Here is a 64,474-nt window from a genome sequence, read left to right as displayed (position 1 = left end):
ATATGAAAAAATTTGTGTGAAGCGGTCTCACGGTTCGTATTTTGTGAAACGAATCTCTTATTTGAGTTATCTATGAAAAAAGTATAATTTTTTATATTAAGAGTATTACTTTTTATTGTGAATATTGTTAGAGTTGACTCGTCTCACAGATAAAGATTTATGAGATCGTCTCACAAGAGACCTACTCGATGACTGTTACGACATTATGAATTTAACTTGAACACAACCACCTATGTAAGAGTGTCAATACTTTACCAAATGGTACAGTATAAATTCAATATTTTTAACAAAAAGACAACAAGAAAAGGGGTAAGTAATAAAGTTAAGCGGTGCCGACGGAAGATGTAAAATTAATGTCCAAACGCACCTAAAATCCAAACCCCCCCGGAACCCAACAAACAACCTAAACAACAAGAAAAGCAGGAAAAAAAAAAAGGAGGGAAAAAATACGATCCCTTGTGGGGCCCTACACCGTTTGCCGGACTCCAACTTAAAATTAAAATCCAATTTAACCAAGGAAAAATAAAAATATGAAACACACACACTGACATAGGACATAGTGGATGAGCAAACACGTCAATGAAAAAGCAGCCTAGTCTACATTTGCCCGCGACATCCGTGATTTTGGTCCCATCTACTCAAATGTGTCAACATCATTTTTTTATTTTTTTAATTCTATTTATCTGTTTATTTTATATTTCGGAAATAAATATGGAATACTAGATTCTACCATGGAAAAAATGGGCGGTTGAAGCATCTTTTTTCAGCCCACGATTTGGGATCGAATTTGGAAAACTTTATTTTAAATATTTGTTAGCTTTAATTTAATCTAAAAAAATATAATTACTAAATTTATATATTCAATCTCACTTTATTACATAATTATTATATAAAAAAGAAAGGAAAAAAAAGGATTGAATATTTGAAATGTATTCCCACGTCACCGTCATTAGTCTCGTATATTTTTTCCCCTATAAATTTCTCCTCATTTCTACACCTTCGAGCACACCAATCATCTCTCTAGAAATTTTTCTCGATATGTTGGAATTTCTTGTTGTTTAAAAAGCATTTATTACCTTTTTGATGGAGGATTTGAAGGGTAAGAAGCGGTTGCGGGATGAGACTGTGGATCCCAGATCGGATGTAGACTCGCCGGAGGTGAAGAGGTTGAGGGAGAATCTTCTGGACAGTTTGGACGATGACGATGATGACGCTGAGTTTTGTACGGCGACGGAAGATCTGGACTCTTTCATGAAGAGCTTCGAGAAGGAGATTACTTCCGACGCCGGAGATGCGGTGGAGGTCGTGGATCTTGTTTCCGGTACCGAAGATTCTCGACCGGAGCTGGGTTACTTGTTGGAGGCTTCTGATTATGATCTAGGACTGCCTCCCACGGAATCGTCTCCGGATGCAGCGCAGAAATCTGAGCTGGGAGACGATTTCTGGGGATTTGAACCGGAAATTCCGGGTTATGATTCGGACGGATATGGGTTCGTACGGACGGAGAACTTAAACGGCGTCGACAGTGAATATGTAGCGATTGACGGGTTGTTTGACTATTCGGATATCGGCTTAGGGTCGGGTGACTTTTTGTGGAGACCCGGAAAGATGCCGGCCCAATAGACTCGGCTTCTTAAGTCTTAAAATGTTTAGGCAAAGAATATTTGTTGATATAATTATACTTTATTTTTTTTCTTGAATTTTCATTCGTTTGGAAAATTGAAAGAGCACTAATATGTTGGGAATTCAAACATGATGCTTACCTTGTGCAACAACATTTGGAAACATCAGAACAAAGAAAAAGATCGAATAATTATTATAAAAAATCGAATCTCAAACATATAATTTGTAGATTAAATACTATAAAATTTATATTTTTATAAAATAACACGAAATACTATGGTTTTAAGTATTTGTAAAAAACTTCGTATCTTCATTATGCTAGAGGAAAGTTCGATGTGATTCTTCATTTTCAGTTATAAGCTTTAATGGTTATGGGAGAAAAAGAATTGTTTGTGTTTCATTCTCTTTCTTTTCCTTTTTTCAAAAATTAAGGGATAGATAAATTTTCTGTCTCTAATTTTTGGGTAAGTCTCTTGAGATTGTCTCACGAATTTTTATATGTGAGAAGTGTCAATTCTACCGATATTTACAATAAAAAGTTATACTCTTAATATTCACAATAAAAAGTTATACTTTTAGTATAAAAAGTAATATTTTTTCATGGATGATCCAAATAAGAGATCCGTCTCACAAAATACGGCATGTGAGATCGTCTCACACAATTTTTTGGTTAATTTTTATATTATTTTATTTGAAACATACTTTTAATTCTTGAAACTTGTAACTTAAGAAAGAAGAACTCATTAATCTTGGCAAAAGCCATCGGTCGATCTGAAAGTTGCAAGGTGTAATTGGTGAAATAGAAATTATAAAATTAACTTCTTTTTTAGAAAAAAATTAAAGATTACTAATGAATAATCCGTGAGTGGTTCCATAATTTGGCTTAAGTTTGATTAATTAGGGGTAATATATTATATCATCTCAAAAAATACAGACAAAGACAATATATGATATCGAAAATTACGATCCTAAAAATAATATATTGATATCACAATGAAAATTTTGATATATTGAGTTTCGGTATACCGAAACTTTCGATATGTATATTAACATATCAATTATATTTATATATTGTGATATATCGAAATTTCAGTACTGTATCGATATATACCGTTTTATATCGAATTATTTTTTTTTAAAAAAATAGTTTTATTATTTAGATATTTTGTATATTTTTAAGTTTATATATATTGTTTTAATGTTTCGAAAAATATCGAATTTTTTTAAATTTCGTATCGTTATCGTATCAAATTGTACCGAAAATTTCATTAAATACGATATTTTTCGATATGATAACCTGGATATATCGAAAATTCTTTATTTTTTCAAATCCCTAAATTTAACCGATATGAGTCCAACTGGTTGTGATCGAGACGGTGGAGAGGATAATCCTAATCCTTCCCCAATTAAAACATGTTTTTATATAAAGATATAAATAAAGAGAAATCGTAACACCGACCCATCTATTTTATCTCCTTTTATATTTAATTACAATTTTAAATGTGTTTCTTGTGCTAAAACATATATTTAGCTCGATTTGGTTAGAATATCAGCTGACGAAAACACTTGTTAGAGTTGGGACAGTTGGTATAACTTAAAAACTTGGCAGCAAATAAAATTTTTTTGTTTTTATCATTTTTACCTATAAACAGGTTTAAAGATATTATATTTAATAATTCCGAATTTAATTTATAATCTTTTTTAACACGTTTTCAATTACAATTTTTTTGTTTTTACTTTATTCAATTTTGCATATTAACTTGTCTAATCCAAACATACTATATTTCGTATTTTATTTACATGGATGACGTATGTGTGTGTCTATTTTGGTGCTGTAGCGTGTAACATTAAAATTTTGGGAGTGTATATTTTAGTCTGATATATTATATTATAAAATTTTGTAAAATGATTGAATGAAAATAAAGATTGTTTTAAGAAAGTTAAAATAATTAAAGATAATTATTCATTTGTTCCGCATGGAATCGATTAGAACAATTAGCTTATTAATATGAATGCAACCCACAAGTAGATTCAATTGAACTTCCCTATAAATAGTTACACGAGTACCTAGGTAACAAAATAGCAAAACAATGAATAACAATTCGTGCATAAAANTATGTATATGTATAAACTTAATGTTTTTAATTTTATTTTAATATTAAAAAAGGCAAGTAAATTAAAAGAACAAAATCCAAGTTCGTAACTGTTCAAGATTGCATTGAAAAATATTCAAGTACTTTTCTAAAGAAAAGCACAATCAAACAAATTATTTTTACACAAAGGCACTCTAAAGCCAACCCCAATCTTTTTCTAGCAGCCATTGGATTTGAGGTGCGCGTGAGAATAAAGATAAAAGTTACCAACAAAGTTAAATGCCCTGAATTGTATTCGAAATGATAGCAAAAGTTTAAAATTCTGCTTCAAAATTTGTTGTTCACCGTCGTATGGTATGTAAAGAAAGAACAACACAATGAAATACAACCAAAAAAAAAAAAAATCAGCGGTGAGTTCTAAATAGCCGCATCCAGTTCATTAAAATACCTCTTTGACACATCGCTACCAAATTAAACCGTGTTCTACATCGTCAAGCTTTCTGGGTTCTCAACGATCTTTGAGAATGTTTTAAGAAAAGCAGCCAAATCAGCACCATAAATGATTCTGTGATCAGCAGTCACATTCACCTGAAAAGGTACAGGCGAATCATTCACCTAATGGGATATAATCACCTAATGTTGTATACTTGTATCCCAGAAAAAATATTACATCCAACCACTTCTGTTGGAAAATTGATCTCTTCAAATGGCAAATAATACGGAGATGTCTATACAGCTTGACAAGGTGGGTTTTTTGGTTAAGCAGAACTTCTATTCAATACCCAACACAACACAAAACCCAACTAGCACAGCAGATTGTCAACTACCATTAACAATATGTGGTTGATGATAAGGCTAAGGTTGTAGAGGTTATTCGTCTGATTTAATATAGGTATAGCAGTAATTCGACGTTATGTTTTACAGATTGAATAAGCTTAAAATTTGTTACAGCAGTTTTACAAAGTCACAGAATCAGTGATCACCTCCTCAAACACTGACTTCCCATTTAATGCTCGGGCAAGTCAATATCTAACAAACAAGTTACATGACATGGTAAAGCTGCACAAGTGATTTCCCATTTCGAACATCAGTGGCAAGTAATATTTGAAATGAATGGTTGTAAATGTGGGAAAAGAAAAGAACAATGTCAACTCAGAGGAAAGCAGCCAGCATAAAAATGTGATATGCTCAACTATATGCACCATATAGCACAACATTTTTTCATACCAAATGTTAAACTTACCAGCATCTTGTTTTTAACACTGAAGTATCCATCTTTATCAGCACTGACAGTGGGTTTTGATGCTCCAACAGCCATAATAGCCCCCTGATTACCATCCAAAGTACTTTAAACAACGCAGAAATATAATGTAGGCAAAATTATCTCTGTTATACAGTCTCATTTCTCACCTGGCCTGGAGGAAGAATAGCATCAAACCTATCCACTCCAAACATACCCAAATTTGATAGTGTAAAAGTCCCTACAGGTCAAAAACCATTTATAACTCAGTAATTATACAACCACGAATCTCAAAATCGTACCTGACCTTAATCCTTATTACTCTACACAATATGGACTGTTTAAGTACCTGAATTGTACTCATGAGGCTGAAGTTGCTTTGCACGTGCCTTTTCCACGAGCTCCTTCCATTTTTGAGACAACAGATAAAGATCCAACTGCATGAAGCGAAGACAAGTCAAGATCATCAAAAACTTCAATGCTTCTTAAGCTCAAAACAAGGAAAGGTATTGAGAAGTAATTAGAAAACAAATTTCACTCCGATGTTACCTTATCCGCGTCCTGAAGAACAGGGGTGATCAATCCACCATTAATCGCCACAGCTACTGCGATATTTATATTGCCATTGTAAGTAAAACTTTTCCCATCTTTGCATGTCGCGTTCACCACAGGATGCTGAACCAATGCCATTGCTGCCGCCTTCGCTAACAAGGCTGTCATGGTTACACCCTTCGGTTTCACCTATCAGTGTGGATAAAATTGCAATATTTAACTCATATTCACACTTATAAGTTTTCTCTCTAACTTGTCATAAATATGAAATTATTTCCCAATTTGGTACAATTCATATCATAATCCAAGAATTAACTCCCATTTAAGTATGTCTATTGTTGGCATCACTGCTTGTGAGAAGTTATATGACATCCACGCAGAATGCAATGAATATTCTTCAATGAATCCATGCCTCACCGCGATTACTCAATTAAAATCACTCTAATTTTTGAAACACATTCCCAAAGATGATTAATTTTAATCAAATGCTTCACCAACTTGGAATCCGAACCATTCCAAATAATCAATGTAAATCATGCTGATTCCAACAGGATGACTTCTTATAAAATTGCAATATTTAACTCATATTCACACTTATAAGTTTTCTCTCCAACTTGTCATAAATATGAAATTATTTCCCATTCAGTACAATTCATACCATAATCCAAGAATTAACTCCCATTCCAGTATGTCTATTTTGGCATAACTTCTTGTGAGAAGTTATTTGACATCCACGTAGAATGCAATGAATCCATGCCTCATCGCGATTACGCAATTAAAATTACTCTAATTTTTGTAACACGTCCCAAAGATAATTAGTTTTAATCAAATGCTTCACCAACTTGGAATCCAGCCCATTCCAAATAATCAATGTAAATCATGCTAATTCCAACAGGATGACATCTTATAAAAATGTGTACCTTCTCATAGAGAGCATCGAAGGCATCAGTAACGACAGGATATCCAACTCTGAAAGTGGGCACACTCAAACTCTCCACCATATTCTTCGACACTGCTGTTTGCATTGAAGTGAACGGCACCACACTCGATCCAGGAATCTCCGGAAAACTTGCTGCAGCCTTTGGCGGAGATGCCGGAGCAGACACAGCAGGCACGGTCACATTACTCTTCGGAGTGGTGGTTATTCCTGCAGCCTTCTCCACGTCCTCCGGCGTAATCCTTCCAAACGAACCCGTGCCCACGATCTTATTAATGTCCACCTTATGCTGTTTGGCCAATTTCTTCGCATAGGGCGTTGCCACCACCTTCCCTGGCGTAGTGGGGGCAGAAGCCAGTGTCTGAGCCGGAGCTGTCGCAGGAGCAGGAATGGGAACGGGAGCAGAATCCTCGACTTTTGGAGCTGAGCTGACGGGAGCTCCAGTGGACTGCGACGCGGCTTTAGCCTTGGCTTCGGCGATTTCATCCTCTGTTTCAGCCAAGAGCCCAATCGGCGAGCCAACCGGAGCCGTCTCACCTTCATTAACAACAATTGCAGCCAAAATTCCATCGTAAAATGTCTCCACATCCATATCGGCTTTATCCGATTCCACCACGACGACGGATTCCCCCTTGGAGAGCGTATCGCCTTCGGATTTAATCCAGCTGACGATCTTACCCTCGGTCATGGTAGAGCTGAGGGCAGGCATGAAAATCTCACGGATCTTGGCGCGCACGCCGGGGAGGCGAGAGGAGGAGGAGGAGGATTTAGGTCGGAGGAAGAAAATGGAGGGGCGTAGAAGGGGAGTGGTGGAGGAGAGTGAGGATGAGGAGGAGAGTGACGGAGTTTTGGGGTAGACAAGCGAAGCCATGGTGGCGTCGGAGGAGGAGGATGTGGTGGAGGAGTAATTGGTGATCGGTAGAATGTATAGTGGTTGGGGTGGAGAAGACGAGGGACACTTCGTTCGGACTTGGCATTGAGTACTCCGCCTCCGAGGACCAATGGGGCCGCAGGATAATTATGTAATTTTCGTAGGAAATAAATTTGAAAGTCATTTTAATATTATCAATCACATAAAATTAATCATATCAGATCCATGAATCAAATATTATACTTGAAATTCACCTTCTATTTGGATCTCCAGATCAATAAATATAATTTATTTAGAATTTTTATAAATGAAATCATTTAAATTTATTAATCAACTTATTATCTCGAGTTTAAATAACTCCACTCAAACACAATATATATAAATATGAAGTAAATCTATTGTGAGACGTTCTCATATATCTTTTTTGGGAGACGCGTCAACCTGATTTATACTTTAAGTGAAAATTAATACTTTTAATAAAAAAATAATATTTTTTCACGAATCGAATTAAATATCTGTTTGACAAAATTGACATACAATACTGTTTCGTATGAGTTTTTATGATAAATATAATAAATTCTTAGAATGAAAGCATTTAGCAGCGAATGAAAAGATGACATCAATAATCTTATGTTACAGAAGGATGTATGCAAGATTGAAAGAAAAAGTTATAAGGCTATTCTTTGACCAACTATGCTTTTGTGGCTCAAAGTGTTGAACCACTATAGGACTACATCTGTATAAGATTGCGATAGCAGATACGTGTATCTTAACATTGAAGTGTTGCAAAACACGCAATGATAGAATTAGGAACGAAATACTTATGAGCTATTTAAGTGTAGCCTTCATAGATGATAAGATTATGGAGATACGTCTAATGGTTTGATGATACGAAAAGGAGACCAATACGATCTCAATCCGAGATATTTTAGATTGACATGTTAATAGAATGAATAGAAAGATGAGTAAGTCATTGAAAATTTGGATAAATGTGTTTAAAGATGATATGATAAATTTTGGTTTAAGAGTTTTAGCCACAAAAATTAAAAAGAATTGCAAATTATATCGATCTGATTTCTAAACAACTGTTTCTCAGGTAGTATTTTCATTCCTTTTTTCAAAAGTAACGTCAAATGTTGTACCACATTCTCTCCCCCTCGTCTAATTTCCTACACCAAATGGACCCGAATTATGATACCCCACGGTTAACTTAACTGAGCTAGCAAGCCCATCAGTTCAGATGCCCTATTTGGGCCTCACCAATCAACTCGACCTTCAGTAAAATTAAAATTGAAAATCTAACTAGGAACAATTTTTAGAACAAACATAATATATTTTTTTTTATTACAACGCACGCTGGGGAGAGAGATCGAACCCGGGAAGGGAGCCAGCTTAAGCTTGTGGGTGAGACCATTGGGCTAAAGTCCGGTCTCGAACAAACATAATATATTACTTGTTAGCATTTCGGGGTTTTTTTTAAAATTATTATCCGTAGAATGAGCTTAATTAGAGACCAATTTCCAGTTTTTTTTAAAAATAATATAAATATTCAGTGTATTAAAAATTTTCAAATTTAGTTATTTGTTTAAAAAAACTTATTAAAAATTATAAAAAAGTAACTTAATAGTTAATCGTAAAATTTAATTTCTAATATTTTTTATACCAAAAAATGGACTATACACACAATATGTACATAAAAAATTTACTGTATATATATGCACTACACACATACAGATAGCATTAATATTAATAATCGTATTCCGACTTTTTTTAAAAAAAGTTAAAATATAAAAATATGACCTTTTTGTCATGTTATGTGAGTCATCAAATCTTCCCAAGATCACACTATTTTCATTTGATGCAAAGTGTTCATAATATCATTCAACGATATGAAAGTAGCAAATTGTATTTCGAACTTATTGTAAATAAAAAAATCTAAAATAAATAAGTATATAATCTTTATATAAAATAAAATATCTTTTGAAATTCCCATATTTTATAATTGAGTTTTAAAACACATGCTTTAAAAGATAATTGATTTTATATATATGATCACTTTTAAATTTCATGGCGCAAAAAAGGTCATTTATCCCTTATTTAATTATTTATTTATCAGAGTAGAAAAAAAACATATATAATAGAGAAGCGTATGGAACTTGTAATTATTATGCTGATTAAAGTTTTTAATTTTTAAAATTTTAATCCATCATTTTGTTTAGATTTTGAATTTTTTTAATACATAAAATTATAGAAAACTCTTTTCTTTTTTTTTTGTTATTATTAACTTTGCTCAGTCTACTCAACACTTTTGTCGATTAATTTTATGATAATATTTGTACGTAAATTATAATATTAAAATATTGAATTTTTTAATAAATGTCGAATCATACAACTTTTTTAATTTATTTTAATTGAATGCTTTAACAAGTGTCAGCGGCTAAAAATAGCCACGCTTAACTCATAGGTGGGCGCGTTGGATTCTTTGATACCCGGCCCCACTATTTGTCCAGTTGGCCCTTTCTCATTTGGGAAATGTGTGTGAGCTTTATTTCCATCATTCATATAAAAAATTAATAATATTACTTTAGAAAAGTTTTCAAGAGGTTAAAAATATAAAATAAATACGCATCAACTTAGAAAATTATATAGAACAACATTTTGTTTAATTCTCCGAAATCATATCTCAAATTCTTTCTAGAAATATTAAAATCAAACAAAAACAACAATTACCAGAAGTTTTTGTATGTATCAGTGAAACTGAACATGTTTGATAATATATTAAGTCTAAGTTTGACTCTAAAATTGACAACATAACATTAAAATATTAAAATTTTATAATTTATATGATTTTGATATTTCAAAGTGAAAGAAAGTAAAATTTCATGGTAAAAATTTTAAAAATAAAATGCTTTGAGTTTCTAAATTAATCGTCGCTGCGCTGTATCGTCTAGGTCAGCCCCATTCCACGTCTGGCCAACCCACACGCACACACGTTGCTCTTGGGAAACTGGACCACAAGCAATCACTCTCACGCTACAGCGCGTGTCTCCCAACCTCCTACAAAAGGATAATTAAAAATCTCATTTAGATAACATGGGACACGGTGGGTTCCTACCAACAATCCCAAAGAAATACGAACCCCATCTCTTTGAGCTCCACGTTACCACTTATTTCACTGTGCAAATGGCACCCACCCCTCCTTCCCTTCCCTCAAATCAAGAATCAACCCTCGTGTTTTTTTTTTTTGAAGTAAAGGAACCGTTTTTCTTTCTGGGCTTTGACTGATTTGTGCGTGGGATGGAGGGGGTGAGTAGCAGTAGTAGTACTACTGGCGGTTGTGTGACCGCGCAGTTTGTGATGAAAACTTATCAGATGGTGAATGATGCGTCGACTAATGCTTTCATCACTTGGGGAAGTGGGAATAACAGCTTCATCGTTCTGGAGCCATTGGATTTCTCGCGGAAGATTCTGCCCGTGTATTTCAAGCACAGCAATTTCGCTAGTTTCGTGCGTCAGCTCAATACATATGTGAGTTCAGTGATTCAGGAGCTTCGGTTTATTTCTATGTTGATGTGGGTTTGTTGGATTTTCATTTTTTAATCTGTGTATGATTCTGGGATTTTTTTTTTGCTTTGGCTTTGTTTTTCTGATGTGTTCTGAAATTGGGTACTCCAGAAACTAATCGAAATATATATATAATATAAAGTTATTATTGTGGAGCGGTTTATTAGCTAGTAAACAATCTTTGACTGAGAAACATTAGTTAGCTACGATTCTTTTTTCGAGTTTTCACAAGGCAAGTTTTATTTTTGGGTACACCAATAACTTGGCCCACTCCTATTTGCATCGTATTACCATTTGTGTTATTGGAGTTGGTGCAGCAGAACAAAATTTGGTTCTTTGGTGAGATAGTCTACCTGAAGCAGTTAATTGAGAAGATTTGGCATTTTTGGCCATCTTTAGTCCATGTTCCACCTTGAGTACAAGATGATTTTGAAAGAGAAGTCAGAAAATGTACAGGTTGGGCATGAACAGACGGAAAATGTTGGAGTTTATATCGAGAAGAGTAAATACGCAGCACAGATTCACTCAAGGATCTTGAACAATCAGTAACCAAGATCATCCAAATCATAAACACTACTCACAAGCAAATATCAACACAATACGATTACGTGGTTCGGCCTTGGTAGACCTACATCCACGGAGAAACACGCCAGCCTTTATTGATTACCAGAAGAACATATAATACACAGAGTTTTCAACTCAGAAGAAAGAAGGAACGTAAACAATTACAAGAACCGATAAAGTCTTATTCCCTTATATCTCCTTGTGTTCCTTGCTTCTGACTTCTTCGGTGTATTGCGTGATCTTCTGTATTCCGATTGCATCACCAGTTTCCACCTTGCTTGTCTTTCCTTTTGGAAGTCTTTTTCTGTTCTTGAAGTCAAGATTGATCCAATCTGTTATCGTCCCCCCTTTTTCAACCAACCCCTTTAACTGCATTCTCTCGTATCCAGTTATGGGCTCTTAGCTCAGCAGTGTTGATTGGCCCATCTTCTTCCTCATACTTATTGGACTTTACCTTTACTTGGCCCAATACCTTCCAGCCCAAACTATAGAGAAACCCGTTCTACGATCTCCACCTTTTCTCTAAAGATTGGCTGTTTCTCTTCTTTATAAGCTTTATTTGAGCTCCACTACATTTACTAAGTTCAGGCAATGTCTGAACTTAGTATAAGGCAGTGTTTTGGTTAGCATGTCTGCCGGGTTGTCTTCTGTCGCGATTTTCTCCAGAGACACTTGTCCTTTATTCAAGATGTCCCTCACAAAATGCATCTTCACGTCAATATGTTTTGATCGTTCATGGTAAACCTGATGCTTTGATAAGTGTATTGCACTTTGGTTGTCACAATATACAACCACTCTGGCTTGCTGTATACCTAGTTCCCTTATAAATCCTTTCAGCCATAAGGCTTCTTTGATGGCTTCGGTGGCAGCTATAAACTCTGCTTCGGTAGTTGATAATGCCACAACTGACTGGAGTGTTGCCTTCCAAGTAATGGCCGTTCCAAACATAGTAAAGACATACCCAGTTATGGATTTTCGTGTATCTAAGTTTCCAGCGAAGTCTGAATCCACATATCCCACCACTGGTCCTTCTTCTCCATTTCTTTGTTTGAATTTTAGTCCCACGTCTACCACTCCCTTCACATACCTTAGTAGCCACTTTAGCCCTTCCCAATGAGCTGGTCCAGGATTAGCCATGAACCTGGACACCACACTTATAGGAAATGCTAGATCAGGCCTGCTACATACCATTCCATACATTAGGCTCCCCACACCACTTGCATATGGGATGGTTTTCATTCTCTCAATTTCTTCTTTGTCATGTGGGGCTTGATCTATTGAGAGTTTAAACTGTTGTCCAAGTGGGGATGTTACTGTTTTTGCCTTCTGCATGTTATATCTTGTTAATACCTTCCTTAAGTAGTGTCCTTGGCTTAGGAACAAACTCTTGTCTGTCCTATGTCTTTGTATATCCATGCCCAGAATCTTCTTGGCTTCTCCCAAATCTTTCATTTCGAATTTGACATTCAGTTGTTGTTTTAAGTTCCTGATTTCTTCCATGCTGTCACTAGCAATGAGAATGTCATCTACGTATATGAGGAGGTACAAAACGACCTTTTTCTTGTCTTTCTTTAAGTAGACACAACTGTCATACTCACTTATGTGCATTCCAATCTCTCTCATATAATCATCAAATTTCTTATTCCACTGCCTTGGGCTTTGTTTTAAGCCGTAGAGTGACTTCTTTAGGAGGCAGACCTTTCCTTGATGTTCATCTTTAATATACCCTTTTGGTTGTTCCATGAAGATTGTTTCCTCAAGTTCTCCATGCAAAAACGCGGTTTTTACATCTAATTGGTGTAGCTCTAAATCCAGCTGGGTGACCAAGGCAAGGATTAATCTTATTGAACTGTGTTTCACTACTGGCGAATAGATTTCATTGAAATCTATTCCTTCACGTTGGGAGTAGCCCTTTGCAACTAACCTTGCCTTGTATTTCAGATTCACGGTTTCTGGATTAGATTCCTTGAGTTTGTAAATCCATTTGCATCCTAACACTCTTTGATCCTTGGGTTTGTTAACTAGTTCCCAGGTCTCATTCTTCTTCAAGGAATCCATCTCCTCATCCATCGCTTTTATCCAATTGTTTCTGCTATTGCTATTCACAGCTTCTTTATAGGATGACGGTTCCATGGTTTCCACTTGCTCCGCTATTGACAGTGCATACCATGACAAATCAAGTTGGCCATACCTTTTTGGGGTTTTAATTTGTCTTCTTTGTCTGTCCCTTACCAAAGAGTATGTCTTGAGTTCTTCATTTGTATTTCCTTCTAGTGATTGCCCTGTTGTGTCATCCTCTGATTCATTCTGTGCTTCCTCATCCTTCCTATGAGTTTGCTTTTCAGGCTCCACCTCAACTTGTGATTCCTCAGACTCCACTGTCTCATTTTCAGGGCTATGTCCTTTTAAATCATATCCCATTTTTGACTCATCAAATACAACATTCCTTGTGTTGAAGCACCTTGGTCCTGTTGGTTCTAGATTCCACACCTTATAACCTTTAATTCCTTCCGGGTAGCCTATGAATATGCATCTTAGAGCTCGAGCATCCAGCTTATCTTGCTTTACATGTGCATAGGCAAGACATCCAAATACTTTTAAACCTTTGTAATTAGCTGGGCTACCACTCCAAACCTCCATAGGTGTCTTAACTCCTATGGAGCTTGCTGGACACCTGTTAATGAGGTAACAGGCTGTGGAGAGGGCTTCTCCCCAAAATGTCTTAGGCAGCCTCGCACTCAATATCATACACCTTACCTTTTCTAGTAAGGTTCTATTCATCCTTTCTGCAATCCCATTCTGTTGAGGAGTGCCTGCCACTGTCCTGTGTCTGGTAATGCCTCTCTCTTTACACAGCCTGTCGAATTGTTCAGATAGGTACTCTAGCCCATTATCAGTCCTGATGTGTTTGACTCTCAGATCAGTTTTATTTTCTATCATTAATAGCCATTCCTTGAACTTGCCAGCCACTTGATCTTTTGTTTTCAGAATGTAAGTCCATACCCTTTTTGAAAAATCATCTATGATGGTCATGAAGTATCTCCCTCTCCCGTGTGTTGATGTCCTTGAAGGGCCCCATACATCAGAATGTATGTATTCTAATGGTCTAGTGGTGGTGTGTTTGGCCTCAGAGAAACTGACTTGTTTTGATTTTCCCAGAGCACAATATTCACAGAGTTCTATGGTCTGAATCTTTTCATCACCTAGCAGCTTCTGTTTGCACAGCTCTTGGAGTCCTCTTTCACTTAGATGCCCTAGCCTTTCATGCCATAACCTTGTTTTGTGTTCTGGTTTTTGAGCTACTGCGGCTCCACCTATCACTGTATTGCCTATCATTAGATACAGGGAGTTCTTCATCATTGCTTTCATAACAACCAGTGAGCCTTTCATCACCTTCATAATTCCCTTTTCTGATTTGAATGTGTAGCCTCCTGAGTCCAGTGTTCCTAATGATATCAAATTCCTTTTTAACTCAGGTACGAATCTTACATTTTGTAACAGCCTATCCACTCCATCATGCATTCTGATTCTGATTGTACCTTCTCCTTTAATCCTACATGCCTTGTTGTTTCCTAACAGAACCATTCCTTCATCAGCTTCTGTTAGTTCCTCAAACCAGGACCTATTTGGGCACATGTGGAAAGAACAACCAGAGTCTAGTATCCACTCATTGTTTGAGTCTTCAGTAGTAATGACTAGGGCATCAGCTGATTCATAACCATCTGACACCACTGATGCTTCACCATGATCTGCTGGTTTATGCTGTTTCCATTTATTTTTCTCGGGACAATTTCTTTTGAAGTGACCTTCCTTGTGACAGATGAAACACTTGAGTTTCATTTGGCTTTTGGACCTTGATCTGTTTCTATTAAATTTTGGCGTTCTTCTTTTTGGTCTTCCCCTTGTCATTAGGACTTCACCCGAGGGTTCTGAACTCGATGTGGTTTTTCTTTGTAGTTGCTTAGACCTTATTGCTGATAAGACTTCTTCAAGGGTAATTGTTTGTTCTCTGCCGTACAAGATTGCATCCTTGAAATGTTCATAGCTCCTTGGTAATCCATTTAGGAGTATGAGAGCTTTATCCTCTTCTTCCAATTTGATTTCAATATTTTCCAAATCATCAAGAATCTTGATGAACTCTTCAATCTGGTCCTCAAGGCTCTGTTCTTGCTTGATCTTGAAGGAGTAAAGTCTCTGTTTCAGGTACAACCTATTTGCCAATGACTTAGTCATGTATAGAGATTCCAGTTTACTCCATACAGCAGCTGCATTCACTTCCCTTGCTACTTCCCTCAAGGGCTTATCACCAAGGCATAAAATGATAGCACTGTGTGCCTTCTCCATTAATTCCTCCTTGTCTTTGATTGAACTGGACATTTCCTCCTTCCCCTTGAGCGCTTCCACCAGACCCTGTTGAATAAGTATGGCTCTCATCTTTATCCTCCACAGTGAGAAATCATTCTTCCCCGTAAACTTTTCAATATCACATTTCATCGTTCCCATTGATCTTGTGGCTTCCCACAGACGGCGCCACTTGTTGGAGTTTATATCGAGAAGAGTAAATACGCAGCACAGATTCACTCAAGGATCTTGAACAATCAGTAACCAAGATCATCCAAATCATAAACACTACTCACAAGCAAATATCAACACAATACGATTACGTGGTTCGGCCTTGGTAGACCTACATCCACGGAGAAACACGCCAGCCTTTATTGATTACCAGAAGAACATATAATACACAGAGTTTTCAACTCAGAAGAAAGAAGGAACGTAAACAATTACAAGAACCGATAAAGTCTTATTCCCTTATATCTCCTTGTGTTCCTTGCTTCTGACTTCTTCGGTGTATTGCGTGATCTTCTGTATTCCGATTGCATCACCAGTTTCCACCTTGCTTGTCTTTCCTTTTGGAAGTCTTTTTCTGTTCTTGAAGTCAAGATTGATCCAATCTGTTATCGTCCCCCCTTTTTCAACCAACCCCTTTAACTGCATTCTCTCGTATCCAGTTATGGGCTCTTAGCTCAGCAGTGTTGATTGGCCCATCTTCTTCCTCATACTTATTGGACTTTACCTTTACTTGGCCCAATACCTTCCAGCCCAAACTATAGAGAAACCCGTTCTACAGAAAAATATGTCAAAATAAGTATGTCTTTTGTAGTTTTTGTTTTGATTGCTAGGGGAACTAGTCTGATTATAACGAATGTTAATAGAGTGTACTGCCCATTTTGTGAAGATTAACAAGAAAAAAAAAAGATTCTCTCGTCTTCTCTAATCTAGAACTATCTGACTATGGTCTTCTCTTCTCCTTCTACTTCTGATTTTCCCATCTGATCCTTATAATTCCTTGATATGAACATTTCAATCTGTCTCTATGTGTTGTAATGGACTTGGTACGAATTGAACCATGAAAACTAGAACTATAAAGGCTCTACTGAAAGCTTCTATAGTAGAACTCATTTGAGAGGGATTTGACACCTTTTTTTCCATCCATCCAACTTGTATGTTTCTTGACTTGCGCTAATTATATTGGTTGGTTTGAGTGATTTAATTAAAGGGCTTCTTCATTTCACGCAGTTAGCTTCTCGGTCATGTGTCACTCACTAATTTTTTTTAATATTTAGATATAGCACGTAGAATTGTTGCTTGTCGCGGCTGATTTTGTGCTGGGTAAATGGTTAATAAAATGGGGAGCTTTCCTCTAAAACTGTTCGGGTCAAGGTATTTCTAGATCACACGGCGCAGTTATGCTGAATCATATGTGGCCACACTTCTTTTGGCTGTGCCTGTTTGGATTACTTACCATAGTTTTAAGCTCTCTAATTTTTGCAATTCTTTTTATCCAAAACTATGACAATTATCCTAATTTCTTTTTGAATTTACTAAAAATTGTGATGAATGTTTATTTTTCCCCTTTGCTCACTTCTGTCCAACTCAAATCTGGTTTGCATGTGATTGACTGATGAAAAGATACGATTTCTACGTGAATAATACACTGGGGCTCCAATCAGATGTATCGATTTATCCTAGTGTGATGTATGTTTCTTTTTCTTTCTCTCTTTCTTTTTTTTTTTCTGGCTTTTATAATCATGTGTGTAGATTACTTTTCCTTTGATGTAGAGTTCACCGAGTAATTTTCTGTAAGTTGTGTTTAAATTTCGATCCTGGATACTTAATTTACAAGTTATTTTTATCCCACAGCTCAGTAGGACTCTGTTTGTATCGTTTGGATCAAAAAAGAATTTCCCTTTGAATTCACCTTTAATTTCCATCAGGGATTCAGAAAAGTCGATCCAGATCGGTGGGAGTTTGCAAATGAATGGTTCTTACGTGGCCAAAAGCAGATATTGAGCAACATTGTTCGGAGAAAGCATAGTACTAAAACTTGCACTTCTCATCACAAAATTGAAGATGGTGAATTTTGTGATGAGAAGGAGCTAGTTATGGAGATCGCAAAGCTGAGGCGAGAGCAAAAGAGTCTAGATCAAGAGCTTGAGAGGATGACTCGTAGGCTTGAGGCAACAGAGAAACGACCTAAACAAATGATGACTTTCTTGTACAAAATTGTAGAAGACCCTGAGATTTTACCTTGGATGATGCTTGAGAAAGAAAGGATGATGCATCTATCGTATTGTGACAGCAAAAAGAAGCGAAAGCTGATGATGATGTCTTCTACAACTTCATCAAATTCTTCATCAGGAATGGCTAAGTCGAGCTCGTCAATCGAGAGTGAAGAGGATCGACAAGGCAACACTTACAAGGAAACAACACTAATTTCTTCCCCTGATGGAAATTCGAATGCCAATATTTACTTCCTATCTTCAACACAATTCGAGTTATCATCACCTGAATTGTTGCATCAGAAACAAAGTACAGGTGTGCCTGCAATCAGTCAAGAAAGCCCCAACCCTGCCAGTTTTACGAGCCCATCGATGCTAAGCTCGTGCAATGAAAATAGTGTCTTCGGGGCCGTTTCCCCTCCTATAGATAACCTCATGGACTATAGTAACCTTGCAGGATTCAATGATGGTTATTTTGGGGAACTGTTGACCTGGGAGAATGATAGTGCTACACTACCTCATCAATTCTCATTCTCGGAGAGTGGCCATTAGCAAGTATTGCAGTGTTTCATTGGGAATTAGACTATTTTTAGGCAATTCAGTTCTCATATATTCCTTTTGTAGCCGAATATTAAGTTCGTTGTACGATAAGTCACGCTATATAGCTGCGTGTCTTTCGGATTATTTTTCATGCATGCATGCATATATGCAAGTATTTGTAATAAACGCCATGTTTGATTCCAACGCGTTGCAACATCTGTTGGTTTTAGAGGGTTGGGAATCTATAGATATCTTCTACCGTGGGGTGATGAATATTCTCTCTTCCATTCTTTGAACCTTTTGGTATACGCGCATCAGTAGTTGGATGATAATAGTAATGATGCATCTTAGATTTTCTCATGCAACTTTCACCATCCTAGCCCAAGTCATGAAGCCCATTTTGTGGCCCAAATAAAAGGGAATACCGAAATTATTCCAATCATAGTACACGACATAGCAATGACTTTAAAGTTGGTTCTTATTTTAATTTTTAAATTTTAAGCTTTTAAATATTATAAATTATTTTAAATATGTTTAATCAATCACCTTCTAGAGGTGACTTGACATTCTTTCCAACTTCCAAAAAAGTAAGTAAAAACGAAGTAATACTATATATTATTTAATCAAATCATTTCTGTTATCCTATATTTACCCCCATACACTTGCTAGAATATTTATCTATCTCAAGGCCACAATCATACATATACACACACGTTAAACCTAAAGATTGGACTAGGCTAAGACAGGTGTAGTCCCTATAGTAAGTTCGTCCATGCAATGATTTTTTATACGTAACTGTATAATTTTGTTAAAATTAATTTTATTTATATTCAAATAAAGATCGGACTGTAATTATGAAAATAATGAAGAATTATATTAAATTTAAGAAAGCAGAAAATACTTAGAAAAATAGTTCAAGGGATTACCTTCTACTTAATAAATAAATGTTATATCCACTAAACTACGAATGTCTTGCACAAAAATCTAATACTTTATTAATATATATAATTATAAAAACAGACAATGATACCAATTTTTTCGACCCTATTACGAGCAAACTTAATAATACATGCTTTAGATTTGAAACCATAAATTAATTGACTAGTCAATTATCATAAATGTTGGTGATGTCAATGCAATTACAAGTTAAAAAATATATAAAGATCGTATAACAACCCAATGAAGTGTACTCTATACCAGTTGTTTTCAGGATATAGACGAGTTGGTAAGGTTTGGGGTGTGTACTCTATACTAGTTGTTTTCAGGACATATGCGAGTTGGTAAGGTTTGGGGTGACGTAAGTTGATATTCCTCGGTGCCGCATGAATGATTCTCGTGTGAAACATATTTCTCACTGAAATATTGTTAGATATGTTCTGGAGGTCGATATTTGTTGTTATCTTCCTCGAGTCTCAGCATACTCGTGCACATATCTCGATTTATCTTCATGTCTGGATAGCGAGACCTTTAATAAAGGGATTTACCACCATCTCATCGCTGAACCTTTTGTATAAAGTTTACTCGCTACAAGGTTCAACTTTTCTATGCTATGTTTATTAACTCAGTTAAAGAAATGCATATTTTTTAAATTCGCAAAGGAAAGGCATATGTAGTTAATTCACCCAAAATTACAAATCTCACATCTAAGATGTAAAAATATTGTTTTTTTGCTATGAAAATATCTGTACAATATTTTTTTGATCTCTAAATTACAATAAATTTATATTTCAAATTTCACTTTTCCCATAACGCTAACTTTGTAAATATAGATCAATTACTTATAATTCATTTGATATCGTAAACTGAATTCTGATTTGAATAGTTTGAGATTCAATTATGAAATAAAATTTTTGTAAACATAATTACTGCGAGATCATTAATATATTTTTAAAAAAAAATTAGGTCAAAGTTGGCTGGATTCATTCCAAGTGTGGATGCACCTAAAAAATATCTAGACAAGTTACTTTCATTTTCTCCTCCAAACAGGGAGCACACGTCGTGGATTAAGATGATGATAATTGAACGAGTGGAGCACGTAACAAGTTGATGATCTGCCAGGTCAGCTTGTCGGAAAGTCACCGGGTAAAGCCAGTCATAGCGCGTGACAAACTGGGGCAGGCGGTCACCGTATAGAAAGATTCTTAGTTCGAGTAAAAAATTGAGGGCCGGCTTAGCTGTCACTTGGAAGCATTATCGTGTTGCTGACCTAATCTATTTTACCTTTATTCTCTTTATATTCTTTTTTTTTATTTACATATGATTACTTTATCCCAAATAAAAATAATATATTAAATATTTTATTTCCTCTCTTTTTTAAAAAAGAAAAAATCCGATAATAAAATCTGATTCTGAATATATTTATACACGAATCTTGAGGGAGATCAGACCAACTTTCTTTTTCTCGCTAATATAATATAAAATAGTAAGTGAGAGAGATCGTAGACCGGACGTTAGCCCGATTTGTCTCATCTTAAATGAAAATTAAGTTGGTTAAAGTTCGAGTTTCCTCTCGATTCCTTAATATATATAAAAAAATAGATAGTAATAAAATCATGTGGGCTGAGATACCAATCAACTGTCCACACTTGTCTTATATAATGGAATTGCAATAATCACGACCCCCACCAATAATCGAAATAATTTAATTTAAGATACTGTTTAGTTCGTAAAATTATATAGACAATAAAATATGATTTGATCGACGATGAAATAAAAGTGTTGTGTATAATAATTGTTTTTGATTGGTAGAGTAATCGAATCATGGTGTTTGAACTGTTATGCTGTTTAAAATATTTGAGTTACACCACCGGTTATAATTTTTGGTAAAGCGGTAAACACTCGGTCATACAATTAGTATCAGAGTCAAAGTTACGGGTTCGATTCTCATTGATTACAATTGGATATTGTTGGGTGCAATGATTGTCCCTACTTGATAGAGCGATCGAACCATGGTGCTTGAGCTGCTGTGCGATTTAAAATAATTGAGTTCCACCGTTACCACTAACTATAATTTTTGATAAAATGGTAAGTACTCGATCTTAAAAAAGTTATCTATAATACATGCTTTTATGTATTGTGCTGCTGTGGAGGATTTGTCACACATAAATGATTTGGTGCTATGCTCATGTGGAAGATCTTGCAATGATTAGTCATTGATTATGATCACGATAACCATTAGTTGGTTAATAATATGGAGATAAATAATCTAATGTGATAAATTAAATATATAATATTTGATTTGAATGATAAATAATAATTTGTTTGATTGGTTAAATTTGAAATAAAATGATAACTTATTATTTTGTCTTATTAATAATTAATAAATTATTACGAGTAATACTGTAATTTAAATTCATTGATTTGATTGATTTTATTGATTTAAAATAAATAATTAGTAGAAGTATAAATAATATGATCAAATAACATATGATATGACAAAATAAATTGTCGAAAGATTAATTATGTATAACTTCAAAGTGTGCCTTAGTGTACTAATTGTTGTAAGAATTACTACATTTTTATATTATAAAATTTCATGGGTTTTTATTAAAAATTTAAACAAGATTTTTTATATAAAAAAGACACAGTGATCCAAATAACCCATGNATATAACAGTAAACACATATCAAATTCATTGATTGATCTAGAGTGAAAGTTATGGATATTTCAAGACAAAAAAGAATCGATACTCTTATTCTTATCTTAGAGAGAGTATTAGAGAATTCCAAAATATGTGTATTATATATTATGTATTATTCTTTGTGTCTTGGGACCTTAGCCATATATATAACACGAGCAGTCTTTGACTCATCGTAGAAAATTTAATTATACTGAGTTCTACGCATAAGATGGACGATAACAATTTATTTAATATTTTGGAAACTCACAATTAATTAGATCGTCTTGTTGATTTATTTATTGGACAACGGGTTCATATACAATTAGTTAAAGTACGTGAGCTCACAAAATAGTTAAAATAATATGGAGTGAGTGTGAATAAAACATAGATGATTAGTGAAATATCAATTTTCGAATCTCTGCAGCTTAAATATTCAATTGAGGTTGACACAATAGTGTGATGGTATAGCTAGCATTGGTTTTATAGATCAACGCACCAGTTGCTACATTGTATTATTGTCGGGAAATTGAAATGATCATCTCGGTTAAATATAAAAAAGGGCACGAAATTTCGTATGTTAAATTGAAAGTCTTTTTACAAAGTTTTAAAAATTCGAGTGTTTTGGCTTCACATCAGAAGTGTACGTAGAAGAAGATATATGCTGATGGAGTTGGGGAACAATGGAAGATCGAAGAGTCCGAGCTTGCAAAGAACATCCTATTAAGTATTATCTGATAAATGAATGTTAAATTATTCGGTAATAAATACGACATCCCAAAGAGATCCATAAAATAAGTTAAATATTAAAATGCAATTTTCATGTAATTATTATTCCGTAAATCCAATTTCTTAATTCTCTTGATTTGTGCTTAGATTTTAATGGACAAAATTATTATGAAACCTTTTATTGTCCTTAGATTAATTCCATGAATAATTATCCTTCTCAGATTCGAATATATGGAAAAAGATCTCCAATAAATTTATAGTTACCTTTGGAGATTTATTATAATAAAATTGTTTCGAGTTTATTATTCTTTGTGACTGAAATATAACATCTAGGTAATTTCAATTATCAATAAAAACTTAGTTTTCCTCCTCCTCGTAATACAAATCATACAATACAATAAAGACAATGACTAGCGGATACTCACATCGTCCTAACTAATAATTATTACGAACAATTGTGTTGGTTGAATTACTTGAACATTTAGAAGTTGAGACCAATGTCTCAAATTCTAATATTACAAAAGTCAACAGCCTTCTATGATAATATCAATTTTTATAATATAATGTAATACAATATACATTAAAAAATCGTTTTGAAACGATCTTAAAAATCAATTTTGTGAGACAAATCGTCGATCTGATTTATGAAAATATATTATCTTTTATGTCAAAAATAATATTTTTCATTAAAAATATGTATCAGATCGACCTATGTTATTAATATAGATTAATGAGACTGTCTAATAAAAACATGAGTAAGTCTCATGTGAGACCGTCTCACGGATCTTAATATGTGAGACGGGTCAAGCCTACCGATATTCACAATAAAAAATAATACTGTTAGCATAAAAAGTAATACTATTTAATGAATCACCCAAATAAGAGATCCGTCTCACAAATATGACTCGTGAGACCGTCTCACATAAATTTTTGTCTAAAAACATATTCAATATACATTATACATAGACTATGTCGCTCAATTTAAATGTAGCGTTATCCTTCATTAAATTCAAATTCAAGTAAAAAAAAAACTGAATATTTTTTTAATTATTTATGTATGCGTGCAAATTTAGCTATTTCTTTAAAAAAATTTATTATAACAATTTTTTTAAAATATTTTCAAAGTTTGTATTATTACATTTCTTTTAATTTTAACAATAAGGAAATGGAGGCACCAAACGTTTCTTTTAAAATTTTCTGAAATTCTAGTTTTTTTTTAAAAAATATTGTAACATATTTTTTAAAAATAATTTTGTAAACATTTTAAAAAGTCGTCTAAGATAACAAACAAAACGTACCCAATAATTGGCATATCTTTATTTTATTCGGTAACAAAAAAGGGGACATTTTAGTAAATCAACTATACTCCAAGGATCTTTCTGCGAGGGATAATAACTCCCGCAACTTCCTGCGATTTTCCTCAATACTGAGAACTCAATCTCCACCGTTCCTTCCAAATCGCGAAACCCTAGGCCGCCCCCTATAAATTTCACGTTCAAACTGAAAAATTACGTTAGAAATTGAAAAAAAATAAATCAATCAAAGAGCGTGAATTCCTCTCTCTAATCTTCGTGCTCTCTTTTCCAAATATCCGGGTGTTTCTACTCCTTAATTGATGGGGGCGATGGCGAATGATTCAACGGCTTCGTATGTCGACTGGGAGGAGGTGATGGTTTCGAGCGAGAAGGGGCGGCGGGAGTTCCATTACTACCTCAAGCGCAACGATGGAGGGACGGATCTGGTGGTGGTAGGAAAAGAGAAGAGCGCCAGGCATATGTCATATTATTATGCGATGAAAAATAACAAGGCTTTGCTTTCGAATTTGAAGCGTTGCTCCATCTTGAAGCTGAGGTCGAGAAGAGAAGTTATTGATTGGATTGAGTCAATTCTTACAGGTGATTATCTCTCTATGCCATGTTTTTTTGTAAGGATTAATGGGGAAAACCGTTTTTCTTGTTCTCACGGTTCTTTCTGCGTTTCCGCTATTTATTGTGAAATTTGAATTTATAAATCTGGGTGGTAAAACTATTAATCTTTTTCGGTGTTTTTGGTTTTCTCTAACTAGATCTGTATTGAGATCTGTGTTGAGGCCGTGCACGTGCGGGAGTTTTTAAAACTGAAATCTCTGACTGGATGAATTTCGTTTAAATTCATATCGATCTGTAAATGAAATTCAGTAATAGCAGGAGCGATATTCTTGTTTTAAGTCGGTTTTGAAGCGTTATTCTTGTTCTGTGGCTGAACTATATTATTGAGGATAAAAATGTTTTTTTAAAGCATGGGGAGATTTACTTTTAAGATTTATGTATTTTGTGGATTTTTTTGGGTCCTCAATCATCCATCTCGTTCCGCGTAAAGTCATTTTGCTCGAGATCTCAACTCACTTTGGTGTATATTGGCTGATGAAATTTTCAGATTTTTTTAAATGTTAGAACGGTCTATGAGATTGGGTTCGAGTTTTAAATTTGCAATATTATTATCACTCCTGGAAATCTTAATTTGTTTATCTTCTTATATGGAGCTCCTGACCCGGATATTTTTCTCTTGGGCATACTGGGATAGAAGATGTCCAAAACTTCAAGGCCGAATGTTGGCAAAAAAATCATTTTCTTGTTTTAGAGGATGCTTTTAGCTTTCTTAGAAGACAATTCAAGACCAATATCGCCGTTTCACAAATGTTTTTTTTCCAAATAGGTTTAATGTTAATCTGCAGTCGAATGTACTTTCACCCAGAATTATTTTGTTAATTGTGCTCGATTTGACGTTCATTGCATTTTTTAGGGTTCTTCAATTCTAGTTTTATATTCGCATTTTTTATTGCTTCTGCTAGGGATGTTTGGCTTTAAACAACTCTTTTGATTTACATGGCTCGAGGAATAGTTGATTACTTATTCAACTTATGTTGTCTACAGGGTTCTTTTTAGGAAAACTACAGGCATTAGATGTATTATAATGTTTGATGGTGGTTTTAGATGAGATGATATCTATGATTTTTTTTTGCTGTTTTAGATACCACTGTTGGCTTTTCTTATCATGCTGTCAATAGTTTTAATCATGCTTCCATACCTCAGTGTTGACGTGGATGGTGTTCTCTGTTTTCTTATGATTCCGGTTTCAGGTGAGCAAGCTGATGGTTTCTTTGGGCGGTTTGGAGATGACCTGGAAAGCAAATTGGAGCTTGACAGTATTAAGGTTAGAAAGGATGTTCTCTTCTTTATTTTCTTCAGATTCAGTTACTTTATCCTGTATTATACCCAGACGAACAATGCATTTTATATTACCTTTCTTGTTCTGAAATATTTGTAGGATGCCCAAACACAAAGTTTGTGTCGGTATAAGACTGAGTTCACGTGGATAGGTTCCCCATGGACTTGCCGGAAAAGACGGAGGCACTATGAAGCATTCTGTCGCAATGGTGTCGTAATTTCTGTGGGTTTCTATCAGTGCTAATCCTCTTAATTGGTTTCTTTGTAGTTTTTGGGTTAAAATTATTTTATCTGTGATTTTTTTTAACTGGTTTAATGTTTCTGTGAATTGCAGGTTCAAGACTTTGTATATGTATTGGCCGAAGAAGGCAAACGACTTGTTGCTTACTTGGATGATATGTATGAAGACCCTCGAGGCAACAAAATGGTTGTGGTACGATGGTTTCACCGAATTGATGAGGTTGGTTTTGTTTTGCCTCGTAATTATAATGACAGAGAGATTTTCTTTTCTCTTTGTCTTCAAGATCTCAGTGTTGAATGCGTAGATGGACATGCAACGGTCCTCAGTCCAGAACATTATGAGAAATTTATGATCAAAGATTGGCGCATTGTGTTGGAGCCTTTTGTGTGTTATAGACAGTTCGATAACGATGATGTAAAGCCATTTGATGTAACATGCGTTAAAGGCTATTGGAAACAGGAACTGTTGAAGGAAATGTCTTCTCCTTCAGTACTTGAACCAATTGACGAGGATCGGGAAGTAAAATTCTCTATTGGCGATGATGCTGTTGGATGGAGACCCAACAAGAGAATTCGCTGGTCTAAAGAGAGTGAAATATTCTCGAACCCTTCTAACAAAAGAGAGCATGTTGAAAATCTAGAAGTTTGCTCGGGAGCTTCTGCTGATCATAAAGGAAACTTGAATATTGGCTTTCGGAAAGAAGGTTGCTCCCATGAATCTTTGTCCAAGCTAGGTGATGCTATGCTATCAAATTGTAGGCAATACCTGACTGTTGGCTCTCGAGTTGAATTGCTCTCTCAGGATAGTGGCATCAGGGGTTGTTGGTTCAGGGCATTGATCATCAAGAAGCACAAAGATAAGGTGAAACTGCAATATCAAGATGTCAAGGATGCAATTGATGACACAAAAAATCTTGAGGTGGATATAATGTTATTTTCTCTCGTTTTATTGTGAGTACATAGTTTCCTTATTTATTTTATTTTCTCATGTTGTGTTTTTTCATTTTGTAGGAGTGGATCTTGGCGTCTCGACAAGCTATACCTGACGCTTTAGGTATCCGGATATCTGGAAGGGCCATTGTTCGGCCTACACCATTGTCTGACGAGAGAAGAGGTTCCTGTGTGGTAAATGTTGGAAGCGTTGTTGATGCTTGGTGGCATGATGGATGGTGGGAAGGAATTGTTGTCAAGAACAACCCCGTAAATAAGGTTCATGTTTATTTTCCAGGTGCGTATCTCTACGTTGAATTTCTGAATTCGTTCTCTCTCTAACATTTAATACCTCAGATCATTCTTCTTGGACTATACTGTTGAATAAATCCTGATTAATTTGCAGGGGAAAAGAAAGAGCAGATTTTTAGTGTTTCCGACTTGAGGCGGTCACAAGAATGGATTGGTAATGGGTGGAAAAACATCAAGAACAGGCCAGAGATCATCTCAACATTGCTCGAGCAAGAAACACTGTTAAGTACAAACAAAGACGCTGACGTAAAACTGGAGGCTGGTCCATTTGGTAAAGGCGATTTTAGTCTTCCGGTGGATACCAATGATCTACCTAATAAGGTTTCAAAAATTTGTGGCCCTATGGTGATCCATGATATCAAGATGCCAAATGATTTAGAAACTATTCGAGATCTCTCAAAAGATCTTTTGCTTACTCACTTGAGCTGGAAATCATCTGGTAAGAGAAGGCGTAGCCGGAGCTCAGTTCATAAGTTGCGTTATGGTGCAAATTGTGATTACTCAGGAATGCAATCATTTGAGAAATCCTTTGTGAGGCCATCCTTGAAGTTCGATCCAGACAATTGCAAATATACGAATGATTCTCACTTTAATCCATCAGTTGTCTCCCCCATGACAAGCTTGGTTATGTCTAGATAAAGTTTTTGAAATCTGATTACTCCGTTAGTCTTTCGTATCTCATCCATCTGTACATCCGCACTAGTGTCTTTAGATTTTCGTTTCTTGACATTGTAATGGAAATTGCTTAGGGTAGGAAGGTGAGGTGGTGAACCAAGTCGCCCCATTTGTTTACAGTAGCTGGTGATCTTGGCTGGAGCAGCAGTTTTTGGAGTAGCTCTTAGGTGATTTCATGTTTAGCTTGAAAGTCTCTAGGATTGTATATATTAATGTCTCTGAACATCCATGTTTTTGTTTTTGTTTTTGTTTTTGTTTTTACCGGTGAGTGGCTCACATGTATGGCTAAACTGATTTTTAGTACTGTGGTTTGTTCATGAGTTTGTTCCTGTTCAAAAATTGGATTTTGAAGCATGTCTGGTTATTTATGCACAAATCAGTAAATTGGCGTATCTCATTGGTTGGTCGTTTGATTCTTTCAATTTAAATTTGACTGAATATCACGTAATATTGGGTGCCGAAAAGATAATTCGTGGACCGGTTTTTAAAAAAACCCAGAAATTTATGTTTAACATTAAAGTTTTAATAATTCTGACAAAAAAAAAGATATATTTAAACGGTACTGAGTTTATGTAGGTTTACACGAATAGGCACAATAATAAATAAAATAAATAAAACAAGGGCTGCTGTGCCTGTTTTGGCTTGCTTTGCCAAAATGTCAATGTTCACCCATTCCAGAAGTTTTTGTTCAAACTAGCTTTTGTCATCTAGCAACCTAGAGACGTGTTTGGAATAGTCATATTTATTTACTTGTTTTAAATGTATTCTCAGTGTATATCATGTTTGTAACATCTATCCTTGTAGATTAATGAACCACCTGTAAAAATAACTACATGTGTAAACCTTATTATATAAATTTCATTGACAATAAATAAATACTACCTTACACTTTTAAAGCAACTATTTTGATTAGTTGTTTTTTTTTAATTTTTATTAAAATATGTTCTAGGATAAGTTAGTTTATAGAATGGAAGAATATATGCCACTTACCTCTAGGTCAGGTGTCACCTCTCCCAAATATAGGAAAGGTCATGAATTCTATCCCCAAAACTCACAATCCCCCATTCCTTGTCAAAAAAAAAAAAGAATGGAAGAATATATATATGAACATTTGTGTGGCCTACTATAACACTAATCCTGTCTGGATTGATCCAAACCAGTCAGTCTAGCAATTGAGAGTTTTAGTCTTGGAAGCAACTTTAATACAATAGTGTATGTTAAGCAAGTCCAAATTGAGGGGCCTGCTTCCTTCCACAAATTGTAATTAAACCATCTTTGTCAACTTCGAACTTTCCAATTTATTGACATTCTTTGTTTTCTTTCATATATCTCCATTTTCTACAACACAGAAAGCATTTACTTTTAAGTTTTGCCGTAAAAAATCTGTCGAGTTTATCCCTATCGAGCTATCTTATCACTTTGCTGGGCAAATTGCGTGTCAAATCCTTTTCATATATGCTGAACTGCCAAAAGTCTTGAATGTTCATTAGTTGCTGCTGACGTTTGACAATGTTTGGATGGCGGAAAAATGAGCTTGCTCCCGCCGCTGTGTTAGATGGCGTGGCGCATTCTCCACAAACCACCACTACCAGTACCCTTGCAGCTATTGAATCATTAGCCGTACCACTTGTGAGTATTTTCTTTCTTGTTTTCGAGGTATTTGTCAAATGATTCATCACCATCTAATCAAGTTTTCTGATCCACTCTTGGTCGGATATGTCAAAATATTGGTTGTGGCATGAAAGTAGGTTCAAGAAGTGGTGTTCTTGGTCGATTTCCAGTGCGAAAGGTGCCAACAGAAGGTGGCTAAAATCATGTCCAAAATGGATGGCAAGTATTCTTTTTCTTTTTTTTTTTAAAAAAAACTTGTACATCGATAGTTCGATTCAAGACTCTGCTCATATATTCATCTGCCATTTTACCCATCAAGTCATGTTGGAGATTTTGAAATTTATATTTGCCTAAATTGATTATGGCCGATTTGTATTTCTTGAAATCCTAAAATTCACCATTAGTGGTTGGAATTCACTTCCAAGTTCCAATAGGATGCCCTTTTGCAATAATAACGAGTGTGGCCGTAGTGACCGTTTTGTGATGAGTTTTTAAAATGTCGTATGGAGCAAAAGCCTCATTTGAACCCGATTTAATTGTTCGTCCATCTTGATAATTAAATCTATTGCTCAAAGTTCAAAGTCTAATTGTCAAAAATATCATTTTAAATTGATAATTGGTAGAATGATTTTAAAATGTGATTCGAATTTGTCGAAATTTGGTGAGATTTATGTGTATCGTCAAATTTTAAATTCACACTTCAATTATTTACACATTAGTAATGTAAAGTAGAATAAATTTTAAGAGTAGGTCTCTTGTGTGACGGTCTCACGAATTTTTATCTGTGAGACGGGTCAACCCTATCGATATTCACAATAAAAAATAATACTCTTAACATAAAAAATAATATTTTTTCATGGATGACCCAAATAAGAGATCCGTCTCACAAAATACGACCCGTGAGACCGTCTCAAACAAGTTTTTGCCAAATATTAAATGATATCATTATTAAAATAAATATTATGTAAACATATAAAATGTAGATTTGAAGTTTTTACTTCTCTATACAACAAAAATACATTTGAAATTCATATATTTGAAATCGATCAATCTAAGCACAATCTAAGCGCAACTTATATTAAATACTTACAAAATTGAAAAGATTTAATGAGATTTGGCCAGTCGACATTTCAAATTTTATAAAATATAAATTTTCAAGAAATACATACAATTAGTTCAGACATGTTTTATCATATATTTGAGAAAGTTATTTAAAACCAATTATTAAAATATCTATTTTTATACATAAATAATTTTTTTATGTAACAATAATATTATTTTTAACTATCAATCTTTCTTAATTTAAATTAATTTATTTATTTATTTTTTACTAAACACCAAAATGAGATTCTACTTCAATTGATTTTGAAGTTCTGTTCTAATTCCAACTCTAAATCCGAATCCAAAGCCATTTTTTTAATCCCCCAAGCATAAGCACGTTAAATGTATGTGACATTCTAATTTAAATTTCTCATTTTTCAGCAGATATTCAGTATTTGGTTATTAATGTGTTGGAGAAGAAGGTGACACTCGTGTGTACTTCCTCAACTGCTGCCAAACAAATAGCTAAATCTTCCCAGAGTTCTTGGACGAGGCTCTTTCGTTATTCGTGTACTAGTTAATATGTATTTATGTGTGTGTATATATGTATATAAATAGATATTTATATTTTATTTATGTATATTCGCCACTGTTATATATAAATTGTGTGTGATAACGTCTAGCATTATTAACAACTAGTGCACCGACGCATATAATATTTTTTTTATAACTAATTAAATGAGGATGAAAATATAATTATAAGAAATAGTGATGGACTACACTGCAATTTGGATATATAAATTAAAAAATAAATAGAAAAAGAAATAAATAAAAAAAATAACACAGTAAAAATTGAACTCATAACTTAATGACTAAGAAACAAAAACTCTATCCGCTGAACTACATATAACTTACATTAAAATTTTGTCATTTTATTGATATATATAATTATTAAAACAGATCGTGACACCAAAAATTAGTTACTCTAAATGTCTTAAACTTAACAATATAGTATAGATGATATATTATCTTCGTCTTAAATATACATGTTACATATTGTTTTCATTTGTTATTGAAAATGTNTGACACCAAAAGTTAGTTACTTTAAATATCTCAAACTTAATAATATAGTATATAATTATTAAAACAGACCGTGACACCAAAAGTTAGTTACTTTAAACATCTCAAACTTAATAATATAGTATAGATGATTTATTATCTTCGTCTTAAATATACATGTTACATATTTTTTCCAGTTTATTGAAAATGTTTATATATAGTTAATAAACTTTTTTTTATTAATGTAACACATTATTAACATATTTTCAATAACTTTTTATATATCCTTTTTATATATATATATATCATTATAATGCTGAGTGACTAAGAGTAAAATATATTATTTATTTTTCATAACAAATTCGTATATTGAGACGAATACATTATTATTTGTGTATATCTATCGACATTATATTTTAATAATAGTTCTATTATGGAGTTGGAAATACATCTATCCATATTGAGTTTCTAAATGTTTGCTTTCGAAATTAAATTTTAACTTTTTTTTAAAAAAAATAATATTTAACTTTATTTTACGAAAATAGCGGAAATAAACAGGGTGATAACTGCTACGTAGCACTTTTTGGAACGGATGAAATTTGAGGGGGTCTTATGAATTATGATCAAACGTTAAGGGGCAGCCTATAATTATCTAAACCTTGGGGAGATTGAGAGACAAATTTCAGCATAAATGCTCGAAATTACGCTATGTATCGTCATTATGTACTTGGTTGCAAGTGCCTAGAAATACCAAATCGAATGATCTTGTGGAAACCCTAACCCTACCTTTAATCCATTTCAACTGTGATTTTCTGAACTTTGTACCCAATGGCTACCGATTCCGAACCCACACGCCGCAAGCACCACCGGTCCTCGTCCCCCGACAATGCCGACGAGCACTCAAAGCGCCGCAAGCACCGCCATCATCGCCACCGCCACCACCGCCACAAGAGCAAGAAAGACAACGAGGAAGTCCCGAATGATGAACTGGAAGTAGGAAGAATTGAAAATGATGAAGTCGAAGATAGGAAATTGGGAAATAGTGAGGATGAAAGCGGTGCTGTCGGTGATGTCGTCGTATCGAACGGATTTCGATTTACCGGGGTGGATTACGAAATGGAGGAAGGGGAGATTGTGGAGGATGACGATTTAGGTCGTTACGTTCATGGTGAGTTTGAGAAGTCGAAGAAGAATTTGGATTCCGACTTGGAGTCAGGAGAGATAAAAACTCTTCAGGACAACGATTCTAACCTGGTGTGTTCTGATTCTCCCCGCTTTTATATCAATCAATTGTTAAAAATTCTTTTTAGAATTATGTGATTTTGGATTTTTATTCTGTTCAAGGAAATGTCGTAAAACCATCAATAAAGGTCTTACTCTTCAAATGACTACACATGTTGCTAGCGGTTCGGGGTTCCTTGTGACTAAATGTTACACAACACGTTATCTGGTTAAATACATGGAACATGCAAGCTTAATTTCTTAGAGTTCTTAGCTCGTGTTGTTTGTTAGTTACACTCACTTTCCCAAACAAAATCTGTAACTTATTATTATTATGGGGTCACGTGAGATTTTATGTACCGTTTGTCATATCAAAAATTCATTTGGGAACTTTTTCAAATAATTCTGAAATTGGACTACTTGCCTCTCAGTCCTTCGAGTAGCTCTGATTGATTAATGCCATGTTTTTTTGGTGGCATCTTGAACTGCAAGTGAAATGATGAGCCTTCTTGCGGATATTTTAGTTCCATTAGAAAGTCACACAATTATCAGTAGGTAACTCAGACAATGTCTTTTTGCTTCAAGAGAAGTTGCCACAATATGTGAAGGTTCTGGTAGACTGAACTGACGATGGCTTTCAGTTAATCTGTTAGACTCGGTTCCTTGATTAGAAGTTTCTGTATATATTGTTTTAGTTACATGGATGTCATTATGATTTTAATGGTATTTCAGAATTCTTCTTTCCAGGAAGTTAGCAAAGACAATGTGAAAAGTGTAGAGAAAAATTCAAGGAAACTCGATAAAGATGGCGAGGATAGGAAAGCAATCGGTGATCCGGATGAGGACAGAGCATTTAGTTTGGATGATCAAGGAAACAGGTATTATTCACACAAAAATCACGAAAATGTGCATATGGTTCTTAGTGTGGATGGTAAGAGGACTAGAAAATTGGACAATATGGTTTATCCAAGTGATCAGAGGAAAAGTTTGTCATCTGTGAAAAGGCACAGAGTTGTTTCGTCCTTTCACTCGCATGAACAGTATCTGAATGGGAGTTCTCCTAGAAGCTTGTCAAAGTCGCCTGTAAGAACTAGGGAAAGGTCTCGGTCCCGAAGTATTTTGCGTGAGCCTTTAATTGTGGAAGACACTTATCTTGCAGAGGTAAATCGCAGGAGTAATCCTGGCGATGAAAGAGTGATTGCCCCCGACAGAAACAATAGTGATAATAGCTGGGATGGAATGAGGCCGAAAGATATAAAACACCATTCTAGCAGCTATTTTGAAGGAACAGAAAGGTCTTATAAGAGAGATGGGCGTGAGAAACACAGGAAGGGAAGCAGGGAGAGGGACTCAGTTAAGGATAAGGAGAAAACCAGGGAGACTGAACGGGAGAAGGAGAGAGAGTGGGAGAGAGAAAGGGAAAGGGAAAGGACCAGAAATCGTGATAGAGCTAGGGACAAGGAGAGGGAGAGGGAGAGGGAGAGGGAGAGGGAAAGGGAGCGGGGAAGGAACAGGGACAGGGAGAGAAAGGGAGAGGGGAGGAACAAGGATACTGATCGAGGTAGAACAACAGATAGAGATGGTGGCAGGCCTAGAAGCAGAGATGTTGATAAGGATAACGAGAGCGATAGATTCAGAAGGCGTCAGATGTATGATGATGAGGTTAGTTTCAGAGATAGGGACGATGATTTCATGCATAGAAGGAATGTTGAAGATCATTCCAGAGACAGATCAAAGAAAAGTGATTTGGAGAACATGGGCATTAACAGTAATTCAGCGGAGAAGGATGGCGAGAATTATATGAGGTACATTTATCCTTTGAACAAATATTAAAATTTGAGGAGTTCTTGTTCTTTGATAGTTTATTGTTGTTGGTATCAGGGAGGAGGATATACAAGAGGATTATCAAGATAAGATTGTGATGCAACTTGCTGAACAAGAAGAAGATGACCTTGATAGAATTAAGGAGGAAAGTAGGAGGCGCAAGCAAGCTATCCTTGAAAAATATAAAATTAAGAGCCCTAAAAAAAATGAACTGAAATCAGAAGAAACAGGTAAGATTGTCTTTTAACTCGCGCACAAAGTTTTTTGCCTACTCATAATGAATTTGTAATTTTTTTGTACCCATTTACGTGTATGAATTCTACAAAATCATGTCATTATTTTTGTCGTGCAAAATTTAGTGTTGATGTCTTCTCATGTGATAAAGTGCTCTGGAAATTCTTACTATTTGATATTATGGTATTGAAATTATAGGGGTTGTTTGGTTTGTTTTGGGAGCTTTGGAGAAATATTTTGTGGAAATAAATTTTTTTTTTTATCATTTTAGAATTGGATACAATTATTTTAAATTATTAAAATTAGTATATTGTGGGTAAAAACATATGCTAATAAAAGATTGTTGTTTTTATTGTTGTTTATACTTTTCTAATTGATATTGGTCCCGTTTGGAGCATTGTGAACAAGTTTGTGTTTGTTTCTCCAAGCAGGTAGATATCCTATGTGGAGCATCTGTTTTTGTAGAAATGGAAAACAGAAGCAGAACGCAAAATGTTTGTAGGCTGTTGCTATTTGTTCTCCAAAATAAAAAGATTCTTTGGTTCTTCAAATTTTACCAAAGCCCACTCATTTGCTTATTCTATTAATCTGTTAATTTCGCATTCCTTTTTTATTTTTTATTTTCATTAATATGTTTAGTATCCAAACTATTTTTTCTATGTTCATATAATTTATAAATAATAATTTTTCTCAAACATGTTATCAATTTATTTGAGATATTATTATTCTTATTTTTTTCTTTTTTTATATTCTAATTAAATACTTATAGCCATAAATGTTACTGTATTAATGGTTAAGATGAATGTGAGGCAAACTTGGAAGGATAGAATTATGAATGAAAGGATTATGAGCAATTTAGATGTAGCGCAAGGATAGAATTATGAATGAAAAGGATTATGATCTATTTAGATGTAGCCTCATAGAGAATAAGATTAAACAGAGATGTCTAACATGATTTGGTAATGTGAAGAGAAGACCAAATACGTCCTCAATCCGACATATCCTAGATGATAGGTTAATGGAAGGAGTAGGAGGGTAAACAATTGAAAACTTGGATAAAAGTGGTTGAGGTATATATCTTAGATTTTAGTTTAAAAGACGACATGTTGGAAAATCGCTTAGTTTGGAGAAGTAATATCCATGTAGCCAATTAGCGGGAATGTGCTATGATGATGAATTTTTCATTTCATTATTAATTAATTTGTAATTTTAAAAATATGGTAAGTAAAAAGTAGAATACTACTCAATTGTGCTAAAAACTTTTTTTAGACAGTACCTCCAAGTATGTATTTATTTTAGTCGGTGTTAATAATGTTCGACTCCTAAGCAAACACCTCTATGTCTTTTCGTAAATAAGTCTTATATCCAATAAGCAGAAACAAGTAATGGGAACAATTAGTGAATCTCGTTCCTAAATGGGCGCACTGATTATTTCATATCTTGTATTGATTTTCCCCTCTTGGCTAATACTTGCCTCATATGGCCAGTTAAGAATCAAGATGGACAGTCTTCTGAACAAGTGGTATCTGCAGAAGTTGCAGCAGATAGTATTGACAATCAGGTGGAAGGCTCAGAATTTTTTGTCCCCGAGTCAAACTTTTCGGTTGGAAAATCACCTTTGGAAAATGGTCTTTCAGCCATTCAGAGGCCAGCTGGAATTGGAACTGGTGGACTAGGTGAGGGTTCCCCTAAGGTGAGCTAACCACAATTCACCTCGATGCTCGCTTTTTGGTAGGACAGAGTTGGATAAAGGACATTTTTCTGTACCTTCATAAGTTGACGTTATTTTATGATTTTTCCTAATTTCTTCTTTGTGTTCTGATTTGGTTTGTGGAGATGATTGAAATTATTTATAACACTGTGCAGAGTGAAAGGTCGGCGGATATGTTCTGTGATGATATATTTGGAGAGTCACCTACTTTTGTTCGTAAAGCGGTAGGTAATCATTCTGATTTGTGGATCTTTCATGTTATGTTTGACCTTTTAATTTCCTGTTACAACAATCTGCATTTAAAATCCTAGGAGTTCTCCGTTGCTTAATATATTGTAGTTCTCTTTTCGTAAAACCCAGCATTTCCATTAGCTATGTCTACATTATAACATGCGGGAAATGTCCATGTTCTGTTTTAAAAAGTTAAGCTTTTCATGCTGGTTATTATTGCTCACTTTAAGGTTAAGTAGTTAAGCTTTTTGCCAACATGCCATTTTGCAATTGACTCTAATGGAGTGTCACAATTCTATTAATCAAATTTTATTTGTGAACTAAACTCTTCATCAGGGAAAAGCGGACAACACGGCTATTGAAAAAAGTGAGCTTCATGACAATTGGGATGATGCAGAAGGATACTATGGTATGTGTCTAACCATCAATTTCCTAATCTGTTTTCAATGTGCTTCCTCTTGGATGTTGATTATAGCTCTAAGTTGGACAGGCCTATCTGTTCCTTTCTTCCTCTTGAAAGCATGTAGTATATACATAAGTGTCAGTACCCTGTGTTTCTAGATCTTTGAGGTGATAGCTTAATCGTGCCATCAACTGAAGAACAACGGAGAATGTTAAGTTTGATAAAAGTCTACATTCTGCCATTTTATTCTAATTTTCAAATTTTGCTTTTATGTTTCTCACCTGGACTTCTTTCTTTCCCAACATTCAGGCTACCGTTTTGGAGAAATACTTGACGGTCGATACGAAATAATTGCTGCTCATGGGAGAGGCGTCTTTTCTACTGTTGTTCGAGCAAAGGATCTCAAAGCTAAATCCAGTGACCCTGAAGAAGTAGCAATTAAGATCATCCGCAATAATGAAACAATGTGGGTAAAATATCAAGTATTTCCTTTAATGCTGTAAATGTATGTTAACTGTGATTAAGTCCAGGTGTTGCCATGTAGGTATAAGGCAGGTATGGAAGAGTTGGTCATTCTTAAGAAGTTGGTCAAAGCAGACCCTGAGAACAAGCGCCACTGTGTTCGCTTTCTTTCCTCCTTCAAGTATCGAAATCATCTATGTTTAGTTTTTGAATCTCTGCATATGAACTTACGTGAGGTTCTTAAGAAATTTGGTCGTAATATTGGTCTGAAGCTTACTGCTGTGAGGACGTATGCAAAACAACTATTCATTGCGCTGAAACATCTGAAAAACTGCCGTGTTCTTCATTGTGATATCAAGCCAGATAACATGTTGGTATGATGCCAGTCATTTTTCAGTTCTCATAATTATTTCTGAGTTCTTTCTCTACCATATCTAATATTTTACATTTTCTTCCATAGGTGAACGAAGCTAAAAATATATTGAAGCTATGTGACTTTGGAAATGCCATGTTTGCTGGTAAAAATGAAATCACCCCATACCTTGTCAGCCGTTTTTATCGCGCCCCTGAGATAAGTAGGTTTTACTTTTTCTTTCTTTCGACTTTGTTTTTTCTCCGGTATCAGAAAGTTTTTTGTGTCCTATTAGTTTATATTTTTCCTCTTCTGTAGTTTTGGGTCTGCCTTATGATCACCCCATGGACATCTGGTCAATTGGTTGCTGTTTGTTTGAGCTCTACACTGGGAAAGTTTTATTTCCTGGTTCTACCAATAATGACATGCTTCGTCTTCACATGGAATTGAAAGGTCCATTTCCCAAAAGGATGCTTCGAAAGGTAAGAAATCCGTGTGCGTGATTTGGCCTTGTGGTACCCCTCTATGATATTAGTGGTTATGATTTCAGCTATTTTGTGCAGGGAGCATTTGCCGACCAACACTTTGACCAGGATTTAAATTTTCTTGCCACAGAGGAGGACCCTGTCACAAAGAAGGTAGGCAGGCAGTTAATATTACTTTCTTGTCTATAGATGTAGAAAGTCGAAATCCAGTCTCAAGTTGATTACTATGGGACACTTTGGTTGAGCTTTGCGCTGTCGTTGTAGGGAATTAGGAGACTAATAGTAAACGTGAAGCCAAAAGATTTTGGCACACTGCTTCTGGGATCTCCTGGTGAGGATCCAAAAATGTTAGCTAATTTTAAAGACCTCATGGAAAAAATTTTTGTGTTGGATCCAGACAAGAGGTTGAGTGTATCTCAAGCCCTGAGCCATCCTTTCATCACGGGCAAGTGAAACACTGATGCTGCTTCTGACTACGGAACTGCTGTTGCATTAAATACTTGTACATTTTCGTGAGATCTCACTTAATCAATTATCTAATGGTTGGACATTATTTGTCTTTGTTCTCTGTGCGGGAGCAAGAACTCAGGAGATTCACTGTGCATGGTAGAAGTTCTTAGAGACGATCTCGGGAAATGCATCTAACATGGAGTTCTTTCGTTGGATTGTTTACAGTGTCTATTGTAAGATAACCTGCCAAAGGCTTTTTTCCTCAGCGTCTGTACTAATTATTATTGGGGACAATTAAGAAAGTTTATAATGATTTTATATTTTTACTTGCATATTATTTGAATATTTTGGAACTGACCCCTGTGGTTTAATAGAATGTTGTTATTTACCTTGTTGAAGAGATAGTGGAACTATTGTCTTCATACACGTGCACACATGTTCTGTTATTATGGTCGTGGACTCATGATACATTACAGAATTTCCTTGGATAGTTGGGAAATGTTTTTTGAGGTTTCATCCCCCATATATATATATATTTATTCCACTGTCATCCTAGATATTCTGCTTAAGCAATGGTTTTTATTTTTTTCAATCCATGATAATCACTTTCACGTGATAATTTCATTATTTATTTGATTTCTGTAATCTGCTGTAGAGTTTTTGGTCCCTGGAGATTCTGATGTAATCTTTCATTCAGGAAATCTACCTGTGCTATGAGGAACCCATTCAGTGATTTTAGATGCTAAAAAGACACTCTGGAGAAGGTACCTTGGTTTGTTAATTAGGAGTTTGTGTGTGGAACCTTTAACAATACATCAGTTGGTTCCAGAAGCTGCTTCATGTAACTATAGTTTGGTTTCTCAAATCATCAGTCATGATTTTATGTATTCTGCATTTGGATGGTTATTCCAGAGTTTTGTTCTTCTTTGAGTCACACTTGTTAGCGTAGATAATACCAATTGTCGAGAACAATATCTCTTGGTGCTTTTCCTCATCAATTCTTCTAACCGAGTCCAGAATATCTAAAGGCCATATTTAGGTCCTCAGTTCTCCTATTATGAGTATAGGCTACCCTTTAACATGACTTGTTTTATTTTGGCTTTCCTTTGTCTAGATAGTAGATGCATGGTTTTTGGCGCTGATTTTTAGAGCTAGGACTATATATGTACATGTATGTTTCTTTTGAGTTGCTATGCATCTGATCCATGGTTTGGTTGTTCTGGAGGATTCTATGCCCTGGACTAGGAGATGTTCAGATGCTGGTTCGAAGTGTGAAACTCTTTGGTGAGTAAACCATGTGACTTTATTTTCCTGAGCATTCATTGTCAAATGATATTGCACCAATTGGTTGTGACATGCATTTCTTTGTTGATAGAATTGAGCTCTCACACGTGCGTCCACAACTCTGGTAAGTACCTCCTGTATCTTGCATATTGCCCTGCGGTGAATGTTTGATCTCCTAAATTGGCATGGTTACAGTAAAGTGCTCATGTTTCTGCTAGTCCTTTGATGTCTCTTCCAAATGCTTGTGGTAACGTCCAAAGAGGCTACCATTTGATTTGTCGGAACTTAGTTTTTATGGTTACTCCAAGAATGGCTCAAATTTTTTTGCTTTTGATGCAACAATGCTATCATCTAGTAGGTTCCTCTGTATTTTCGTGGAACATTGATCTCTGCTGTCTTTTGGCCATATATATTGTGTGGCATTGGAGTACCTATCAGTTGCCATTGGAGTACTTGTCACTTACCAGTACATCAACCTTTTTGGTTTATCCATGGTTTATTGACAATTGAAAGTCTTAGATTATAATCGAACTTGTTTACGAGAATACTATGAATGAGGTTACTCTCTAAACTGCAGAACTGGTCCAATTGTAGGGTCGATCTTCTGAAATGAGTGACCATCCTTTAGTGATTCCTAAGCAACAAATTTGTGAATTTGTAAAAAACAAGTAATAAAATTTGCCATTCCTGATTTAATATTGTCGTAAACTGAATTTTGCAATTAATTTCTTAATTCAAGTCATAAAATGATTTAAACTTGTGAGGTGGAATTCAAAATTCAAATTGTCATCAGTACACTAATTGGGAAGCTTTTAAATTATAAATTTTTTTTATTTTGTTGATAAAGTATTTCTCCCTTGAAAATTCATAAGTTCGTGTCTATAGTTTTTTATATTTGAAAATTCCTGCGCATACATTTTGTTTGCCCCCTTCTCTTGTATCGATATTTTTCTTTTTTAGACATGTAAAAATTTGCTCATATTTTCTGTGGTTTCCATATGTAGAAGAGAAGCAAATAGTGATGTAGAAAATTTGATGTAGACCAAAATTAATGTGGCACAACCGCACAAGCATTAAGATTAATTTTGAAATCCGTGAAGTCAAATGAATCGAATAGTTTAATTTATATATCATTTTTCATGTGTACTTGAAGCCCAAATGATGATTATGAAACAAGTTATTGTGAAGATATTTGTTGCTTTCAGTGAGTATGAAGTCGTCGTCATGTAGTACTTTGATGTTGGAGTGTAGATTAGTTTCTTCCAGGACCAGGTAAAAAACAATTCTGCTTGGTTTGCAAACTGTTGTTACTTGAACTGATTGCAGGGTTATTTTGGTCGTACACTGTTATATTGGTGCGTCTCGTTTCATGATAATAGCTGTTACTCGTAAATGATGCTTATTAGAAAAGGCGTGTGGAATTATTGTCATGTTACACAGATGTGTGTCATTTCACAATACTTGTACTCCGAAGGGACAGCTGTCTGGCTCAGCTCTTAACATTCGGTAATTAGTTCCGCACAAGCCTCATAATGTGGTTATGAATGAAATCTTGACCTAAATCAGGTTTTACAAACTGTTTTTAGAAGAAGGGCGAGCTTCGTTGGTCTCGTAGACAGGATGTGTAATGTATTGTAACAATTATTACCCAAAAATGATTTTGTTACTTATAGAGTACAAGCTGATTACCATTAAGTAAAATATATTGCATAAAATGTAAAAACTTTTACAACAAAGGAAGACCAAAAATCATACAACCTTTCCCTGCATAACCTTTTCTGGTTATTTCGTTCCCTGTACCAAATCTAGTGGCATGCTTCCTTAGGTTTTCATGTCAAGTTAGGCCGTAAGGAGATTGGTAGTTTTAGATGATTTATGATTATGGTTTTCACAATTTCAGTTTTTATGTTGTACAACGAGTACCTTGACGTTTGATAATTTTCCTTGTCTGTGTTCTCTTCATAAAAATGGAAATTTCTTAGATTCGTTCAAACTTCCATATCCACCTGTTTCAAGTTAACGGTCTGGTTTTATTTAATACGACCAATTTATTTTTGTGGTGTACTACATCATTTCTAAATTTAAAATATATTATCATTGTTGTTGATATTTAATTTTATAAATAATCGATATGGGTGCCTGTCGTTTTCTAAGCTTATATGTCTCATATGTTCTCGATGTGTGAAATATCACTTTTATAATGAGAATCTGTTTATTTAGTGTGTGTCATGTCTCGTTTACATGGATTTCTCACCCTTCGGTGGCCATCACCATTTTGAAGAGGATGATTTGATTTGATAATTCAACTTGACCAATGAAGGGTTATTATGGGTTCTTGATGTTGGCGGCATACTAAAACATTTTATAATTTTATACCGATCGCGTTTTCTTGTTATGGCCCTTTCGACAACAGATATTGTACATGTAAGAAGATGGGAGATAGTGTCTTGTTAGTGTTTTTACTTTTTATTGCTACCCATTTGGGAGCAATTCTTGGTGGTTTGTGAGATCTTTAATGGAGTGGAGTTGCATACTTGACTCCCTTCTATGTCGATTACGCAGAGCAGTACTAGTAGTTTTGAGGTTTTGTAGGATGGAAGATTTTTGTCGAAGACTCCACCGGTTTATCGACCTCGTGGAATGCTTTCACCACATTGTTTTTTGAGAAGGCTTGATTTTTTTTAGAAGTCGATAAGATTTGTACTATGTTTGTTCGACCAGTCTTGGATAACACCATTATTCTGTCCCGAAGTTCAATAATTCTTTCACGGTTGATGCCTACGTCTCTGGCTTGGTTAGGAACAGTAATTTGGAATGATAGATTTTAACTACGATTAAAGGACTTGGTGAGAGTTGTAGGTTCGACTTTCTTTCCCTTTCTTGAGACTTCAAAAGCGAAACATTGAAATTACATGTCATACTCTCAAATAAACGAGGGCAGTTATTACGAGGGAAATTTGCTTTGATGTACGATTTTAAAAAAAGAGATAAATTTCTTTTTTCCTCATAGTATGATAGTTTAACAATGTTTAGACTCTACTGATGGTGGCGGACTTGAAAATTTGCGGAGTGAACCGAGCAGGGTGCGGTATAATGTATTTAAAGTGCACAACATAGATGTGTAGAGATATTGAACTCAAGAAAAATTTTATTGCAGCCTGCAAAGTGAGGCTACTGATTGAATATTTTACTATCTGTGTTTCAAAATACGATTTAATTGTTGATTTTTTATGGGAACGAACTTAGTCGTGAGCGCGACACAGCAAGCATAGTAAGGTATTGTTTACAAATATTTGTGTATGTGGCAATCAATGTTGAAAATTGGGAGTGAGTATAATTATATCTTAAATATTTTGGAGAGACGGACTGTTGTTTCTATTTGCTGTCCTAGTGATTCGACATGTGGACTCATCTAATATCGTAGTTTGGGAAATGTTGGAAGATATGTCAAGCGACCTCGCGAAGTTCAAAGTTCTATATTATTAACTGGCGCATTTAATGATATATGCACAAAAACAAAAACTGTTTTTTTTTTTTTAAATTATTTGATTTTGCTTAGAATGCTTTTTCGTGTATTCTAGATAAAAACTGTTTTTTTTAAAAAAAATTATTTGATTTTGCTTAGAATTCTTTTTCGTGTCTTCTAGATGGTGTTGAATTTTTTTCAATCTAAGAGTGGAGTACTTCTACATATTTTTAGATTGCTTGTCGAACTTGGATTTTTGCATGAAATTTCTCGGAAACTTCACGTTTTAGAAAGGATTTGTTTTGCGCTCAGTGTATTTGTGCGCTTTAATTAATTTTAGGGCCTTTCAGATATGAATCCGAATATGAAAATAAGTTTGGAGGTACTGTAGCAAAGAAAAATTGATGATAATCTGTAAGGAGTAGTATAGCTGTATAGGTGTTCAAAACTGGTCTCAATATTTATCAATCCTAAAATTTTGACATTTTGGTGAGAAAAGCACGAGCCGTAACAGACTGCCTTTTTTTTTTTATATATACATTAAGAGATACATGTCTCGATTGTATTTGTGCGTATTTTTATGCCAATGTTGCTATTGGTCAATTTTAGTCAATCTTGTGTTGTCCTCCATTCATAAGCGTAACTTGGGAAATTTCGTAGGTGTTTATTTTATTTTGATAATCCACTTTGAGTGAAGAAAGGTTGAATTTGATGATTAAAATTTTGGTAGATGTCGTCTCGAGTCATTATCATGTACAAACAAATAGTTCAATTATCATTAAATTAATAAAAATAATCATAATAAATGTGTTCGATGTGGTCTTATTTAAGATAAATTAATATTTGATAAACTAATAATTTTTTACAAATTAACAAAATTATAAACTTTTTGAAAACCCTTATAAATCCACATACCTAAATATCATAAATGAACAACTATCCAAAATTACGGAGATAGTTAGGATAATTTAGCAAAATATGATTATGTTTTTGAGCTGCGATTAAAATTGGTGAAGAATTATTGTTATGATTTTTTTTTTCACATGATTAGTTTTAGAAACGCTTGTACTGACATTAACCATAAATTTTAATTGATTAATCAATTAAATATATAATATTATTCAATGATTAAAAACAATGAATATCACTCATTTTAATTTATGTACAACGAATTTTAATTTTTATATTGATTAAGAATCGAATAAAGTACTCATTAAAATAATACGTTATTAAATTATCGATTATCTCAATGAAGTAATAAATTTTCGAAGTTCCACTACTATTTATTTATATAGATTTTGCTATATTTAAGATGGGAGAACACACACACACACACACACAAAGTGTTTGCTGTTTAAAATATTAAAATTGAATTATTATCGTTTATAATTTTTTTTATGAAACGACAGAAACTGGATATTACATAACTCGAATCCAAACTCCAGGTACTTGATTATGCAAAATAGTTTAAATGATAACTGATAAGTTAATTGATTCGTGTGGATTTCAATCAATAAATTGCCAATTTCATCCTTGTTTAAAATCCTCGAGGTCTCGATCCAATTAATCGTTCTTTATGACATTAGAAATTTTATGCAGCTATCTCAAGTTATTGCTACTTTTGTATCACTCACGTTACTACACAACTCACATAATTTTGATATTGATATGAGCCGCTCAACAAACTCTGACTTTGTCCTAATTTCCTTCCACTTGGGATATCGTATATATTACACGCTCTCAGCAGCATTATGTGAATCTTTTATTGTAATGCAAGCTGGACGCCAAATTTTTTAATAAAACTCACTATCAGTGAACCTGTGCGCTTGAGCTTTTGTCGTGTAATTTTTGGTCTCCTAAAGTTTTGACTATTGCTCTATTTTGTCTTTATATGATAGAAATTTCGCCCATTGATCCATTAACAAATTATTTTTATATGTTTCGATTTTTTTTGGGTAGAAAAATATAATTATTCATTCATCATAGATTTAGGATTATTTTGATAATTCAACTCTCACGATTAATTCTTGATATACCCATTCCTCGACTCCAAGAGAAAAATCAAAACTTTGACCCCCGTAGTTGCTAGGTACCTTCGAGGAGGACCGCGTAAGCCACATATAATTTGCATCCCCACTCCTAATAACATTATTTTTTTGTGTGTGTGTGTGTGTATATATATATATTAGTATGATTTACTATTGTTTTTTAAATAATAAATAAATAAATTACTTCGTTCGTAAGAAATGACCCCACGCGTCCTTCGGCATGTAATAATACGTGTATCATATATAAAACTTCCAAAATTTGTTTAAGCCGCAGTGGTCTGCTTCCCTTCGTCACTAGCAAAAGGTGCAAATCGGCGACTGCTTGTTTGTACTCTAATACCCTACTCGGAAACAGCTAAGCACTCCAAGTTCTTGGAAAGAACAGTGTAGTTCTTGCTCAAGAAAATATATTACTTATGGGAATTAGAAGAAAGTTGGATTCGTTAATGAGAAAAGGTTTCAAGACTTCGGAATTCAAGGGGACTGTGAATTTAGCGATTTCTAGATTGGCAGTGTTAAAGAACCAGCGCCAAGCACGGGGCAACGTTGCACGTTCCGACGTCGTTGAATTCCTTAACCTCGGCTACCATGAAAGGGCTCTTCTAAGGGTAATATATTTATTTGTCGTCTACTATTTATGTGAAATTAGTATTAATTTCTCGTGTTTTCGTTCTCAAAATTTTAAAATACAATGAGTTGATAGTTTTTTTTTCCATAGGCTTTTTTTAGAAATCTTGTAATTTTACGGGTAGTTTATGAAGTTAACCAACCATTACTGTACACTATCTTGCTCATGCTTGCAAATAGCATTGTTTTTTTTTTGTTGTCTTCCCATGCTCTTAATTATAGTTCGGTAACTTAATAGTTTATCGAATTGATCTTGTTTGTGTGACTTTTTAAGCCGTTTCTGCCTAATGCTCATTCAGCATCTACACTTGATTCTTGGATTCTTTTGGGTCGAGTTGTTTATGGATATCTTATTGTATTGTTCGTGTATTGGTATGCATGCATGCAGGTTGAGCAAGTGATCAAGGAGCAAAACATGTTGGATGTGTATATCCTGTTGGAAGGATACTGTCATTTGTTGATTGAGAGAATCAGCCTCATCGAACAAGAAAAGTTTGTTTTCTTCTCTCATATGTTCTCTTAATTTCTTAATAGCAAATTCAGAATTTTGTTGCTAGAAATCAAATTTTCTTTCCCAAACCACAGTTCATATATCAAGTTTTGTCGATTCATGCAGAGAATGTCCTGATGAACTTGTCGAAGCTGCATCAAGCTTGATTTATGCTGCTTCAAGATGTGGTGATTTTCCAGAACTTCAACAAATTCGCAAGATTTTCGCCTCTCATTTTGGGAAGGATTTTGTGGCTCGGGCAGTTGAATTACGCAACAAGTGTGGTGTTAATCCCAAGGTACATATTTGCTAAATATATAGTAGATCTTTACCTAGATCTCGCTTTTCTATGGACCCTTAATTCAAAAGTTTGAGTTCTTTCTATATCGAGACCATTACTACCACTTTAGCGTGATCTAATGACGATCAATGCTCAAAACTGTCAAACATGAGCCCACCTGTTTGACCCAATGATAACAATTGGATCTAGCATATATTAATCAATTTAAAATTATATTTAGTACCTAATTTGTTTGTTGCACAGATAATACAGAAGCTTTCTACAAAAATCCCAACCTTGGAGAGTAAAATGAAGGTGCTTCAAGATATTGCTACAGATAACAACATTGTTATGCCAGATGAGACGGATGCTCTACCCATCGTACCGGTACGAAAATCTTCCAACCTTTCAGCTTAATCATTCGCTCTAAATTTTCACATGTAACATCTTTACAAACTCTGGGAAAATAGTTTTTTATCCACTAACTTTTTAGATTTTTTTAGTTTGGTCTATTAAATTTTCAAAATTTGGTTGGTATATTAAGTTTTAATTTTGGACCATTTTAGTGAAATTACCTATCTGATACTGAAATATGATGTTAACGACCATGAGAAATGATGTCGCCTACATTTGGACCAAAATAGTTGAAAATTAAAAATATTAAACCTAAACAAAAATTTAAGAATTTAATGGACCAAAACAAAACAAAAAATCGAACAAGTTAATGGATCAACATTTTTCTAAAACATTATACATTGCTGACTCCAGCAATTTTCTTTTCATCTTGTTGCGTATCAATGCATGTCTCAAAAGTATTTGAGTTCAAATCCCATATTTATGGGTAGCAGTCATATTAGATGTCCCAAAAAAAAGGGATCAATTCGAAACTTTAATCTGAATTTTCTGAATCTGTCACCTCATCAGGAAGAAGAAGATTCAAGAAAAGGAAATCAGCAAAATAACTCAAAAAGGCATGATGACGTAGAAGAAGCAGTGGATTTCACAGAATCGCAAAAATTCAAGGTAAAATACAGAGATGTTGCTCATGCAGCACAAGCGGCCTTCGAATCCGCAGCATACGCCGCGGCTGCCGCCAGAGCGGCTGTGAAGCTCTCTCGATCTGAATCAACCGATCCTGACGACCCAGATACTCCAAATCATCAGCCAAGAAAAATATCATCGGCCACATTTGATCCTAAGCGAGATGATGAAAAGGATTCATTAGAAGATGAACTGGAATTTGGAAAAGTTCACCCCGTTCAAAGACATGATCGGGTTCCGGAAACTGAGAACAAAACAGGTTCCAAAAGTTCCTTGTCTGGAACAACTGCGGATTTAGCAGCTGACAACATTAAGGAAATGGAAACCTCGTCAGAAGAGGGAAATATTGATTCCAAGACACTGGAAAGAGAGGTAGTTTTATATCAAAGTGACGATGAAAACGACGAATTTACTAAAGGGAGTGGCAATAATTCAACTGTAAAGTATTATCCTTTACTTGTCGGAGCTGAATTTAAAACTGAGCCCGAGTTTGAGCTTCAAAATCCGTCAGCATTTGTGACGAGAACCGAGAGTACTTCAGAACCTCTGAACATCAACCGGAGGCCGATTTCTGTGAGGACTAAATGGAGACAGTGAATGTGATAAAAGTTCACTTACGAGAGTTTACGATTGCGCGCTCAAGGTTGGAATATGAATATGTCAGTAATCATGGCGGATTGTTTTGTGTTTTGTGTTTTGTGAGAATATCAGGGGTCCTTCACTTGAATGTATGAGTTCAAGTGAGATTTAATGCGATAAAAATTGTGTTATTAAAATTTTTGAGTTGGGTTGTATAAATAATAATATGTTTATTTGTTACATTCAATTATTTGATTGATATGAGATAAATAATAATCTCTATATTAAATTGCAACAAACATTTGATGAATTAAAATTTTTTTTTTTAATTTTTGGATATGAAGTTTGATGCAATTATTAGAAAAGATGTAAAGTGATTATTATATGAAGTTGAAATAAAATGCAAAGATGTATACAAAGTGTAAATAAAAAATAATTTTATTATTTGTTTTTTGAATGATTAATTGAAGTATAAAATGATAAGTAGAATAAATATTTATCAAATGATAGGAAAAATTGTAAAAATATTGTCTAAAAATCGACATATTTTAGGTTTTGATGTGTCTTGATATTGTAAGTTGCTTGTTTTTGTCTTTGGATCATATTTCGCTAAAGAAATTGAGAGATTTTTTCCCGACCTCAATTGTTGAATTTTTATTTTATTTTTTTTTTATCTTGAATGTTATTTTAACAACTATATTTCCTTGTTACATATTTCAAAGATACGACTATTTAATGACTTTTTTTATTTTTTATTTTAAAAAAAAATAACTCGAATTGAATGCTACTCGAATCCAAACTTGATTCAATAAAGGCATATTGTTTTGCATTTGCTGCCAATTGGAAACAACTTACAATTCCGACCCTTAACTCTATATATCCCAAAATATATGAATCTTAAAACATCGAAGTACACAATACGATTCCCACGGAGAATCTTAAACAAGAAATGCATGAAAAACATGGCTACTTGTGGTAATGAATTGGAGCATGAAAATGATGTTTCCTATCATGAGCTGAGGCGGCAAGTCATGAAATTTATAGGTGAAGACTGAAGATGATGATTGTGTTGGTGCAATACTCGAAGCTCGGAAACAAAGCCCGAATCACAGGCCATCTCGTGTTTCGCAAACAAGATGGTATAGTAATTGGGCTGGAAACCAGAAGGAACGTGCAGCACCTTCTTGGATAATTAACTTGTGGGGAGCTAGTAATCTGACTGGGGTTTTTATTCCACAGATCGTTCGCCCAAAACAGAAAACCGAATCAAGTATGTTTGTTCTTACATCATACAAAAAACTCTCTTCTGCCTACTGCTTATGTTTTGTTGATGGCTACTGCAGGAAGGAAGAAGAATCACAGGGGAAGAGCATGCAACAGGGCCAAAAGTTCGGGGTAGTTGTAGATTATTTTCACATTCAAGTTTAAAGATTCCCGAGATCATATAGTTTTTAGAAGCGCAAGGTGTAGCTTATAAGTATCATAACACCAAGGCGCAGTGCACGGGAAGCGAAGAGGGGGCGGGTATGATTGAACTGAAGCACCCTAAAAGGATAAGTTGAACTCAAAATATCTCAAGGAACTTTAGCTAGATTATCGAAGAATAACTAAATAAGTATCTTTAATAGATAACCTAAAATGGATATTCATCGTGGATTTTATCATCTCCATATTGAAGGTGCGCTTAAAAGTGGCCCCCGAGTCTTGGGCCATATGGTTAAGGCACAAGCTTCATTGAAGACTGCGCTTACCTTGTGTCAAGACAAACGCAGAGCCTCAACTAGTCTTGAGCCAACGTAATCCCCAGATAAGAAACATCAATTCTACAAAGGAATCAGACAATTTCACATAGCAATAACTCCGTGGTTCCATTGTGATCAAGAAGTTTTAAGCAGAAAGATTTAACATACATACGTCAAATATGGTGAGAAGCACACAGGGAAAAGTTCATTCCCTGGGGCGTGCACACCACAAAGAACTCAGGGCCCGGAGTCTCGACTTGTAATCGTTGATGGCAAGAAGAGCACGAGCAGCTTGACGGGTGGTCAAGATTCGCTGCAACTGTTGCAAAGTTTGCTGTCTCAAGAGGTCAGCCTGTCAAGTTACAAATACATTACCTCTTGATAAATTGGAAATACAGACAAAATTTTAAATACACTCGGGTTGTCCGAGGATTGTGACGATGATCCATATAATCATAGATTCATAATTGCTGCATCGTATGAAAATCATATGTAGTAGGATAGATTAAATGTACCTGATGGAGGAAATTTTGGATTGCGGCGAGTTTGCTCATGGCCATCGACATTTGTTTCATGTAATCCATAACATATCCAGAGTCGCGAGGAGTTGAGGAGATGGAGGATAATGTGTCGACAAGTGATTGTTGCAAAGCTTCCATTCCTTGAGACAGCGCATCCTCTGCTTGTTGAGAGGATTGCTGTAAACTTCGGATTCCCATCAATTGTTGTTCAGTTAATGGCTCAATTTGCCTTTCAGGTATCTATTCCAAAGACTGAACGGGTTAGAACAAATCAAGACTTGTCACTTTGTACACACAACAGAACTATGGAGTTTTCTTGAGCATATTTTCCAACAATCCTAAAACCATATGTTAAAAAGGATTTTTCAACTCATCCTAGCCTAGATTATTTCATACATAATACACGCAACATTATGTTTTGAGAGCCTTCGTCGAATCTTCCACTACAAATCAAGGCAGATACAGCAGAGGGCAAAGAAGTGCAGATCTCCCCATATATTCATTCACGACCTTCATCAGAAAAGCGCGAACAAAATAAATAATATGCCAGAGATAAAGGAATCGTCAAATCACCTTGAGAACTTCTGAGGAACGGAAACCTCCTAGCCACATGAAACATCTTTCAGTAGGAGCCTTCCACATACCAGAAAGCATGTGAAACACGTCCGATTTCGCACCAACACTCTTCAACCGGAACACTTCATCATAATGGGACATCACCGCATCAACAATAAGACGTAGTTCAGTATCTCCTGCATGAGAATTTACAGCTGATCTCAGATCCTCTATCAGCCTGTGATGTTCTTCAAGCCATCGGGCATACTCCATGTCAAATGCCAAAGCCCCTACACAGTGTAATAGTATGGGTTTTCGTACTCGATTAAATCTTGACTAAAAGATTATGTTATTTCACAACTTTACCGACCATTTCCACTGATAGAATGACTATGATCTCCCGAGAATCCGGACGTAACAACGATGCCCTGCATTACAAACATGAAGACATTTTAAAAAAATATATAATCCATTTTATTTTTTATGAACACATTGCATATGACATAGAGAAAAGCACCTGCTGTCGTGCTCGTTTCAACTCCTGCTCCAGTTGGGTAAGCTTTTGTCGGCTATTCTCAAGTTGTTGAACATAAACCTAAAACACAAAGATTAGGACAGGGAAGTAAAACATGATCCCGAGCTTTTCCCTATTGAACTGAACTTTTTCACAAAGATAACATAATAAATTCAATAGATCAACGCATACTTTCTTCCTAATCCGACTTTTCTTTGCAGCTTCCCGATTCTGAGCCAACCTACGAAGTGCCTAGAAAATAGCCACAAAAACAAACAAAACAATCACTAAAAAATAACAATAAATATCACATGAAAATGAGACAACAGCAACATAAAAAAATCAACCTTTTGCTCTCCATTTTTTCCGTCGCAAGGGTCCCTCGAATCCAAAGTTGTCAATCTCGCGATATGGACTCCAGGTAACTAAAAGTACAAACCGAAATTAACTACAAATTATTTCAACAATAAAAAAACTAGTAAAAATATGAAAGAATAAAAGATACTCTCGCAGAGAAAGAACTTTCAAGCTTCCTGTTAATTTATACTTCATGGACACTCGAAATAAATCCACTATCATAACTTCGATAAGTAGCAAATATAACATGCTTCAGATTTTCGAGTTTCAATGATTATCTTGTAGTTCTTTTTCTTTTCTTTTACTTTTTCTTTTTTGCAATTTTAGGAAACAAACAAATATGCAACAATTCGTCGGCTAACGGTAAACATACATGGCCTACCTGATCTCAACGGCAGGATCTCAAGAACCCTATCTGCAGTGATAACAACTAGTTTGGTCTCTACAGGCTTTACTATTACAACCATAACCCCTTATCTTGGCAGAAAAATCATTAGCTTCAGATAGAGTAATATCGTGAGAATAGAGGTGTAAACGAACTTGAGTAGGTTTGTGAGCTTTTCAAGCCGAACTCAAATATGTTCAAACTTTTTTCGGATTTTGTTCGATAGTTCCGAGTCGTTTGCGATTCTTTATATTTTAATAACTTAATTTAATATAAATATATATATTCGAGTCATTCAATTATTTATTTTCAAGTTAGTGTTCGAATAGTTCGCGAACATATTCGAATTTTTCAGCCGAACTCGAACAAAAAATTTTAAATTTTACGAGCTCGGATACATCTATTACAATTTTCATCGTATCTGACTAGATTCAACATATCTTGAGTTGTTGGCATGCACGTCCCGTGCCCATACATTACGATGCAATATTAATTGATCGAATAATTTTCATATAAAAAGGTAATTTAGAACACACTTCAATACATATTAATTTACATCACCAAACAACTGAAAAATCGAAGCTTTATAAATTTTGAAGCTGGTTTTTTTATAGAATCTCTAAGTGATTCCTCAGCCATCCTCAACCTCATGTAATAGTAAGTACAGTCAAACTTTAGCAGGTCTACGCAATCGATATATATTCAACAACCTATTCCAAAATATTCATGAGTACAAATTACTGAATTTAACCTCAGAAATATCAAGATTCATAAAGAAATATAAACTCAAATCTAGTACGCAAAGTTCCTGGGCCGAGTAAATGAATAAAGGGAGAGGTCAAAAAATTAAAGAACTTGGGTGAAGAATTATTTTTATGCTTTATTATAGTGAGAAGTTCGTACCCCTCATGTTATCTGAGACTGAGAGGGGTGGACACTAGCGTTCGACTCGAAAATTTTGAAACTCGAGCTCGATTTTGAAAAAAAGATAAACTCAGATTGAGTAAAGATCTTTGAATCCAGCCTCAACATAGGTATTGTGTATATATATTTCTTTTAAATAATCCAACCCAATTCATTTTTTGCTTAAGATTTTCTCGTCTTTTAGGTCACTAACCCATTACACTACTTTAATTAGGTCATCTCTAACCCATTACACTACTTTAATTAACACAACACCCACTTGAAGATATTATAGTTTTTACACCAAATATAAAATTCATATCTTCAACTCATCGACACTGAAATCTACCCTAAAAAGAATATCCTCAATATATGCCCTACTATTTTATTTACTACAACTAATTTATCACAACATATTTATTAACACAATAATATTTGTCTTTAATTTTCAATAATTGGAATTGTAATCTTTTCTTAAGTTGTATAATTTTTAATTAAATTATAATTACATAAATTTATGTTTTTATGTAATTAAATCATTTATATATATTTCCAATTTTATTCAATTACATTTATAAAAAAAAATTATGTAATTATTTATTCTTTAATTAAAGTAATCAAAATTAACAATTATAAAAACAAAAAAAAAAAAACAAAAAAATTTGACGCTGTTGTCCGATTGGAGACTTCTTCTTCATAAAAGACAAATAAAGTCAAATCACCAAACACATGTTACTACTTTCAGAAAAATATTGCTCTTACCATTCCATGGTCCAATCATGCAGCATATTATAAAAATCAGTTTTTTAGAATAATATAAATATTTAAAATAATGGGTCATATTAATGGTTTAAGTAATACTTTATAACATAAGTAATTAAAAAAAATTATTTCTAAAGTATTCACCTATCATGACATCAAGCTTTAGCTCCATATGAGATGGTTTAAGAGTTTGAATCTCAATATGGTTTACGAGCTACTCAAATTCGAATCGAGCTCGATCAAGAACCCTAGCCGAGCTCACATAAGTTAGTTTGATTCACTTGAATTCATATATGATCAATCTATAAAACTATAGCTAAAAATTACTTGATGCAAAAAAATATATATATATCCGTCAAAAAGTTTTTTTTTTCCCAAAGGATGAGGCACTTTCCGACAGGTGGTAAAAAAAAAAGACCTGATTTTTGTCATCAGTGTCTGTAGACGCATCAGTCTGTTGGCTGTGATCTGCCACCACCCCGGAATCGCCCCAGTTCTCAAACTGCCCGTTTCCCAAAGCTCCACCGCCACCGCCAATACTACCGCCGCCAACAGCCATCAGTCCTCCCTTCTGCAACATGAACTGGGCAGAGTCTACTCCTCCCACAGCTGATCTCATCTCAGACGAAACCATACTCTACACAAAAGCACGACAAATATTCACAATAACGTACAAGCTAGAACATAAAAATATGTGTAAGTACAAACGGAAACAAGTTTCTTTGGAAGACATACAGCGTTGATTCCACCAAACTGTAAGTTGTTGGACAAAACAGAAACACTTCTTGCATTTGGATAATTGAATATCGATTCTACAAATAGCAGAGTTAGCTGCTGGTTACCATGAACGAAGAAATAGAGTATAAAAACTGAAAAATGGAACCATCTTTAGAAACGGAAAAGATATATATTACTCATTACCAGCATGATCAAATGGACCATTTCCAGTTGACTGATCGAGCTCCCCGAGATCCGCAAAACGGGTACCATTTCCACTGCCTTCGTCAACTCTACATATACATATGCTTACAGTTACACCACATAACACATTAACATAGAAAGAACCAAACAAACAGACCACACAGAAAACCCATGTCAAAAAGTCAAGCATGCAACTTTTACAATGAAAACAAGGAATAAACCAAACTTCAACACGCGCCTGAAGTAAAATGGCGAATTCGAGTGACAAAAAACATCGTTGTTTGTGAGAGACATAGTCTGCTGAACTGAAGCTTTGAAGCCTTGAATTTTTCTTTCTCACATTCACGGCATGCAATGATATTTTAAACAGCGGCGAGATCTCCGTGGGTACAATACAACGCTCGGAGAATTAAATTAAAGTCTGAGAAGTAGAACAGAAAAGTGTTGAGTAGAAAGGTGAAATGACGGTGATAAAAATACGAGAAAAGGTTAAAAAGACAAATCTCGGAAGCAATCTTTTTCGACAGAGGATAGCGTATCTAAGCGGTGTGGCTTTTTAATATGTATTATTTAATTTAAAATACTAACCACCCTACAACGAACAATAAAAGAACTTTGGCGAGGCTTCTAAAATTATGCAAAAATTTGTGTGAGATGGTCTAATGGATCGTATTTGATGAGACGGATATCTTATTTGAGTCATCTAAAAAAATATTATTTTTTATTTTAAGAGTATTACTTTTTATTTTGAATATCGGTAGAATGAACCCGTCTCACATATAAAGATTCGTGAGACCATCTCAAGAGACTTACTCCTAAAATTATGGCTAATTGTGCCAGCTCTTAATAGAAAAATCATTAATACGTTAATATATTTTTTATTTTTTAAAAATCGAGTGTATTTAACCTGTGCAGAAAAAATTGAAGCAAATTTCACAAAAGTAGTTGTGATAATTTTATGAAATGAATTTTCGACTCAGCTCAGAAAAATTATTTATTTTTATGTTCAAAATATTAATTTTCTCTTTTTTTGTTATCTATGTTACGAAAAATATGATATAATATAATATATGTTGATTTGAGTAAAATTATTATTTTTTACGTCAAAAATATATAATGTAATATATACTNACTCTTATACTGATATGTATAGTAGAGTGATTCCATTACGTTCCGCATTTAATATTATATTTAAAAAAAAAATTAGATCCTGTTTATTATAATTGATTAATTAGTCCCAATGACAATTAAGAACATGATTAACGTCCGGGTCCCCACATTATCTGAGTTAAAATTATAGTTTTTTATGTCGAAAATATTGATTTTCACTGCATATATAGATCACATCANTGTGAGACCCGAAGGTCTCGCGCATATGCGCAGCGAGATAGCGCGCATATGCGCGAGCTATANGAATGTATAATTTTTAAAAAAAATCAATTAAATGTTTCGTATTTTTAAATATATACATTTTTAATATAATTTTACCTCGACTATTATAATCAAATAGATTTAGAAATATAACACAAAAAATAATTTATAATAAAAATTATTGAGTAATATTATATGTACATTCAAAATATAAATCAATTTTTATAATACAAAAATTTTATTTATCAAAATTTCAACATAAATTCAATACAAATATCACGATTTAATAACAAAATTTTACGACACATATAATTATACTACAATATGACTAAAACTATACGTGCACAGTTTCTATCAGACAGACCCCTTTCCCTTCGAGTGTACCACTTTGGCCCAACAAGTTCTATCCTAATGTGCGCGTGGAACGTGCAACCTACAGTTTTGTCTTAAGCACCCTTGAATGCTCTTCGTGACAGTAATAATAATTTAATCATTTTTTATTATTTAATTTTAAATATATATAATATAGATCGATCTTTTTCCAAAAAATATATACTATAAAAAAAAATTGAGATTTTTAATAGTCTGATTTTATTATATCAATTAATTTCTACAAAAAAAATATTATATTTATTTAGATAAATAATATTTTTCATATATTTTATAAATCATAGAAAATGTGTATGTATATATGTGTATAATTATGTGTGTCATAATATAGTTGGAGAGAATTTAAAATTTTGGGATCTACGAAGTTGAAATTAAGATCCTACATATGGGTTTCAACACCAATACGATGTTAATATCAATATGGGTTGTTAAACACTCACCCACTTGTACCCCGTAATGTGAGCGTTCAAATGTTTAAACCCTAACATTACTTCTTCTTTTTTTATTATTTTTTTAAAAAAGAGAGTGAAAGGGATGGGCTGCTTGGCCCACCCCATTAATTACATATATTAATATTTTATATATATGTATATTATTTAATTTATTTTAATAAGATGAATGATTAGGACAACTGGACCTACAAATAATGAGTGTTAATATTAAAATAAATGTGGTAAAATGTGTTAATATAATGTGTATGTGGCATATGAACCCTACGATTTTTGATGAGATGGTGAGTGTTATAACGGTAATGAATGCATATGTCGTAATGTGTATAATACTTCTTAAACGTGTGTCAAAATATGAGTATTTTTTTGTTTTTACATTTTTAATTAAAGTATTATAGAGGATTTGTAGGTGAAAGTTGTGTATGATGGTGAATTATATTTTAGGTGATAATATTTTTAGGTGTATGATAAAAGTAGTTGGACTTGAAATGCTTAATGAAGTATTACTTTTATATATATGCCATTTAAATGGGATATGAATGAGAATATTTTTTTATATTATCCATTTTATGTATAAAAATAAATTGTGAAGTCCAATTTATTGAGTGTAGCTAAGCTCCTTCAACATGTGTTGCTTATGTATATACCTCCCACGTGAGGCGATCAATAAATATAAGAAATGTCTGAAAATTCGAATATCTAAATTCTAGCCAACTATTCTAATCAATGATGCAAAAGAAAACATTGGAACGCGCACTTAGATGTCATATTTCAATGATATTATCTATTCTCATTAAGAAGCTCGTGGAGATCCGTGATGAGCTTTTGGCTCGTGAGGGGGGTTGGGATGCGGTGGTGGCTAGATTGTCGATTTAGTTTGGTACGGCGAGGGGTTTGTCGGAGGCCTACAGGAGTTTCTTACCAGGGGCAGGTAGATGGCCGTGGAAACCATTTATATGGAAACCACACATCTTACCCAAACACCGTTTCGCCCTTTGGATTTTTGCTCATGGGAAGTGCTTGACAAAGTATAGACGGCCCTATATCCTAGACAAGTCTTGTGGCCTTTGTGGTATTGTAAATGAAACTGCACAACATGTTTTTTTTGAGTGTACAGCTTCTACAGAGTTTTGGGTAAGATTGTGGGAGTGGTTGGAAGTTTAGTGTATGGCGCGTTCTATGACAGGTTTACTTCGTCTTCTCCGCAGGAGATTCAGAGGTGCTACCATGCGTGAACGGAGGTGCCACTCGGGGATAGCTGCATTGGTTTATCACATTTGGGGTGCTCGTAACATGGCATTTTTTGACGGTGAGAGGCCGGATGTGGAGGCTATCTTTCGGAAGATTTTGATTCATGTTCATCGAACGCTGGCTGCTGCTTGATGTTCATATTTTGTCTCTCAGTATTTGGATTTCATTCATGTGATGTATCTATTTTTTGATATAACCATTTTCTTCGATTATGGTTTTTGAACACTGATTTTGTGATATTTGGGTATGCCCAGTGTATTTTATATTCTCTTTATTTACCATCTATGATATGTGTTCATATTAAAAAAATGATATTATTATTTAAATTAATTATATACATGTTCGAGATAAGCACAAGTATTATAAAATAAAATTCTTAAAATCTTTATAAGATTTGGACTTATCAATATATACCCATAATAAATTTTTCCAAAAAAAAAAGGAGAAATATGATTCTTATTTCTAAGTTTATGTTTTGAAAGTGGTCGGAGCTCAATTATCATAACATTTTATCAACTTGACTCATATGTGAGAATCACGGCTAGAATTTTTTATTTAAAAAAAAGATTAATTAAACTTTTATAAATGAGTCTTATGAGATCAGTCAAGATATTTTGGAACACGACTACATTTGAAACTAAATAGTCGATCATATCGGGAGAATCTCTTAGTGAAATTAGTGGAAATAACCGCTACATATTCAAAGCACAAGTCAAATGGTCAACAATTTCAACCGTCAAGATACATGGAAAAAAAATAAATACATTCAAACTCGGTATAGACTTGAATTACACGACATCTATCTAGTAGATAATATATTATGTTATTTACAAAGTATAGATGAAATTTAAGAGTTGAAGAAAATAAAGATATTCTTCACCAAAATATTGAGTCCCCATAGAGATATGCTAATAAGGGAATATAGTCTTGGTAATCCAGATACTCTAGCCATAAACCTCTTTCCTTAATAAAAATTTGGCAGAATGATGTCATCTAACATTATTACAAAAGAACTATAAGAGATTAAGAGATATTAACATACATACTTCTTTATATTGTAAGTAAAATTATCTTCCAATGATAATTGGAAGCAAACCATGAAGATAAAACGAAAAGAGATTCAGATCTCATCCTTATGCCAAAAGTAGAGAAATCGGAACAAGTTATTGGAAACCAAAAACAATGTTCTTGACAGAATGTCAGATCTTACAAATCTGAACAAAGAAGTAGATAATAAAGAAGCATGATCTCATCCCAAGCCTCAAATTCATCTCAAAGTAACAGACGAACACTAATTAGAAAAACTTTCAGAAGAGCTAATATCACATATAATAAAAGTTTTAAAGACATCAATTGTTAGACATGTGGATCAAAATGACACATCTAACCAATTGTCAAGAAAACGAGAAAAATGGAATAATATGCATAGATCCAACTCCGAATATTTAAGAAGTTGTTTATTACCAAGATTTAGTTCAAGTATATCAGTTTGAGAATATTCCTTCAGATGATACTATATGAAGATGAAGAAGTCTTGAGTTAAGAAAGATCTGATGGAGAGACATATTTAGAGTCCGACTGAAGAAAAAGTGTTTCGACAAAAAACACATGAAGATTTTTATGGTTTCTTCAGTTAGACAATTGTATCTCACAACATGGTCCAAAAGATTATGAGAAAATCTTAGCTAGCTATACAGATATCAAAGATTCTCTATAATACAAGTAGAAAAGTTATTAGGTAATATTGGCCTAAGAAACAAAAAACATTACTTAATCTATAAGGTTTCAAGAAGAGAAATTGCAATCCCAAAGGAACTTACAAGAAACGGGTAGAGATCCAACTAATTCTTTTTGAAGAAGTAAAAGAGTAATTGCAGAAGCTCAAGCCAGAAGCAATGCAAACCATGTCACTTATTCACAATATAGCAGGCAATGTCATTACAAAAGCTACTTTCAAATAAGGAATATATTAACTAATAAATATTGTGATATTTGAAACAAATGGAAAATCTTCAATACTAGGTACAATCTCAAGAAATTTTTGCCCAGGAAAAATTGTTTGAGTCATTTATCCAAGATTTTCCTAAAATTTGGTAGATCTATATTTCAGTCGAGCCTTGATGTTACATCAAAACTTCAAGGAAAAAATGTTGATGGAATATGGTAATAGACCATACTCTATAAAACATCATGCTTCATATTATTTGTCTAATACACATAATTCTAAATTATTTATCATAAATGTGTTTATTGAAATACCAAAAATATTTGAAAAATTGCTAAGACAATTTATCCTAAAAGAATCGAGTCATCTTTAGTACAGAAAACAGATATCCAGATCCAAGATAAACCAATCGACTAAGAAATCAAAGTCTTAGACTAAAACAAAATATTATCTTTCCAAGGAGATAGAAGCATAAGTCACAGGTGGGAAACAACATATGTCCGAAAAACTCAACCGATACCAAAAAGCTTTTCAACAATAGGAAAATTTAGATGCCTGAAAAGATAAGAAAAATTAAAGTAGTATTTTATCTTACAAGTCAAGTTAATCATTCATTTGCAACATCATATAATATTTTAAACAACCTATAATAGGAACCTACCAACGGATAATAAACATCGGTGACTTGAAGATTCATTAAAGGAATTTTAGGAGAATAACCTAAAGAACTTGTTCTTGGATTAGAGTTTTTCGGGGAACATAAATCTTGAAAACGACTTGAGAGCGAAATAGAATTCACAGTAGAAGACATAGCGTGGATAATACAATGGCCACAAGTCCATTTCTCAATATACATTCTAGTCGATATGTTATATGAGCAATATAAAATAGAATATTTTTCTACTTATATTGATTGAGGACCTGGAATTTTTAAAGCGAAAAAATTAGTTTTTCCCAAATAATTGAAATAAGAATTACCTTAAATAGTTGGATGAGATTTCTCAAAACGTACCTCAATCTTATGTAAAAGAATTAAGAAAACAGATATATTAATCGGAGTTCAGGACAAACACCTTGATATAAGGTAAAAACAACACCAATTTATTTTCATTATATAGAATCAGACATTTTGTTAAGAAATAATTTCTTATAAAAGTTCAAAAGCTACACACAAGAGAATGAGATAAGAAGATCAATGTTTACAACACTTTGTGATCAAAAAAATCATGATCCAGCGACTAAAATAAGCATATTATAGAAATATGTCTCCAATTTCGCAGCAAGAGTGATGATGTACGAAAACTTCTAGACCCAAAAATGAAGAATTCCAGAAGATTTGGAGAAACAATATTCCAAATAATAACATATCAAAATATCCACCATAAGAGATGTAATTTATAAAGATAGTTTTTTTACAACGGAAAGATGTAAAGCTTGATACAATGTATCTCTAGAAGATATCAATAAAAAATTTAAAGAAAGCTGTAATGAGAACCCCTAAGCATGGTGAGAAGGAAATATACTCAAAGTCAATCTTAAAGTAAATGGAGAAATGTAGTGTGAGTTCGTCATCTTTGACCCAAAAAAAAAAAAGATATACAATTATTATCAAGAAACATTTGGACGTTAGTTTAATCAAAGAGGAGCTATCACCATACAACAGTCTATGTTTCTTGGTAAGAAATCACGGTGGACCAAAACAAACAAACCATTGATAGTAATTAATTACCAATAAATTAATAAAATCATATAATTTGATGCATATTTTATACATATAAGATATTATTTAATCAGTTGTATACGCAATACTAAAATGTTCTCTAAGTTTGATTGTATTTCTGGATTATATCAAATCCGAATGGAGAAATATTGTAAGAAATTTACAGCTTTCTTCAAATGACAAAGTCATTATATTTTAGAAGTATTGCCAATGAAATTGGTTAATGCACCTAAGAAATTTAAAAAAATGATAATATATTTAAATATTATCTTGATTTTATGTTTTTCTATATTGATGATATTTTTATTCCATCTAAAAATATATATGAGCATGTTAAAAATTTAGAAATATTTTCTAAAGTTTGTAAACATGAAAGACTAGTATTATCTGAAAAGGAGGCAATCATCGTTATAAGGAAGATTGAATTCCTTGAAGTAGAAATGGACAAGTCAGAAATAATTCTGCAAGAACACGTTGTGGAAAATGTGCAGAATTTTCAAAATAAATTTGAAGACAAATTCAAAGTTTCTTAAGAGTTGTTAATTTTGCTGAATGTTTATTAAGAATCTATTAAAACACAAAAAGATTTTCAATCAATTACTAAAAAAATGCAAGATTTGTGTGGACAAAAGAATATACCTGATGGCTTAGCCAACTAAAAGAAATTTGAAAGAAACTTTGAAGATGATTATTCCTCAATATGAAGATAATATGATATTATACACATATAATGTGACCGTTTGTGGACAACGATTCTAACGAAACTCACACAAGAAGGTAACAATCGTGCAGATACTGCACTAGATTCTTCTCGGATGAAGAAGTCAAACAGTGATATATCAACGAAAAATAATTTAATGCAGTAAAAAAAGTTTTAAAAATAGTCATTTTTCTTACTTGCTAAGAAATTCATATTGATAGTTGATAATATACATGTTCAAGCTTTCTCAAAGATATAATTGATTATAAACCAAATAAGTCATCTTTATGAAAAAGTATATTTTTGATATTATTATCATTAAATTTCACGAAAATATTCTTGTAGATTTTATAACAAGAGATGAACAATGGTGATACTGATACCATCACTAAAATACAGAAACATTTGATAGAACACCTTGAAATGCTTAAAGACGAGTTTAAAAAGTTTGCCAAAAATACAGAAATAGTGGGCATGCTACAACAAATTGATAATAGCATAATCTTCTATAAAATAACATGATGTTTACATGCTTACATACAATCATGATATATATTACAAAAGCTTATCCTCAAAGCTATCGAGAGACCATTGGCTTACGAAAAGGAAATTTTTCGAGTACATGGATTTACATTTGGAGCGGTGAATTCAATTATCCCTAACAAAAGTACTAAATATGGATCATTTTCGGATGAGCTTGCCCAAGCAAAAGGCAAGGCTCCGGATTCTTATCCCGAGTCATCAAGTCAGCCTAATATCTCGAGAATTGAAGAAAAGATATCAACCCTACACCTCAAACTGTCAAGGGTAGATTTAAAGTCGATACTAATGAAAATA

General features: G+C 34.0%; 7 protein-coding genes and 1 long non-coding RNA gene across 15 annotated transcripts; 6 read left to right on the top strand and 2 right to left on the bottom strand.

Annotated features, from left to right (window-relative positions):
• The first annotated feature begins 1,083 nt into the window (after window positions 1-1,083).
• Window positions 1,084-1,623, top strand: LOC140981700 (uncharacterized). The gene has a single exon (XM_073448115.1). It carries the CDS (start codon window positions 1,084-1,086, stop codon window positions 1,621-1,623), a length of 540 nt encoding a protein of 179 aa, XP_073304216.1.
• A 2,365-nt stretch (window positions 1,624-3,988) lies between these two features.
• Window positions 3,989-7,455, bottom strand: LOC140981216 (dihydrolipoyllysine-residue acetyltransferase component 4 of pyruvate dehydrogenase complex, chloroplastic-like). Its single transcript, XM_073447544.1, has 6 exons — window positions 6,429-7,455; window positions 5,506-5,697; window positions 5,306-5,393; window positions 5,127-5,197; window positions 4,960-5,043; window positions 3,989-4,304 (listed from the first exon to the last, which is right to left on the bottom strand). The coding sequence occupies exons 1-6, from the start codon at window positions 7,314-7,316 to the stop codon at window positions 4,200-4,202; spliced, it is 1,428 nt and encodes a 475-aa protein (XP_073303645.1). The 5' UTR covers window positions 7,317-7,455; the 3' UTR covers window positions 3,989-4,199.
• A 3,033-nt stretch (window positions 7,456-10,488) lies between these two features.
• LOC140981028 (heat stress transcription factor A-2b-like) lies at window positions 10,489-18,819 on the top strand. The gene is made up of 2 exons (XM_073447241.1): window positions 10,489-10,844; window positions 17,720-18,819. Exons 1-2 carry the CDS (start codon window positions 10,614-10,616, stop codon window positions 18,554-18,556), a joined length of 1,068 nt encoding a protein of 355 aa, XP_073303342.1. The 5' UTR covers window positions 10,489-10,613; the 3' UTR covers window positions 18,557-18,819.
• Window positions 18,820-24,393: 5,574 nt separating this feature from the next.
• Window positions 24,394-28,570, top strand: LOC140980624 (uncharacterized). The gene is made up of 6 exons (XM_073446568.1): window positions 24,394-24,784; window positions 26,008-26,081; window positions 26,196-26,318; window positions 26,430-27,254; window positions 27,347-27,563; window positions 27,672-28,570. Exons 1-6 carry the CDS (start codon window positions 24,505-24,507, stop codon window positions 28,214-28,216), a joined length of 2,064 nt encoding a protein of 687 aa, XP_073302669.1. The 5' UTR covers window positions 24,394-24,504; the 3' UTR covers window positions 28,217-28,570.
• An 808-nt stretch (window positions 28,571-29,378) lies between these two features.
• Window positions 29,379-30,103, top strand: LOC140981368 (uncharacterized). Its single transcript, XR_012176072.1, has 2 exons — window positions 29,379-29,881; window positions 30,001-30,103. It is a non-coding gene; the product is annotated as an uncharacterized lncRNA (long non-coding RNA).
• Window positions 30,104-32,680: 2,577 nt separating this feature from the next.
• LOC140980621 (uncharacterized) lies at window positions 32,681-42,292 on the top strand. 7 transcript variants are annotated; one of them, XM_073446564.1, is made up of 16 exons: window positions 32,681-33,217; window positions 33,917-34,989; window positions 35,066-35,238; window positions 36,730-36,935; window positions 37,109-37,177; window positions 37,521-37,593; window positions 37,897-38,053; window positions 38,132-38,423; window positions 38,510-38,624; window positions 38,720-38,883; window positions 38,965-39,039; window positions 39,151-39,217; window positions 39,469-39,569; window positions 40,034-40,100; window positions 40,562-40,620; window positions 40,712-42,292. In XM_073446564.1, the coding sequence occupies exons 1-13, from the start codon at window positions 32,792-32,794 to the stop codon at window positions 39,504-39,506; spliced, it is 2,928 nt and encodes a 975-aa protein (XP_073302665.1). In that variant the 5' UTR covers window positions 32,681-32,791; the 3' UTR covers window positions 39,507-39,569; window positions 40,034-40,100; window positions 40,562-40,620; window positions 40,712-42,292. The 7 variants fall into 7 exon arrangements, with proteins under 7 accessions (XP_073302665.1, XP_073302663.1, XP_073302662.1 ...); XM_073446562.1 differs by having other exon boundaries at window positions 39,151-39,569; window positions 40,712-40,744; window positions 42,061-42,292; XM_073446561.1 differs by having other exon boundaries at window positions 39,151-39,569; window positions 40,712-40,744; window positions 41,947-42,292.
• A 4,050-nt stretch (window positions 42,293-46,342) lies between these two features.
• On the top strand, window positions 46,343-49,377 carry LOC140980622 (uncharacterized). Its single transcript, XM_073446565.1, has 5 exons — window positions 46,343-46,742; window positions 47,150-47,253; window positions 47,378-47,549; window positions 47,796-47,918; window positions 48,456-49,377. The coding sequence occupies exons 1-5, from the start codon at window positions 46,551-46,553 to the stop codon at window positions 49,167-49,169; spliced, it is 1,305 nt and encodes a 434-aa protein (XP_073302666.1). The 5' UTR covers window positions 46,343-46,550; the 3' UTR covers window positions 49,170-49,377.
• A 1,424-nt stretch (window positions 49,378-50,801) lies between these two features.
• LOC140980623 (transcription factor TGA2.3-like) lies at window positions 50,802-55,735 on the bottom strand. Of its 2 annotated transcripts, XM_073446567.1 has the most exons (10): window positions 55,626-55,735; window positions 55,309-55,527; window positions 52,831-52,908; window positions 52,676-52,735; window positions 52,487-52,564; window positions 52,340-52,397; window positions 51,988-52,259; window positions 51,409-51,654; window positions 51,066-51,245; window positions 50,802-50,974 (listed from the first exon to the last, which is right to left on the bottom strand). In XM_073446567.1, exons 2-9 carry the CDS (start codon window positions 55,522-55,524, stop codon window positions 51,099-51,101), a joined length of 1,155 nt encoding a protein of 384 aa, XP_073302668.1. In that variant the 5' UTR covers window positions 55,525-55,527; window positions 55,626-55,735; the 3' UTR covers window positions 50,802-50,974; window positions 51,066-51,098. The 2 variants fall into 2 exon arrangements, with proteins under 2 accessions (XP_073302668.1, XP_073302667.1); XM_073446566.1 differs by having other exon boundaries at window positions 50,802-51,245.
• Between the last annotated feature and the right edge of the window lie 8,739 nt (window positions 55,736-64,474).

The sequence above is a fragment of the Primulina huaijiensis genome, chromosome 7 (assembly GCF_012295235.1).
Source record: "Primulina huaijiensis isolate GDHJ02 chromosome 7, ASM1229523v2, whole genome shotgun sequence".
Classification (NCBI taxonomy): domain Eukaryota; kingdom Viridiplantae; phylum Streptophyta; class Magnoliopsida; order Lamiales; family Gesneriaceae; genus Primulina; species Primulina huaijiensis.
The sequence above is the reverse complement of the archived record's forward strand: the minus strand, read 5'-3'. Positions and strand labels throughout refer to the sequence as shown.

Coding starts and splice junctions, on each gene's coding strand:
- LOC140981700 (XM_073448115.1), top strand. CDS start 1,084: ATGGAGGATTTGAAGGGTAAGAAGCGGTTGCGGGATGAGACTGTGGAT.
- LOC140981216 (XM_073447544.1), bottom strand. CDS start 7,316: ATGGCTTCGCTTGTCTACCCCAAAACTCCGTCACTCTCCTCCTCATCC. Junction 5,698..6,428: donor TCGATGCTCTCTATGAGAAG/GTACACATTTTT, acceptor CCACACTGATAG/GTGAAACCGAAGGGTGTAAC. Junction 5,198..5,305: donor GCCTCATGAGTACAATTCAG/GTACTTAAACAG, acceptor TTTGACCTGTAG/GGACTTTTACACTATCAAAT.
- LOC140981028 (XM_073447241.1), top strand. CDS start 10,614: ATGGAGGGGGTGAGTAGCAGTAGTAGTACTACTGGCGGTTGTGTGACC. Junction 10,845..17,719: donor TGCGTCAGCTCAATACATAT/GTGAGTTCAGTG, acceptor AATTTCCATCAG/GGATTCAGAAAAGTCGATCC.
- LOC140980624 (XM_073446568.1), top strand. CDS start 24,505: ATGGGGGCGATGGCGAATGATTCAACGGCTTCGTATGTCGACTGGGAG. Junction 26,319..26,429: donor GCAATGGTGTCGTAATTTCT/GTGGGTTTCTAT, acceptor TGTGAATTGCAG/GTTCAAGACTTTGTATATGT. Junction 27,255..27,346: donor ATGACACAAAAAATCTTGAG/GTGGATATAATG, acceptor TTCATTTTGTAG/GAGTGGATCTTGGCGTCTCG.
- LOC140980621 (XM_073446562.1), top strand. CDS start 32,792: ATGGCTACCGATTCCGAACCCACACGCCGCAAGCACCACCGGTCCTCG. Junction 38,424..38,509: donor TCAAGCCAGATAACATGTTG/GTATGATGCCAG, acceptor TTTCTTCCATAG/GTGAACGAAGCTAAAAATAT. Junction 38,884..38,964: donor CCAAAAGGATGCTTCGAAAG/GTAAGAAATCCG, acceptor TATTTTGTGCAG/GGAGCATTTGCCGACCAACA.
- LOC140980622 (XM_073446565.1), top strand. CDS start 46,551: ATGGGAATTAGAAGAAAGTTGGATTCGTTAATGAGAAAAGGTTTCAAG. Junction 47,550..47,795: donor AGTGTGGTGTTAATCCCAAG/GTACATATTTGC, acceptor TTTGTTGCACAG/ATAATACAGAAGCTTTCTAC. Junction 47,919..48,455: donor ATGCTCTACCCATCGTACCG/GTACGAAAATCT, acceptor TCACCTCATCAG/GAAGAAGAAGATTCAAGAAA.
- LOC140980623 (XM_073446566.1), bottom strand. CDS start 55,524: ATGGTTTCGTCTGAGATGAGATCAGCTGTGGGAGGAGTAGACTCTGCC. Junction 52,909..55,308: donor ACACTGATGACAAAAATCAG/GTCTTTTTTTTT, acceptor TTGTACTTTTAG/TTACCTGGAGTCCATATCGC. Junction 51,246..51,408: donor TCCAAAATTTCCTCCATCAG/GTACATTTAATC, acceptor GTAACTTGACAG/GCTGACCTCTTGAGACAGCA.